This window comes from Cebidichthys violaceus, unplaced genomic scaffold, assembly GCF_023349555.1.
Source record: "Cebidichthys violaceus isolate CVI_PGR_0920_01 unplaced genomic scaffold, fCebVio1.0.p SCAF_200, whole genome shotgun sequence".
In the NCBI taxonomy this organism is placed as follows: Eukaryota; Metazoa; Chordata; class Actinopteri; order Perciformes; family Stichaeidae; genus Cebidichthys; species Cebidichthys violaceus.
The window spans coordinates 58,130-120,416 of NW_027176374.1; the positions used below are offsets into that span (position 1 = coordinate 58,130).

Genomic DNA, 62,287 nt, shown 5'->3' on the forward strand with positions numbered 1-62,287 from the left:
AATTTGACGTGGTAAACCTGTGGATTTCTCCTTTTTTAAGTCTGCAACACTAAAAGAAGCTGCAAAGTTTCCTCCTCACTCAATGACTGGTGTGAGGAAGCAGCTTTGCGCTCAGTGCTGCCACCGCTGGTCAGAAAGTATATTGCAAAAATACTCACAGACCGTTGTAATGTCGCCCTTTTGCCACCAGTGGTCATGTATGATGTTCCTAAGCTTTGGGTGTTTGAGTCACGTCAATTTTGTGGTGCAAAGACACAAACAGTGCCTCTGTGGGGTTAGGTATATGAGTACGTGGGCGGGAAATGCATTTACATCTAAAGGTTCATGATAAGTTGAGGAGAGGAGTTGCTTTGGGAGCATGGGAGTGGCCTGGTCAGGGGGTGAAAGGGCAGAGGTGCAGGGGTCAGAGGTCACACCGAGGCGAAGGGGAATGAGTTCGTAAGAGGTTCTTTGAAGCGCTTTGGTTTAGCCTACAGATTTATTTTTGCGAAGCATGCAGAGGACGAAAATAACTTCTTCTGTACGACAACATCAACAAAGCCTCTCCTGTTTTTTCGTGAGAGCACGTTATCCTCATGGTCCTCCTGAGTTTATACAGCTTTGCCCTCAGGCTCCCACGAGATGTCTCATCATTACAGAGGTTTATGGGACGGGAGATACTCCATGTTCATACATAACGCATCATACATATATAGCGTGTCTTATATAAGACGAGCTGGAGACGATTTCACTCCCACACTCGGTCTCTCAGCTACAGCGCAGAGAAACATGGGCGCTCAAAGGGGGTTCAGCCCACACGAACGCTGACGAACGTACACTTTTAAAAGGCCTCCCAAGCACGCTTCGCTCTGAGTGCACGCAGGCAAACAACAACAGGACTTCATATGCGAGGCCCACGGGAAGGGCAGCATGCAAGGATCTGTAATGTTAACCATCAATGATATATATCATATATTAACAAATGCTTTTCCATTATATAAACACACATGGGGGTGTCATGCACGGGCCTCAGATGAGATCAGAGGGAGAGCACCGTGGTGGGGTTTTTTTTTTTTGCATTTAGTCTGAATAAGGAAGAGCTCTGTGTTGAGCGGAGCTTAGACGGTCACTCCCCCCTGGCAGAGGGACACACTTTGAGAGGACTCAAGTGCACCATATATACATCTATGTGTGCCCTTATTTGTGTGACTGAAACGCACAGAAATGAGAATGAAAGTACATGCCAGTGTGTGTGTGTGTGTGTGTGTGTCGGATTAGTGCGAGTATCCAGGTAACAGAGACCGAAGTATCGCAACGGTAATGTGCTTTGAGTACAGTTGAGAGGACGGAAACGTTTCACAACATGGTGCGAGGTTGACGCGTAGCTCGCGCGCACACACACACACACACAAACGCAGCATTAAAGGACACAAACCCTCTCCCATGATGCACGCAGCATATCATGTTGTCGTGTCTGGCATATGCATTATGCAATAGGTGCATATTTAATGTTTAAATTAGACCAAATTCATATTCAAACACAGGCCACACTTAGGCTGATGTTACACTTATGACGGCGCAAATAGCGCTACCAGGTGATCATGGTGTTGATTTAGTAAACAGACGTTATTGAGAAGGAGAGAGGCCACCAACATCAAGTGAATCTACTGTGTTACTGAAGCACACCTACAAATCACCACTGCACATACCGTAGTACAAACCACAGGGCACAACATTTAATGAGACAATGGCGCCCTCTGCCTGTCAACTTAAAGACAGCAATTCGCCAACAGCAGACGTTGCAACGAGGTATCGCTTTCTTGCGCAACATGACAGCGTAATAGAGTGAAATTGGGAAACATGGGCTATTGAGGGTTTTTTCAAATCCAGTTCATTCTTTAGTTGCAACTATACGAACACAATGGCGCACACAAGAAAAGCCTAATTAAATGACTAGCTTATAAAATAGACAGTGGAGGTGGCCCCTATAATGGACTGATTATGAATTATGTTTTTTTCCCAAACGTGGAGCATTACTGCAAAGGTTTACAACGTCTACTTTCACTTTTTAGGCAAAGACAAATGAATGCATGTTAACACTGTACCTCAAATTCATTTAAAAGCATTTCCTATTGTGACACAGGCCCAAACAATCGGCTGCAAAACCTCGAGGCAGCTCTGAAGGAGCTTTGATTGTGGTGAAGTCCTCTCGAGCGGAGCTGTGGAGAGCGGCTGTGATTGTGCACGACAATCAGCGACGGCGTTCTTCACTAGTGGGCGGAGTCAAAAGGAGAGGGGAAGAGGGGAACGCTCTGCCCTGGCTGAATGGTGAATGTAGGCAACGGTTGAAAGAGAAGAGACCAGCTGCTTAACAAATCCTTGAAGTCAGACCGACAAAAATTCTCCTTAATGAGAAACAAAAAAGTAATAGACTATGTGGAGGGAAAAAGCGAATTTTTTGTATGGACATTAGTTGTAAAAAGAATGGGGAAAAACAACAAAGCTCTAAAGCTAAGGATGCCTATGGGCCTGACACTAACGTTCTGAAGTGACAGAAACATTCTCCGGTAGTGTTTTTACACTCAATGGATTCATCGTTACCTGTAATGTCTGATTTTGTTACCTGCTTATAGGGACGACGGATGTAAATTAGCATTATTGCTAATAATGCTAATTTGGCACGTTTACGCCTTGTATTTCATACAGATGTTCATTAACATGCTCTGTTCCTGCCAAATAAATACATCATTGACTGGAGTCACCAACCTCGTTTTACACACACAATGAAATTACTGCTGTTCAAAAGGACAGTCCTAGAAACTGTAGGATGAAACTAAGACATGAAGGCACAGGTGGTACAGCATCATCATCATCATCATGAGGCAATAGTGTTCATTAGTCATAGTCGTCCGCTTTCAGCCAACCGCATGAACTAAACCAGCGGGAGTTGGTTACATTAGTGAAGTTAACCTATCATTTCTTTCAAAGTGGTTGTACAATGGTGAGATTAACATCTAGGTTGATACTGATGACGTTCAGTGGATCCACAGCTGGTAACTGTTCAGAGTACACTGTACTGTATATGTATACATGCATATAGAAAAACTACATAGCAGTACAAATATAACAAAAAATGACTACATTAAATATAACACATCTCATCCACACACACACTGCTATCATTTATTTTAAGAAATTATATTATTGTTACAATGCTCATTAAATTAAGATCTTTGAGAATATTCCCTACATAAATATTTACAAATTTCACAGTGAATTTGGTACATTTGGTTACAATATAATAATAACAAGCATCCTCAAACCCTGTTAATAATCATTTTCTCAGAAAAAAAAAAAAAAAAAAAATCACCGTCTGAAAGGAACAAAAGGAATCACACAGTCATGTTGGTTTGAAACCAGGAGTAAGAGATTGAGATTAAGGCAGAGAACAGGTAATGGAAACTCAGCCCCACAAAAATCTGGGCTATGATATCCAATCCCATCAGCAGCAGTGCAATTATGCAACACTATCACAGCCAAGTCTGTGGGCGTTACAGATAGAAAGTTTGATAGTATGCCAATAACCAAATGGGAGTCCATTTGAATCAGTGCACTCTACCTTTTACTTCCTTCCCAATAAGCATCTACTTTTCAGAATCCAAACAGGAAATGCGAGCAAAAAAAGGTCCAAGCTTCACATTCCAGCTCAGGTCTGACAGCATCTCCTCTTTCCTTGTAGTATCTTCTTTTAAATTCTAGTAGGCAAATGTGAATAACAAGCTTGGGGGGGGGGGTGTGAAAGCTATAGAAAAAAATGACCTCAGCTCAAAAGTCATGCGAGTACAGGAATGTCAGGAGGACGGGTTGGACGAGGAGATCTCAGGTCAGTCCTGCCTCTGAGGCACGCAGCCCTCCATCTCCAGCACGTCGGGCCAGCCGTCGAATTTGTTGGTGTCTGCATTGTTCTTTATATGCTGAGGAGGCAAACGCAACACATTGTGTTTAATGGGAAATGGATAAATACGCCTGCATTTTCATAATGATGCAATGGACACAGAATCCTGGGTGGACAGGAATTAAGAGGCAGAGTGTTCTTGTGAAATAAAAAAAAAAAAAAAAAGACAACACACAGCCCCAAACTCAAACGTGTTCTGTGGCTTTAAGATTTTGAAAGGCATGCGTCTCATTAAACAGTACATGCCAGAAAATCCAGAAAATCCGGATTTTCCCACACACACACACACACACACACACACACACACACACACACACACACACACACACACACACACACACACACACACACACACACACACACACACACACACACACACACACACACACAATGATTGAAGACAGGGCTGTGTTCTGTCCGAATGCCCTTTAAGGCCCGGGCTCAACACACCTTTCTAATCCCCTTGCACTTCCTGAGTGTGAGGGGAAAAACACTACCGACACGACACCAGGTCCACTTTGTTAAAACCTCTGGAGTCGCATAAAGACAAGGATACTGCCGTTGCTTACGAACTGTGCCATACTTTATGGAGACGTAAACATGAACACATGTGTGGGTCGTGTTACCAGCTCAAATGGACTCTTGGTCTTGATGCCTTTCCCTCCCACAAAGACCCAGTTGTCGCGGAAGCCCAAATTACTGATGGCGGTGCTGCCCAGATCAGCAATTAGCTTCTTGGCTTCATCGTTGAGTCTACAGAACACAGGAGGCAGATATTATTTCATGGGCCACACAGACAACAACTTATATTGGTCCTGTGGCTCTAAACTGGATCAGTAAGCGAGGGGGCTGTTGTGGGGGAAAAAAAAAAAAGTCCTTACTTTGTTGACGGATCATCAAATGAGGCCATCATGACGACGGTCCCGTCCTCGATTTCCTTCAGGAATTTAATGAAGGGAGCCACATCTACACAAGGTAACACGGGGTAAACACAATGCATATTTACTTCTTTTTGAAATGTCTAAAACAAAAAAAAAAAAAAGGTTCTGAAATATTCTCACCTCCTCCCCACATATCAAAGAAATCGGTCTTGATGACTTCTCCTGTTCTCCCTGTGTGTGTGTGTGTGTGGGGGGGGGGGGGGGGGGGGATGAAATTTGACATACAGTTTTTAATTTCCGTTAGTTAATTACACACGGCGTCTTGGCGGTGGCTCTTTGCTATTTATTCAAGGTTTACGACTAGGAATGGCATTCATTGTGGTTTTGAAGCAGACAGAGGAGCCACACCCTTTTGCATGTAAACAACAGAGCTGCGGTATGATATTGCTCGCATCACTCAAACTGACTCCAAGGTGTGGAATGGGGCTGACAGCGTTACCATTGACCAGGGCGATGTTGATTCCTCTCCCCACGTTGTTCTTCACAGCGCTCATTATTCTACACCGGAAACAAAAGGAGGACAATGAGACATTTTCACACGTACAGCACGCGGGACGTAAAGACACTTCCTAGTGACCGTGTACGGCCACGGAGGTCCCACCATGTAGCATTTAGAAGCTCTAACACGCGTATTCATATGACTGCTGTATGAGCAGGTGAGGAAATGACAATGTAGTAAAACACGAGCGCGATGCTGTAAAAGGTCTTCAACGACGTTCGCGCTCCTGTGTTCACTACAGCTTTAAGACGTTGCTTCACTTACAACTTGTCGTCCAGGCAGACTCGGGGTCCCACCACGCTGGCCGCTCCGCTCGCCATCCTGAAGGCGAAGTGTCCGAGTGGACACGACTTGGACAGCCCACACTTGTGCCTGACCGGCTTCGCCGCTGTGAATAGAAAACTCCCATTTACACAACGGGGCATCAGGAGGCACCGTATCCGGTAACGCGTGGTCCGATCACGGAAGCGTATCCACTAACAACGACACACCTGTAACGTTTTGCGATCGATATTATTATTATTATTAAAAACTTGAGCATACACCCACGACCTCCTGACCATCAGCCAATGGATTTATCTTTTGTCCATTTGTTTTCTTTTATTCATTGCGTTTTTTGTTTGTCATTTTGTTCCTCTTCCTTTCCTCTTTAACCCCTCCACCACCACCATGATATTAGTCCTTAGTAATAATAATAATAATAATAATAGAGATAAATATGTCGGCATGCCCCGTGACTGTATTATTATGGTTGTTGTAAAGGTAGGAATGGTATTAGAGTACCTTTTTATTTCTTTTGTTTAATTATATAATCATTATTTGTATGTATATCTTCTTGTCCACTCCAGCCAAGACTGTTAAGAGCACACACACACACACACACACACACACACACACACACACACACACTGTTCTGTTACTATTTAGTCTTTTGTCTTGCAAATGCATTTTTTTTTTTTCCTTTGGTAGTTGGAGTTACAGCAACCGTTTTGCAGGAACATGTTTTGATGAGTCACTCATCGAAATACGTCTCACAGGGTTAAAAGAATACCAGCCGTCTCTAAACATGAAATAATAACCATTTAAATATACTTACAGCCTTCATTCGACGGCATAGATCTTGCTGAAAAGCAAAAAAGAAAAGTATATATGAAATGGGTTTTTCAGTGGAAACCTCTATCGAAAAACTCGCTTCCCTAAACACACATATTGTAGGTACGCTGAGGCAGACAACGAGCAGATTTGGTTTCTGTAACGTGAACACAGCCTACAGGCCGTAAAAAGGGCAAGGCCCACTAATCCGACTACGAAATGCTCCCTCACAATACCTCAATGCAGGCGCCATGTTTCCTTTACCAACTCTGAAACGGTTTCATCTGACGTTGTGATGAATTGCATCTCGCAAGAAACGTTACTCACAAATCACGTTGCCAAGCTTGAAGTCCATGTTTATCTCCAGCAGCTGAAAAGCCATGAAGATGACAAGGAGGAAGGCAAAGATGACCGCTGCCAACTTCAAAATACCTGAATGAGAGACAGACAGGTTAGACATATAGGCTATTTTAAACATTACACATACATTTCCCATGATGCCCTACTGTTGTGTATACCCTTACAGTTAAGAGGGACACTCTTACCTACAGCCCTGGCCATCTTATCCTCCTGCCACTCGTCCAAAAGACTTAAAAAAAACCTGCGGTGATAAAACAACGCGTCCGTTAACCGTTTATCTGTGACCCCGCCCCGAAGTCTCCGGGAGGTCACGTTATGACGAAACAGAGGGGGAAACTATACAGTGACAGCCAACGTGTGACGTCAACATTAGCTGACGGGTACGCTGGCTGCTACTAATTAAAATAAAGACGTTTGGCTACATGCCACAGAGACTATTCGGGTATTTCCGAGTCACTTTAGCTCAACTAAAGGCGGCGGGTCGTGATGACGCACCTCACTCGCGCTGGCTACAAATTGCAACATTTAACGTCAAAACAGACGCTGACGTTGACTCTGCTGTGTTGACTTCCTCGTCTCTTGCCTGCGTTTTGCTAACAGACTATAATAAAGAGCTCCAGGAGGAATTCAGCGGCAGTAATAATTTGGAAGTAACGTAAAAGCGCCCTTTTGGATGAACGCTCACGCCCTGCTTACCTATTCAAATGACACCAGGTATCTAGGAGTGAATCACGAGCCCGCTGCACGACTACTAGTTGATGTGGTGGAGATAGCTGAGGTGGTTAGAGAGCAAAGAGGCGGAAAGATGCTCCACTCTGTCGAAGAAACCGAAGACGAATAATCCGGTCGCTTTTGTTTGTTTGTTTGTTTTAGAGCACTGAGCAGAAACAAGCAAGTTATTAAAACGTGGTTTCAAAATTATTATCTTGGCACGAGATATCACGTTCATAAGGACCAGATAATTTGCGTATATTTATATATATATATATATATATATATATATATATATATATATATAAAAATATATATATATATATATATATATATATATATATATATATATATATATATATAAATATATATATATATATATATATATATATATAGATATATATATATATATAAGAGAGAGAGAGCATTTTGAAGTGTGATCTCTTCATTCCCCATCACTTGGGGAATGAAGAGATCACACTTAGTGTCAATGATCTCTTTATAAGCACAATACAACGGTTTTATCCCCACTGTAAATTTGCATATACAATTTGAAAATTGCGAAATCCCCCCAACACTCACGTTTCACGGCTAGTTAGATAACATAATAATAGAGTTATGTTATGGACATCTTGCCTGATATCAGACAGTATTGTCAACTCGTTATATTCTGTTTCCATCAGTCGATTAGAACTCGGTGGAATATCTACTTAATCTTTGGGAAATGGTATTTATGAGCCGTCTCGCTGCATTTTTCTTTAACTCTGCAGGATTGAGTCGTTTTTTTCCATGAGTGAGACATCTTCTTTATAAATTACCTTTGTGTCCGTTACACCGACTTCCTCATTTTTCTTCTTCTCTGTTCAGTTCCAAACAAACGGGAGACGTTACAGCGCCACCAGTGTTTGAGTCGTTTATTGTGCGTTCAATCCATATGATTAATCCGATCATGGCATATTTAAAACTGCAACAGACTCATAATAATATTCTATATCTTTTCTTTTTTTTTTTACAAATACATATTTTTAGGATTGTCTTGTTGGTTTTCACATTAAACAGAAATTAAAAAGGTGGTGCAACACTAAAGTAAAAATTAAAATAAAAAACAAAACACTGTACAAATAAATCAAAAAGTAAGAAAGTAACACAGTGAAATTAAGCTAGCTCAATAAATTAGACATTCTCATGCTCGTCCTTCAATCCTCAGAATTTGCCACAATGGGGGCTCCCATCAAAAATATCGGGCATAAGTCCAACAAAAGCCTTTGGCAGTCTTTTTCAGCACAGCTGGCCCCAATCTTGAATATTCAGTGTATCCATAGAATTGTGTCATTCAATAAGATCCTGGTGATATTAGAAGACAAAAGCATTAGTATACATGGGGAAACGGCAGGTTTTGAGTTCAGAACAATGTGTTAAAACTGTGATGATAGCGGTAATTCCTACATCGTCTGATTCTGCTGGCAGACCGTGCCATTGCTGCTGGTGGCGCTTTCAAGATCGGTCGTGATGCCGTTATCTTCGTCCTGAATCCGGAGGTTGGAGAAACGATACACTGGTGACCTGTGGAGGGCGACATAAAACCAGAATGATCAGCTACTATTGGGTGCATAAAAGGTCTACATGCAGCACGTGTGTGTGTGCGTGTGCGTGTGTGTGTGTGTGTGTGGTGTGTGTGTGTGTAGCTCACCTATTTCTGTAAACCACCCTTCTGACAGCAAAGACGGCGGAAACGATAGCTACCAGGACGATGACCCCTGCTCCTGAACACACCAGGATCAACACCAGCCTCTCTCTCTGAGGAAACCCACGCAACAACTGTTATAGTCACACATACTTCATGAACAACTGAAAGGACACACACACATTAGAGCGACACATCTACTGACCGGTGTGTCAAAGTGCGTGACTGGAGACGAGGACCTGGCAAGTGGACCAGGGCTGGGTTTAACCCCACAGGGTCTGATGACTGTCTGTACCGCGAGCTGAGTGCTGAATCCCCCCTCACACCGATCACTCGGGACCTTGCGGTACCTACAAACACAGTCAGACGTGTGTGTGTGTGTGTGTGTGTGTGTGTGTGTGTGTGTGTGTGAGCATGCGCAGCAGGAGCGTCTCTTTATTTTGAAAAAGGAGTGCCTGTTATTACCCCGCCGTCAGCAGCTCATCCTCCTCTCCATTCAGACAGAGCTCCAAGGTTTTATTTGCAGCGCTGCGTTGTCTCACACACTCTGAGGTGTTTCACATGACGATAGTAACCGTAGTCGCTGTTGAAAAGGCCAGAGGTTAGGGCTTCACGAGGGAATGTTCTCCATGCTGTTTTAGTTGTTAGCGCCAAAGCATGATCCCGTACAAGCTTGAGTTGAGCTAAGACTGGATTCTGGATTTGAATAAATCCTAATAGTCACAAACCAACGGACTTACCATAAGTAATCTTCTCTGGTGCACAGGCAGGGGCTTTGCTTCTTGCTCACCACGAAGCCTCGGCCATTTCTGCAACACGGACGGTTTCTTGAGCCTCCTGTAGGTCTCTTTGACACCCAAGAGACAGCCGTTTCTCTTCAAGTCTCCTCCATCGGTAGCGTGAGCCAACCACTCCTCATAGTCCCCGTCATTACCTGGTGAATTAGATGACGACCAATCAGAACTGTCACTGGCAATCGTTACATATTTGCTGGTAAAGTGAAACCAAAAAGATGTAAAAAAAAGCTAGTTTGATTTCCCCTGAAAACACCCTCTGAAGTGCATGTTTTCCATTACAAGATAAAAGTAAGGCCCTGGTTTCAGGGGTGATTCCGAATCCAAGTTTCCCATTTGCTTTCTGGTATTGTTAACAGTTCTGTCAACCGTCATTTTAGCTCAAGATCTGCAACAAGAACTATTTTTGCGATCAAATTAAATATTCATTACTATAAAACGCAACAAATACATTTTTTTTTTTTTATTAAAAAAACATCAGATACTACTGATCTATTGTTAGCGATTATGTTAGCTCATAGGTTCTGTGAGGAATTTTAAGTTTTAAAGCATTCCTAGTGCTGGATATTATGTGTCACAGTGTGTTTACTCAGGTAGTGTTAAACCAAGGAGTGTGGTCATTGAATGTATATTGAGAGTCTGTGAGGGGGGTTTGAGAATGTCAGAAGGTGTAAACCTGCGGGGAAGAGGGTAGTTCACAGAGGTGTCTGCCCAGGACAATGGGTCAGGATCCAAGGAGGAGCTCATTGGACTTCAGCCAATCGTGGAGCTGATCGATAGGTTGAGGAATGTAACTCTGGGGAGCAAAGGAGCTGTTTGTCCCCGAGAGAATCAGACTTCCTTCGTACCATGGGGCAGATACATCAATCTGTCTTGTGGTGTGAAACGAGGTCTCATATTTCTTGAAATATTTTACTATTGATAGTGTAATTTGGTTTGTGATTGTTTTGGCTTCTGTTACAATATTAAATACTTTTGATTTTGACCTGGACCTGCTGACTCCTGCCCTGCTTGCTGATGGAACAAAGAGTGCAAAGGGGGGGGGGGGGGGGGGGGGGGGGGGGGGGGGGGGGGGGGGGGGGGGGGGGGGGGGGGGGGTGGGGCTGCTGCTTCTTCTCCTCAGTGGCCTCTTCTCCACTATGGCCTTCTTCCTCTCTGTTTGAGAATTTCTGAACATTACAGTTCTTAGAAGGTTAGGCTGTGGAAAGTCCCAGGTCATGGGTTGTTGGATTTCTGTAATAGGAAACTGCTGTTGGGCTCCACCTCACTGGAGACGACTTGATGCACCTACCGCCAGATGGTAACACGTGCAAGCCGATGAGGGGGAGGGGGGAATAGATATTATAGCAGACGGCATTATGGCATCCTGACTCACATTCTCTTGTAATGAGGCTCTGGAAATCAATGGTGACGGCCACCCACATGGGCTGGCCGTCCTCCTCGGGACGGACTCGGACGCCAGGCCTGCAAAGAAGAAGGGCTGCACCGTGAAGTTGTAGGACTTCCAGCATTGGCCCTCATCTGTGGAGAACCTGGTGACGAGAAATGGTGGCAAACGTATGTTGTAAGTGTCTTTCTGCCTCTCCATTGCCAAATACTACTATTGTGCGTGAAGTAAAAAAATATCTGTGCGGTACTTGATAGTCTTGACTTGTCCTTCACGCTGGGCCTCCACGGCCACAATGAGACCCCCAGAGTCCAATATGCTGTAGTGGTGAGGACCTCTCAGTGTCCCCCTCCAGTTATAACCCCCGTCTGAGGAGACAAACACATCTGGGTGCTGTGACGATGACAGAGAGTCACCCACAGTGCCTGGAGAAGAGAGGAGACCATCTTAGTCAACGTTATTTTTGAGTTAAGATAAAGGATCAAAAGTTAAGGGGAGACAGTCCAGGAAAAAACTGTAAAACGTTCAATTTTCTGATTTTTTTCATGTCTTCTTTTTCAGACAACACCCAAAATACACATGAAGTTATATTCACTACTTTGTTGTTGTTATTTGTGACTGCAGACTTCTCCTAAATTCATCAGAAGTTGGCATTAGATAATGCCTACTTTTAATATTTATATATTGTCTTAATGTAAATAATCAATAGTGGAAGTTTCATGATGATATCCACCTGTCAAATAGTTTTTTCCTAATCACTTGTTGTCTTGCAAAATGTATATGATTTTACAATCCATAACTTTTAAAGCCTTTTTCTCAAAACAAGTTTTTTCTCAGACTCTGAGCCAGAAAAATCTCTATTTTTCGGTAGCATTTACACCAAACCTTCCAGTTTACTGTCTATATTCTGAAGGTTTTTATAGAGGGGTCTGTTCATATATATAATTCATGGCATGATTTATAGAACATTTTATCCCTAAAAACCTGACAAAAATATTTTTTTCCCCTGTGGCTGTCGTTAGTATATTCTGATTTATAGAGTGGTGAAATAAAGCTATTAGTAAAAAATGTCAACAAAATGAAACAAGAATTTTGAATTAGGAAATGACTCATGTGTATAAACTTGCAAAAGGGCACATGACTGTATATCTAAGCTATGACATTATTTCCAAAACAAATAGAGGAACGTTGCTGTTCAATTACCGTGAGCGATAACCAGACCAATAGCCGTTGGCTCCGACAGAGCCAGCATGGGAACGATGCGGATGTTGCGACTGTGCTCTCCGTGAATATGAAGGTTGCACTGATTTAAAAAAAAAAAAAAACAACACACACAAGTGATGATTTAGAAGCAAACACTGACTGATTTGTAGAATATGATGTCACATGCAGACTGGGATTCGATATTTCTACATACGACATACGTTTTTGACTTGCTCTCCACATTCCACATTCTCAGGTTTGTTAAGCTGTCGCCACGCCCCTCCTCTATTAAAGGAAATGACAGATCGTATACGCCCATCTGCAAACGAAACACATGACTGTGTATAAACGAGCGGTTTGATGTAAGGAAGGTAGTTCAAATCGGTTGATTTAGGGGTCAAAGGATAAGGCTAGCATTATTCTATCGTTTAATTGTCCAAAAAAAAATAATTCCCAGGACAACGGAAGAAATAATCCTTTAAAAATGTCTCACAAATATATATTTTTGAAATAAAATCATGAATTAAATGCCCAACTGCATTGTTCGAAATGAAGTGCTGAAATGAGCCAGGAAGAGCCCTACCCGTGTCTAGTTTATTAGTGAGGTAGACTCCTCTCAGTGACGTTATGTTGGTGAAATCGCTCTTCCTCTGCCCGTCAAACAGGTGGCGCTCCAGCGATTTGGAGAATAAGATGCCTCGGTCATCTGACGTGTACATGGTTCCAAAGAAGGTGTCTGTGGTGAAACCGAATGCAGCAGACAGAAACAGAGAACGTTAGTCTCTTACAGTAAGACAGACGTATGATTACTCTTCTAAAGCCAAGGGTCAAAGTTAGCCAGTCGCCTATTTAGTTATTTAATGAAAATACATTGTTGTAGGATTTCGGAATGTTTGTCTTTTGTTAGCTGTAGTAATAGTGATGTCTCTAATTGAATGTAGTGAGGATTTATTGATGTTAAAACGGTGCAACGTGTAAGATCTGGCCAGATTATTGGTTTAAAACATTCAAAAAATGAACTAACGCTATCAAGAAGTACTTTTAAAGGAATGCCCGAAAACGTTCAATCTATTGTGCTGCAGAGATATCTACTGCCGACCAGCCAGGTCCGGCTGAAACGCTGCCCCCTTATTTTCCTTTAAAGAAAAAAAAAAGGAATTAAAAGGCGGCTGCACATTGCACACCTCTAAATACGCCGCGTTACAAAAAGTATCGGCACCTGAGAACAACAGACGCAGCGCTGACACAAACCTTTCAACATCAGCATAACATCATCATCATCATCATCAATCATATTTTTTTTTTTTTACTGTGTGACGCTCACACACGAGTCAGCTAAAGCCATGAAGGACGAGCTCAGCTAAGCGCACGTGTGTGTGTGTGTGTGTGTGTGTGTGTGTGCGTGTGTGTGTGTGTGTGTGTGTGCGTGCGTGTGTGTGTGTGTGTGTGTGTGTGTGCTTACACCCTGATCCCAAGATGTGTTTGTCAGCTTTTGCAGTGTAAACTAAATCTCCCTCCCTCCAGCCAACAAAAGATAAAGCCCCTCTGCCCCATATCTCCCCTATTTATCTCAGCAGTAGACACAGTCCCAACACCTAACCCATACGGCACTAACTGGAGCACTAGCCAGGGAAACAAATAAATAATACTAATGTGACGGGAAACAGAAACAGACGTGAATGAGAAAGGGAGACTGAGGGTGGGGGGGGGGGGGGGGGGGGGGGGGAGAGATTAAGAGGAAGGAACAAAGACTGGGCTGCTGGACTTGCATGCACACACAAACACAATCTCGGTATGATGGAATGATTTGTCAGCAACACCGAGAACTTGTGAAACCAGTCCGGGCTTTTACCGTTGAGCTTTTCCATTACAACGAAAGGGGCTGAGAGAGCAATGCGTTCATGTCGTCTTCACAACACACAAGCTTTTTGGGAATATGTATCCAGCTTGTTGGTTTTCTAAGGTGTGTGTGTGTGTGTGTCTTCTGAGAGGAAGATATGGACTGTGTGTGTGTGTGTGTGTGTGTGTGTGTGTGTGTGTGTGTGTGTTTTTTTTTGTCTTGTTACCTCCTGGGTTGTCCACATGCATGAAGAGCATATCTTCATCTCCATCCAGGATGGAGTAGAACTGCAAACGCACATTATTGAGAGAGATTAATCAAAAGTGATGATAACATTTGTGATGGGTTATTTAATCTTCGCTATAAACCTCGTCTAATCGTCGTGAGAGAGACCGTGTGTTTGTGCTGTCAACATGGTGTGCATGTGGGCGGGTGTTTCGCCAGAACAGATGTGTCTTCAGTTTGTGTTGAAAAAGGAAATGTTGCCATTGCTGTTTTTACTCAAGGCAAACCAAAAAAAAAAAAAAACACGTGTGTGTGTGTGTGTGTGTGTGTGTGTGTGTGTGTGTGTGTGTGTGTGTGTCTGAGAGTTTGAAACGTTCTCAAACCCAAAACTGACTCAAAAGTACAAGAGAAATGCGCGACAAAAGGTGATGATATAAATATCTGTGAAGTTTCTGCGGTGGGGCGGGTTAGCGTTTGAAATATTTAGATACCAGCGTTGATACGAAAAGGTACAAAAGAAGTCAAACTTCTTCGATAACAAATGTTGCTTTATCTGTCGCCGAATTTTGCTCAAATCAAATTGTCTAAAATTGTAAAAAAAAAAAAAAAAAAATGCTGCTCAAAGAATGAGTAAACACAAGTTTAGCTACTTGACATTTTTTGAGCCTCTTGTGTTTCAACAATACCGAACAAGCAGTGTGGTTTGAAAGCCATCTCTATGAAACTAACCAAGCTTGGAGAGGGTGGCCGATTCAAAAGCTTACCGCTTGGATTTTAGTTTCGTTACCATAAGTTGTAACAAACCAGAAGCTTTCCTGAGAAGCTCTTTCGTGACGCTTTTTTTTTTTTTTAAATCTCGGTCTCACCTGCTCCGTGGAGGCAGAAGGCAGCAGTGCTCGACTGAAGGTGTCTCCTTGGTCTGATGAGAAATACATGACCCGAGGGGATCTCTGGGAGCAAAGCACAGCATCGCTGGGTTGTCAGTGCTTGACGTTCTCATTTTGATGTATGATTATAACATCTACAAAACATGCTTTTCCAAGAGGAGGCTTTGTATTCACACATCTTACCGGATCCTCCATCACAGAGAAGAAGAGAAAGACTCCTATGTAGCCAAAACTGTAGATGTCCTCGTGGATCGCGGTGAAGGTCTTCCCCAGATCTGTTGTCCTCTTCAGCAGTAAATCCCCTCTCTCTTCTGCCTCAACTGTGGACGCAAGAAGCAAGACCTGGTGGTATGAGATACTCGCGACTCTTATTGATTGATTTTGCCCTTTCCCCCCGAATTCAATCAATGGAACAATGAAGATCCGAACAACCATACAATGCGGTTTATTTCCTAAAATAGATTGGATTAGACTTCAATGACTTTCTTGCATCACAACATAATAAAAGACAAGCATGACACCAGACAGCAAAACAATATTAAAAGGCAAATGTTTGTATTACAGTCCGTCTGGGATGTGAGGTTTGCTTTCTTTCTTTAAGCACCGCAGAGGTTGAAATTGTTTGACAAAAGTCATAATCAGTGGTCACGTGACGAAAGTGCATTTCATATAGCTTTTTACCTGCGTCTGTTCGACTGCAGCTGAAGAACAAATTAACGCCGGCCCCCCTAATGGAAAGAGGACGTGAAGAAAAAATGTCACAACAATTTCCATGAGAGCCGTTTTTGACCGATCGCTTTGCCTTCTCCAGGACAAAACACGCTGCATATTGTACATTTAAAGCAAAACATGGCGGTCAGGAGGCGATACTGGCCTGCAGCTTTTACAAAATACATGGTTCATCTCTAACATGTGCTTTCTTTTAAGGCACACTGGGATTCGCCGCGTGGTTTTTGTTTCCTGTTTATTCTCACCATGAGAAAGAATGCACTCCATCGTGAACTTTTGTCCACTTGGCGCCAAAGTCCAGAGAGAGCCACAGACCGCCCTGCAAGTCGGGAAGGAACAGAGGAGTGTTTACCTACACTTAAAGGTGTGTGCTTGACGTGTGTGTGTGTGTGTGTGTGGGTGTGTGTGTGTGTGGGGGGGCATAACTCTATACAGCTATTATTACACAGAGCTAAAGGGAAACAGCCGTGGCCTTGTGAATGATAAAAACGATTAAAAAAAAAAAGAAACAGAAAACAAGAGAAACAACATTTGAAGCCGCGTGCGACTCACGTCAATGCTGAGGGCCACAAGGTAGCCAGGGTTGAGGAAGTGGTACGTGATCGGCTGAGCCAGGTGGAAGGGCAGTTGGATGAACTTGAAGGTTGCGCCGGCATCCGTGGAGGTGAAGATGATCCCGCCTGGGTTATCCACCACCGGAATGTCTGCTGTCAGAATCACCTGTCAATTCAAATCAATCACTAAACATAAAAGAAACCAGCAAAACCGCATTGCTTCTTACTGCATTTTACTTATATCTTCTTCTTCTTTTTTTTGTCACATGGTTTGACAGTGAGGATGTGTAACAAGTTGTCTTCACATCTTTTTACGTGAGGCAACATCACACACACTCCTCCAACATCACACACACTCCTCCAACATCACACACACTCCTCCAACATCACACACACTCCTCCAACATCACACACACACTCCTCCAACATCACACACACTCCTCCAACATCACACACACACTCCTCCAACATCACACACACACTCCTCCAACATCACACACACACTCCTCCAACATCACACACACACTCCTCCAACATCACACACACACTCCTCCAACATCACACACACTCCTCCAACATCACACACACACTCCTCCAACATCACACACACACTCCTCCAACATCACACACACACTCCTCCAACATCACACACACACTCCTCCAACATCACACACACACTCCCCCAACATCACACACACTCCTCCAACAGAAACCCCTTAACTGCTCACTCACTACACCCAGAGTCGACTCACAGAGCTCCCTGGTCCAACACGGACTCCAAACTCCTCCCTGATGAAGGTGTTGTTGATCCGATGGGAAATGTCGTGGAAGGATTTAGCATAATCCGTGCTGATGAGAGAGGAAAGAACAAACGGGTTTTCACTGTCTGTTTGAGTTCTACCCGGGGTGTGCTGCTCCCTCTATTTCCAGTGACATGTCAGACGCCAGCTCACCTTCGGTAAAGTCGCGAGGAGCCGCCTTCGATGAACGAATCTATCGGAGCACTAAATGTCGACAGCACCAGGACGACCTGGGAAACGATGCAATGTGATGAACATGTTTTGACATTATTAAATGTCTTATGTCTTAATTATGCCTTATTAAACAATATCTGAGTCTGGTTAAGACAATTATGGAGATTTAGTAAGTTATCATTTCAATTGGAGTATGACATACTTTTCTAATTATTATTTATGAGGGAGCTTCAGGTAGTTTATATATATATATATATATATATATATATATATATATATATATATATATATATATATATATATATATATATATATCAATAAATCACACACGTTTCTGTCTGACCTTGTGCTACTGTAATGCTAAGATACTCACCCCTGTGCCATCGCCCACCCACGTGAGAATTACATAGGAGCCATCATCACCGTTAAACCCTGTCTAGGAGAACGAGAGAAGAGATGTTCACACATATGACGGCACCGCCTCTGAAGTTAAAAAAACGAAACTAAAAAACGAAATGTCATGATATACAATTTCCATGCACAAATGCAAAAATGTTCCTAAGCATCCTTAAACTTCTATTTGTGTCAAGCTCCACTTTTTTATATTAAACTATTACTTGTTTTTTTGTGTTTTAAATAAATATTTAACCTTGAAAAAAAAGCAAAACATATCACTTTCTGTTCTGAATGCTCTGAAATTCTTTTTTCACGTTTAATAAAATGCATAACTGCAAATGAATAAAGATCATACGACTACTTTGCTCCTGTCTATTCACCAAACCTTTCCCAGCTTCAGAACAACGCCGCCAAACTCAAACACACTTCACCTCATGCGTGTTGTGATCCAGAACCGTGTGCTCGACTGGGGTGAGGGGGGTCCGACAGGAGGTGAAGGGGGGTCCGTGAACGGGCCTGGTGGTGCCGGAGGAGCCGCTCGTATCCCTCCTGGGGCGTGCGCGCGCTTGGCCCTGGCTGTCATCCTGCTGAGTCCGGTGGAAAGTCACCGTCCTCCCCCCACGGCTGCTGCCTTCAGCTCCCAGAAGAAGGACGTGGAGGACCAAGAGTCTCCAGATCATATCCGATGAGAGAATAAGGGGCACCTCACTAAAATAAGAGGACCAGAAAGCGAGGTGGCTGCCGACACTGACTCGAGTGTTGCGCTCTGAGAGCAAGTGTGGGAGGGACGAGCTTGGACGGGTCCTTCACATCAAAAAAAAAAAAAGTGCTGTGTGAAGTAATGCGTCCTCCGCCAGCAGGTGTTTCTGCCCGCATCCAGGTGACCTGAGCTGCTGGGAGGATTTGCGATTCAAGTGTATTTGATGGAAACGTACCTTGTGTCCATTTGCAACCAATGCAAGAAAGGTAAAAGTGGGAATCGGTGCCAGGTTAATTTGTGTGCTCAGAAAAAAAAGAAGTACAATTTAAAAAAAAAAAAAAAAGAAGTGTGATGGCCGGAATAGAGAAGTTGTGATACTCGTAAGGAGGCGTGAATGCAGCATAAAAGACAACGTTTTCTTCCTGATTGTATTGGTAGTGGCACAACTGAACGCAAGAGGACGTCGTGTATTCACCTATACGTTCACCTGACTTTTAGTCAGGTGCCAAATCGCCTTTACGCACAGCCATGGTAGCATTGGCTGCAGTACAGTTGTAATATATTTCAAACCAGTGCCTGAAAGTCAACCAAACAAGTATCCTACATGCGTGTTTGAAGCCACTTCTACTATGAAATCTGAAGACACGCAGCTGTTTTGCCGGGAGCTGATCTGGCACAGCTGTGGCCGTCTACTTTATCCTACCATGGGAAATGATTAAGCTCAACAGTTTATTTAATCTTATGTTCAAGTCATATTTAGGTTTTGTACCCTTTAAATTGGAATAAAGTGTCTTTGTCCTTCAGCTCACATTGATGCTTTACATTATACACATTTTAATTTTATCCAGGTGTTCAATTTCTGAAATAATCCACGAGATCCAATTAGAGAAAAATGTACATCATTATAATCTGTATTGGTCAGGCTTCATGCTGTTCAGGGAAGGGGAGCCACCCGTAAATTGAGGAGAGGTCAAATCAGCCAAGTAGAAAACTGCTACATTGTGTGAACTAGTGGTACATTATTTCCAAACCATAAAACATAATGGCCTTTTAATGACTGACTTCAGATGACTGGTCTCTGGCGGTGTGTGGGTGTTTGAATACTACCAGTGTGACCATCACTGTAACCCCTGATAGAGAGAAAGCTTTGAAGCAAGCTGGTACACTTCCTCGCCCTCGGCTCGGAGGGAAAACTGGGAACAGAGGACAAAGAAACATGTTGACTGCGGAGAGCTTAATGGAGGCAAGCGCAATTGTCTTTGTTTGTTGTTTTGGCAACTTAAGGGCAAAAAAAATAAATAAAAAAAACTCCACAACAAGCATACAAACCCAAAGACCTGACAATATTGCCCAAATGTGTCAAGCTGAATAAATGCTGAATCCTACACTTCCCATAATACCCTCAGTTTGTAAGAGGCTTTTTTTTTTGGCTTTCCAGAAACAGCCTTTGTGAAATAATTTTGTACGAGTCATAAGCAACCGCTTTGGAAGGCGCTGACATCTATGCCCCAAGGCAGAGACGTGTGGGAAGAGGGAGAAGTGTAATGCTAATGCTAATGCTACTCCGGCCTCTGAGCACAGAGCGCACCAGACCCAGGTGTGCTGACTAATACTGCCCTGCAGGCCTGGAGACAGAAAACACAGAGCAACAGCAGGGCAAACCAACAGGGACTGCCTTTAAAGACAACGCCGATCGGCCATTTTTGTCCCTTAGTTTGGAAAAACATGTCTCTATTTGCAGATATGGAGCATTCGTTCACTTTCATTTGGCCATGCGATGACGCACGGGAAAAGTTTGAATCATTTTCTGCTGATTCAAATCGTTTAATCCAAAGATTTGTGGTCGCTGACAAATGCAGTTTCTTCTCTTTTTTTTTTTTGTCTGATAAGCTAAGAGATAGCTTCACCGCTCAAATCCAAAGTAGCACCCAGGTTGATTATCCCAACCAGGTGCAAAACAAGTATTTGTTTTATCCATTATATATATCATACCATACTTTATAATTTTGTATATTTTATGCTATATTCTGTGCTTTATTGCTGTACTGTACATTATGTCATACTATATCATTGTATTTCACCTCACATTCCACTTTACTTCACTTCCCACACTATTTTGCTGTACACTATTCATTAATAGTATCCTATTACTCTGCATATACTCCGCTTCACAGTATTGCACTAATAGTTCAAGTACTATTCTGGTTGCGAGTAGTTTGTATACTGTTTGCATTGTCATTTTGTTATTTCTTATTGTATTCTTATTTTTTTATATCTTTTTTTTTTTTTTTTTTTTTTACTTTCTCTGCGTATCTGTGCTTATTGCTGTGGATCAACAAAGGCTTATCTTATCGTATCTCGTCTTACACCATTACTGTTCTGCGACACGCTGCTTCCGGCTCGTTAGTTCAGTAGTCAGTTCGGTGTGTAGCAGGTTGACGTTGTGTCTCTGCGGCTTTCACAGTCTTTTAACAAGCTCTTAACCACGAAATGACGCGCTGTAGATCACGGCTGAGTCGATAGCGGTGCTCTCTGTCACCAGAGAGGGGAATTCCACCGCTGTCACCTCCTGACTCAGTCAGAAACACTCACGATTCAGAGAGCTCAGCTTGACGATTCTGCATTAAAGATTTGTCATGATTCAGTTATTTTATCCCATTAGACAATTGCGTGAAATTGTCATAACTTATGCATTCTTGAGTTATGCCCCAAAACACATTTTGGGACGTCACGTTGACCTTTGACCACTAAAGTCAGGGTCTGATCAGAGCAATGAGACTGATCCACACAGAAGCTGACCCATGAAAGTAAAACAGTAAGCTGAAAGATGCTAAACATTAGTGATAATTCCCCCACGCCTTCATCCCTTTGAGCAATCATGTTCTCATTGCACTGATTCATCCATTTGCTTCTTTGTAAATACGTACTCATAAACCACAGGGACTATGATCCAGACAAGCCCGATCACGGCGCTCTTGTTGCGCAACCAGCCCTTCGAAAAAAGGGAAAGATCTCTCGTTAAACTTTGTCTTCCTTACATGCTGGTTTTTTTCTTGTCTACCGGAGAGAACGCTGTGCCGGGACCCGCCGGATCAATCAATCCTTATAAACTTGGCATGACTAGTTCTTCCAACTTGAACTTCCAATTTAATACAGTCCTGTTTCGTAGGAAAGAATCATGTCTTCACTGGGAATAAATACTCAAAAGACAACCTCTGGTTTTCAGTATTCTTTATTTCAGCATTAAAAGACTCACATAAAGCGGGTATAGGACTTTTCCACCACATTACTGTGTTTGATAGTCACATGATATCATGTACAGCAAACACAAATTCATGTTGCGGGACCAACATCCACATCAACGATCTGTCCGATGCATTACAATGTCCTGTCTGTTCATCCATTGCCACAGTAGCCAGCATGTCCATCTAGCTGCCTTTTTAAAATCGTGACCACGACCGTTTCCCTTCACGAGCCCACGTTTTTGGTCGGAGGCGATCCTCTCCGGTGGCTGCTCGAGGAGAGCTGCCTCTGTGTCTGCTGGTTCAAGTCCATAATGTAGTGGTGGTCCTGGACGTACATCAGACCACCAAAGGTGTCCACTATTCCAAAAATGACCGCAAGGACGCTCAACGCCGTTCCAATGAAGTACAACTTGAGGACTGCCACCACCATGGTTCCCGTGGCAAAGGACAACTGGCTGCAAAGGAAACAGATTGATCAGTTGCATTTGGGGTATTTGTTAATACAGATTTAAGGGGATGTTTGGAGATGTTTTATCTCTAGATAGATATTTACATTTTTGATAGCAGTCATGTGTGCATAAATACATGTTGGTGATTATTTTTGGGCCAATTTCAAACAAATATATGCATGTTTAATTCATTATTGCAGTACATAAGGATTTTAAGAACAGGAATTGGTCGAAAATTAAAATGACAAATGATGAAGTTTGGAGAAAATCTGGAAAAGGAAGCTACTGTTCCTCAGACCACACTGAACAGGAAGAGCCTGTGCTCTTTGAGACTGTTGGAAATTTACAATTTAGGATGATAAGCAACCCCAAAAACAACCTTATTTGATTTGTTTTGTATTTATTTTGACGCCAGAATTGCTGTTTGGTTTGCAGGGAGAGGAAAATATTCAATAGGTGTAGTCAAAGTTATACGTACGACTGTTTTTATCTTCTATCTTCAATATGCTTTAAACACGACTCTATAGGCTTCTCTTCCTTTTGCAAAATAAAAGCCGCTAAACACCACGGTTGTTACAAGAGTTACTGTAGTTTTGTTCGGCACTTTGCTTTACTGTGGGCCACACAAAATGCGACTTGAAACTGAAACCACAGCCTTTTAAGCTAACGAAAGTCAAATGCAGAAGCTTAAGGAAACGAACTTGAACGCAGCATCCCAACGGAGCACGTGGCTTTGTAGCACTAACACGACGTACTGTATTTCGCTGGTAAAATGACTTACCAGAGGCTCGGCTGATCTGCAGCGTCTCTTTCTTTATGTCTCTCTCTCTCGTTGCTGTGTGGGCTGCAGTTGCCTTGTTTCCCTCAACAAAACAGGGCAGCTTTAAAAGATATCCGCTGACATCTGTTGGTCAAAAATGTTTTTTTTTTTTTTTTTCCTTCTTATTAATACTCCGAGAAACTGTTCATCCCGCTGGAGCTGAAATCCCACAGCTGCTGTCTGCCTCCTGTCTCCGCTCCTGTATGAGCCGCAGTGTCGAGCAGCCTGCAATTATAATGCGTAACAGTGACATCATGTTGTCAGTAGCAGCAAAACTTTCCTGACTGTTTCACGTGACCGCAGGGGAGCTCACGAGTTGGATAGATAGAAAGGTGGCTTGTTAGTTAGTCTGTGCCTCCTTTCCCCCCACTTTTCTTCTTTACTGTTGATGAAAACAACTAGTTATTGTATATATTTTTTATATTTAATTATATTTCCAGTAGATTTTATCTCCCAACAGCTTTTTTCCAAGCCAGTTATTTTGTTTACTGCCTGAAACATGTTTTTATTTATTTATTGATTTGGTGTACAATAAGTCAATTTTATACATGCTGGGTCTGACCTACAAAACACCCACTAATTAAGCTATTTTGTAAATGATTGCTTAATTTTCAGGTTGCTTATTACTATAAATAGTGCACAGCCTTGCTAGCTGCTCTGTGTAGGCCTACAGCAGTGCTTTGAGCTCATGCTAAAGTCAGCATGCTCACAATGATGAAGCTAACATGTTTAGCAAATGCAGGATAATGTCCGCCATGTTCACCCTCTTAGCCTAGCCTGTTTAGCATGGCAACGTTTGCTAATTAGCACAAAACACAACGTACAGCTGATACGTTTGTTTCCAGAAGTCATTGGCTTTTGGTCAAATCAACATGAATGCCTGATGACAATACTGGATGGAAGATTAAAGGGGAACTCCACCACTTTCACACATTAAAGTCTGTTTATAAACAGAAATAAATGTCTGAACCATGTAGAAATCTGTCCAATAGTTTTTGAGGCATTTCACCTAAAACTACAAATGTCAACTTCATGGTGATACGAAAAGTCAGGGGATCACCAATGCCAGTAGGATTCATCCTCTGGTGACAATGAATGTTTATGGCAATCAATCCAAAAGTCGTTGAGATATTTCAGTCTGGGTCTTTAGTGTTTTTTTTAGAAACTTAAGGCATGGTATTGCATGATACAGACAGCATATCTTACCCTAACATAAAATGTTTAGAGCTAGATGATATCTTGTGAAATACTTGTTTTTACTTCCTCATTTTGGATCTGGTCATAAGACAATGAGTACTTTGTTATAAAGGCTAGGTTAACGTTTACAGACAAAAGGAAAGCGCTGTGGAGCAATGTCTTTGAGGTGTGTTCTCAGTGACTCAAAGCCATAAGTGAGTGAGCAATTAGTGAACTACTGTCTTTAAATTGCACTTTCACAATGCACGTGTATCTTCAGGGACTCAGACCTGTTCCTACACCTGGATCCACAACTGTAAAAACTTGTTAGCAGGCCTGTTGAAAGGGAAAAAAAAGAAATCTAGATACTACTAATTTGTTCACATGCCAGGACGGAGATTCCAGACTTTTCCTCTGGGAATTTCCCCATTCACAGGGAGCATAGGAGTGCCGTTCTATCACGGTTTCACTTCCTCCGAGGCTTGGCACTGCGTTTGAGGAAAACTCCAACCCAGATAGCTATCGGCACAGTTCACTGGGATAATAGCACATGTAGGGCTAGCTCTTAAATCAACACCAAATATTTGATAAGAGATCATATGACTAATCGGTACGTCATGGTTTACACTTTCTCAATTTAAAACTTGGCATGGTCTTAACTTCCAAGACAATATTACTGTCAGATGTGAGTCGAGAAAAGTTGAGCGCGCTGCAACGTTTTACTCACACAATCCTGCCCAGTTGTAAATAATTTCCTCCGTGCTTGCTGCTTTTGTCCATTATGTTTCCTTTTTCAGAGACACAAGAAGTGTTGGGATTTTCCCACGGTTTAAAAAAACAAAAAACAATGCACGAAGTTGTGTAAGCGTCTTTTAGAGTCTGGGTCTGTTCTGCAGTTTTCACTGCCAGATGTTGAGAGGCAGCCAATAGTTCAGATGACTCATCTGCACCCAACCATTAAATCTTTGTTTTTCATTTCACTGTCTTGACTCAAAAGTGCTGACTCTCAAGGAGGAATGGTATTTCTTCAAAGCCAGTTAAACCGGGAAAACACAGGGACAGAGGGAAAGTACGAGACTATGAGTCAAAAGAAACTCTTTAGTCATTTTGACACAGAATCAACCCAGTTGCTGACTGGTGCTCATTCAAAAAAATAAAGCAATGAGCTCATTATGTTATGAAAGAATAAACAAATAATCAACACAATCCAATTCATTTAGCAGTCACTTTCAGTTGCTGTCCATTGGCTGGAAACATATTCTGATTTGCTTCCTGCAAGCATACAGTTGTCAAATATAGTACGGTACATCTGTGCAGGGAAGTAATGCAACTGCGCATAAAGAAATCCCTTACTCGGTAAATTATAATGGCGTTTTTTGGGCAATAAACCATTTCATCCACTAGGTGTCAGTGTATGACAGTAGAGAGCTCGGAGCACATGTTTCAGGCTTGGAGAGTCTTGCATGACTGTGTATGTTGTTTTTAGTCTTCTAATGGTGAATTGTTTCATAATAGAAATTATTTTTTTTTTTGGCAGGCTTGTCATAGTTGGAAAAGCAGACGTGTTACTAATAATATTAACAATGGCTCTGTTCCATTCAAGTGCCTCATTAAGCCATGACGGTGTGACAGTGAGCCGACACGCACAATATCAGGACCCTGCAACTGACAACTGACGGTTCACTCCCAGTAACGTTATTAGTTACAGCGCTTTTCCCACTGTCACATGTAATAATGTGTCCTGTGAAACATGCCTCATGTATATCAATGTGTATATATATTTTAATATTTGGAACAGAGCAGTTATAAACAGTATTAGCTCCACGTTTGCCTTTTCTGCTTTTGACAAGCCGATGTGTCATTCTGCCCCCCCCCCCCCCCCCCCATGGCCACACCAGCTGTCTTCGTTATTTGGTGAACAGCCATCAAAAGTTTGATCTTGCATTGAAGTTCATTCCTTTGAGCTCCTGGTCTGTGCAGGGACATCTGTTTTTTTAAAGACTGACGTAAGACTAAAGGCAACAAACTTCAAAACGCAGCTACACAGTGCTTTAACTAACAGTTGAGATAAAAAAAAAAAAAAACAAAGACATAAAACCTGAATAAACAAGTAGTAGAAGCTGGTAAAGTAAAATGATATATGAGTGATTAAAAACTAGACAGCCACTGTAAAAAGAAGACAAAAAGAGCCTTGTTGTAAAAGTAAGTTTTGAGGAGTGATAGCGGGTCAAAATGTGGTTTTAAGCTTACATATATTTGATAAGTCAAACTACTACACGGACTGGAGTTCTGGTCGGATCTCTGGGAGTAAAAAGAAGCTGCCATGTATACTCTTTAGTGTGCTTTGTGCCAAATGGTGAATGTGTGTATATATACGGGTAGGTGGCAGTGGACCAACTGCAAATATTTGCCCCGGGGTTTTTGTAACCCAGGCTGTCCTTTTTCACTTTCTCTGACTTTACAGAGCGCTCACCACCGCCACAGAATATATCATACAACCGATGTTACAGGCTGTGTAGTACTGTCCCTTAGCCAGTACACTGGTTCTGATGAGTACAATTTTGTTTCGTTTAAATATCGCTGCACAACTCTACTGTTGCTACTTCTGTTTGCTCTAGATCACCTGTGTTCATATGGCACTTATTTTTGATAGCAAATAACGGCGATTACGGAAAAAATAAAACTCGTGAATAAAAATCAATCTCAACGTCAGTTTCACTTTAGGAAAAACTTTTTTTTTAAAAGTGCATTATACCTATCTTTTAAAAACATCCCATGATAGAGAAAAAGACCCAGCTAGCTTCAGCTCTAGTGAAAGGCTATCGCTTAAAATGACGCCGGTGCCGGGTCAAAGCAGTGTGACGTGAAATGAATTACAACTGTCCAGTAGATTCAAATCATCTGATGCATTATATCGTTATTAGTCATTCACACACAAAGAGAAAAGGAGTACTCTTTGTGTCGGGAATGGTTTCCCTTGTGCTAAACCGTATGACTCTGATTTGTCTCAGCCAGCCAATAAGCGTCCACACTGTGCACATGACATTCACTATGATAATTGTAATTGAATGAGGCGGGACCGTGCACAACCCGAGGACATGCACGTGTGAAATTAAGAGTGTGCTCCTTTGCCTTTTAGTGCACGAGACACAGACCCTTCAAATGCCATCGATAACTTGATTTGAAGGCGCATCAGACGCAAGCAGCAGCATCTCGTCAAGATTACGAATGTGTCATTCCTAATGTGTCTTTGGTGCTAAAAGTCACTTTCCTTATGTGTTTTTCTTCACGGTGCGGTTGAGGGGATTTCAGTTCACCATGTGTTACCGATGAATGAGAGTCGTAAGTGGGGAACCTCAGAGGACGGGCTAAGAGGATTTTCCATCTTAACGTCTCACCAACTGTCACAAACAGTTGGCCACCTGGAGGTGATCCCTTTGAGAGGCTCACTTGTGTTTTTGGGTTTGTGTTCATGTGTGGGGGGGGGGGGGGGGGGGGTCCTTTCCACTGGCTAAACTATGCGATAAACCAAAAGAACAACGGAGAAGTCAACACATCCATGCTGTACATTGTGCACTGTATGTACATCCCACTAAAGGCATGAGTTCATACCTTACATAGCAGTGTGACTTGTGAAAAGGTGCTGCTGTAATTAAAAAAATTAAAAAATTAAAAAAACCCGCATACTTGCAGACCATAGGGTGTAAGCTGTTAAAACCAGTTAGTGTTTATGTAACACTGACATTTTAACTCAGCGGCGTCAAGGTACAAGTACGTGTTGTGTTAGCTTGTGGGTCTAACCTCGGCCTCCTGACTTTTTCGGGGCGGCGGCGTGGTTACACCACAACTTATTATCGCACACTCAGTTTTGCATAGCCCCCGTTTTACTCAGCAACAGATTGGAAACCGACGTTTTCGGTGAGAACAAAAAAACAAAACAAAAAAAACGCTCCTCTGTGCCAAATATTTCCAGAAATGCTATGTTTGCTGTATGCACCTGGTTTTAGTGGAGCCCGCTGAACACAAATCACAACAAACTCGCCTCAGTGATGATCTCGCTATTTGTGTTGTGAAAAAAAAAAAAAAAAAAAAAAATGTGCTGATCTCTTTGCGGAGCTCGTCTCTAGTCCTGTTCATTTTAATTCTGCAATCCTCTTTGTGAAAATGACGTGGTGCCACCGATAGAAAGCAGGATTAACCCATACATAGAGAGGGGAGCAAGACGTACAGAGCTTCATGGAGCACTCAGCCAGGACAGCAGCACTCACTCCATTCAACTTGGAGAGCAACGCTCGGGGCAATGGCCGCTTTATCCTACATGCATGCACAGCACAGGGCTCGTCTGTACTTTCCATTACCCTCTGCCCCCGTGACAGAAACTCTCCTCCAAGACTTCGAGGACATCAGCGCAACAGCCTCTCCACAACAACGGCCTGCTGCTGGCATCATTTCCACGGTGACACCCTCTCAGTGGGACAATCTCCTAGGTGACGCCCTCTATTGACACGCCTTCGAGGTGGCTGGTTGCCTTTTTGTAGGCAGGTGCAGCCTGTGCGGGAGCAGACGGAGGAGCCTGACACAGGTCTTTTTTTTTTTTTTTCGTTTGTTCGTGTTTTCTCTCTGTGGGAACACCTATGCAGCTCCGTATCTGGTCTGGAAGGCAGAGTAAAAGAGAGCAGACACTGGAATCCAGATAAGAATATTTAGCAACAACTTGGAGAGATTCCATGTGTTTTGAAAATTGTAATTTCATCCAAAACTTGGGTTATGAAGTGCATATGATAACCTGGTTTCAAGAGGTCTTCTGTTTTGACACAAATGTAGCCTTCAACCGTTGGATATTTTCTCACTGACTGCTCTGTTTAAAAGCAAGCAAGCTGCACAGCAAGGCTCAAAGGCCGCTGGATTCAGAGACTGACCTTGGACGGACGATGGAGGGGTACGGTTATGAGCACTTTGGTGCAGACGGAGCGAGGGGGAGCCGGGAGGTGGATTATCGGAGAATTGTAGGAGACACTCAGCCCCAACGCACCGACGTATCACCCGGGGAAGGCGAACATTATGTCAGGCAAACCTCACACGGCCACGGACATGAAACTGCAGCCCAGCGATACAGCGCCACACGCATCCAGGCCGGTCTAGGCCCAGAGAGGTGAGTTGCTGAGAAAATATATGGAGAATGAGCCACCTTCAGGCAGAACTCAAACAGTAACTAGGCTAAAACACATCTATTTTATTATTTACACTGAAGTAGCTATTTTTAATTGCAAATATTCCTGCTGCTGAATTAATTGCTACCAGGGAGAGTGAGAGTTCTGCAAAAACCTTCATAAAAATGTTTTTTTTTTTTATTCTGAATTTTACACTCCAGAGGATTAGTCTTGATTCTAAACAGATGCAAGTGAGACTAAAAGACAAGACTAGTAATTAAATAGAAGACTGCCACAACAAGTTCAACCCTCAATGCCAATATCCAAATTAAATGACAATGTGATGTCAGACCTCAGGCTTTACTTTCACTGTGCCTTCATAAGGCTGCACATGTAAATGAACTTCATGCCGTCGGGTCAGTTTACATGTCCACACACAGTCAGTTTGCAAATGGCCTTGAGGTCAAAACTCCTTGCTTCGGATGACACTTCATTTTTGAGTTGTTTGAAGGATGAGGACAGTTAGAATACTTTTGTCTTACGAGCAGATGCCATCACAACAACAACAACAACAAAAAAGCGGCTTCTCTTAAAATGTCAGGTGCTATTTTGAACGTGTGCCTTGTGCCCTTTGTGCACACGGACAATTCTGTGACGCAACATCAAGGCAGGAGTGAGCAGCATGCCGCGGGGAGGATAAACAAGGCTGAATCAACTGCTCAGAATAGCTACAGTGCATAAAGGAACCATTGACCCATATCTGCAATGACCCACATTTAATTTGACACAAACACAGAGTGAGAAACGGGTCCCCCTGAGTCACCTTGGCCGACCAATCTAGCAGCCCTCCCTTAAGATTAATATAGAACAAGAGAGGACTGTGTGGCATATATTAGGTTACAGGGAGGACCACATGGTTCTCCATTGGATTCAATGTCTGAAACGCGATCAGTGAAACGTCTCTGCAAGAAATGATCAATATACCGGAAATGAAAGCCACAACAAAAGTACTGATGTGACTGTAAATCAAAACTTTCTCCTTGGCGGCAGATATGAAAAAAAACCCTTATCGGACGTGAACCTCTGCTCCATGACTGCAGAACAGCTGATAAAAGATACTGACAATCATATAGAAAGCAAAAGTGATTTTCTGTCAGCATTTATGCCGCTGACCGCTCGATGACATGAGCAGCGTGCCGACATTTCTGTCAAGTAATGTGAATGTGTGTGCGGTTTGACATTCATTTTCTGTGTCCAACTCCAATCTCCTGTAAGCATACATTATTCTTAAAGGACTACTGGTCTATGTATAAACCTTTTACTCATTAGATTTCACATAAATGTATGAAATGAGCTTTTAAAAAAAAACAACGTGTTCTCATTCCCCACAGTGAGCCCACGTATTCATGATACAGCCCAAACTAGAACGGCTTTCTCTTACAGTGGCTGAACTTTCTGTTGTTTCCTTAAAACAAACAGCACACCGTTGAAAAGTTGGGATGCGCCATCTATGAGGCAGTTCCCCGTTATCTCTACTTTTGTACTGTGTGTACATATATGTGAAACGCTGTCCGCAGAAAAGAACACGACATCCTTAAAATGTGGTGACGTCTGGTTGCTGGCCCGATGACCCACATTGCATTATCAGTGGCTTGCAAACATAAGCTGCTTTTGCGCTGCACACCTTTAGTTTTAAAAAAAATGCACTAGCGTTAATGTATATATATATATATATATATATATATATATATATAAAAAGTTATTAAGGAAAAAAAGACAGTGAATTTTATCCACATCAAGAAGTTGTGTTCCTCTAAAAGCTGCTTCTCTGCACATCCCGCAATTGTCATCACGTGAACATTTCAGTGCACTTAATCCAGTTTAGATGATTTACATGTGACCAGGTTTCAGACAGTGCTGCTTTCATATTAGTGTTAACAAGTCATGCTCAAACACCGTTGACAATTATACCAAGAATACAAGAAATAGAACGATTGACTTTGTGAAAGAAGAACTAAAACTGCAAAATCACAATAAGGATAAGGATGTTTATTGGCATCGTAAAAAGATACAAGATACAAAAAAATGTATAAAAACATTAAAGACAAGACGTTGCTGATTTAAAACCAGACAAATATCTAAAAGATAAAACACAGGCCTCATTGGCTGAGGTAGAAGATGTAAATTAGCAATACAAAAATGTGAAAGTACTAAATTACAACTAAAAAGCCCTGCATTCAAAATGCTACTTCAACAGTATGTACTGTGATATATTAAAATATTGGGTGACTATTGTTTAACATGTAAGCAGCGTTTTAATAATCTCCACATGGTCTGGGAAGTTTAATACATTACAACAATGCATAATGTTTTAGAACAAAATCTTAAATGTGTAGTGGAGTAAAAAAAAAATAACAGCACATTCATTTTTTTTTTTTTTTTTTTTTTATGTAATGGAAGGATAAAGAAGCATTATGGAAGCAATCAAGCAAAGTACTTTAAAACGGCATCTAAGTAAATGTGCATAGTAACCTCTGCCATCTTTAACCAAAGCATTAAAACCACCAACGCTAAAATAGAGAGCAGAGAGTATCTTCACTCAGCGTGCCTAGAATGGCCCATAGGCATGAACAGGGACAGCTCTGATAAGCCGGTCTGCCAGCATGTTAGTAACGACAGTAAAACACTCCAGTTGAACACTGGTTAACACTGATTAACCCTTTTTTGTTTTGCTTCACCCGCCGCCACTGATTCCACAGCAGCAGCAGCAAAAAAAAAAAATATGCAGAGGGTTAAACACGCCTCTGTAAGGAGGAGAGGGGATGTGACGCTGCTCCCCACATAGCACCAACACGCACTGTCTGCAGCGACAGGCAATCCCTTCTTATTCACTTCACTGCTAACCAGCGCCTTTACATCTTGGAGCACCGATCGACCTTTTTTGTTGTTGTTTTTCATCGATTTTGTTTTTCGCGGTAGAAGGAAATACCGTGTCTTGTTGTCGTTTTTTAAAAGCCTGATTTCTGTAGCTTCACAGCTGGAAAGTTGCTTCCCTTTCGGTCAACGTGGGCATCAGCTCCAACAAGGTTAGCTAGCCGAACGTAACTCGGTGTGTAGGGGGGCATTATTGTGAGAGTGTACGCTAGTTTCAGAAGCAGCAAAGTCCGAACCGCTTTATTTTCATGTTGAACGTAAGGGTGGAAACGCGCGCTTTAAAGTCTCGGGAGCGTTTTCCTCATGTCAAGCCTAAAATAACCAGACTGCTAACGTTAATGCTAAATGCTAACGGCTGCTCCCACATGTCTGCAAGTAAAACCTAGTCTGGACTCGGCTCGTGTCTGCTCTGCCGAAAGTTCGGTTGCATGCACGTGAGTGGATTATTAACACGTGTGCATCCGTTTGTTTTTGTAGCACAAATGGGGTTGAAGTTTATCTACTTGTTTTTAAATGAGTAACATGTAGCGCACGGTGATCTGAACCCCACGACGACACAGTGACGGGTTACACCGTGTGTACTTTACACGAGGACTTACTTGCCTTTTTATAGTTAATTTGTCATTTAAATACCAGCTGGTTGAAGTAACGTTACCACCGGCGTCTCCAGCATTATTACATCAGTTGTGTTCACTAGCCTACGGTATGTGGCGCGAGGGCTATGTACACAGATAGCGTTATCTATGTAGCGTTAAGTAACACGAGTGTTTATTTCGTTGAACCTTACTGGTACTAATGCTAGTTAATGGACGTTAACTGAGAGTCCCTCACCTGTGCTCAGCATTTATGAAAATGTGATAGCACGCCCACGCGTTCTGTTAGACTGAACTCGACCTACACCTGAACGCAACACCAAACTCGCATCAAAACTCTGCCAAAATAGTTTTGTCTCTGTTATTTAATTAGCGTTATATTGGGTTAGAGAAATATGTCGGTTCCTCTTGTAATAACAAGAGCCTCTCTTTAATTCGGCATGCTTTGTGTCGGTTTACAATGATCTGTTTAACCCGGTATGGACTTTTGAAGTGGGAGGCTAGCATGGGGACTAGCATGGATACTATTGTAACGTGGAAGATGGAAGAGCAAGGATGTTGCGTTGCCACCTCACTGTATAAACAAGTAACCCTAGTGCATTTTTTTTTTTTTTTTAACTAAGGGTGTGCAGCGCAAAAACAGATGTTTGCAAGCTACTGATAATGCAATGTGGGTCATCGGGCCAGCAATCAGACGGCACCGTTCAAGTCGACACATTTTAAGGATGTCGTGTTCTTTTTGTGGACAGCGTTTCAATAGATATGCTGGTAGATAGTCCTCGCTATCGGTTCAGTTCAATGTTAGTGGGTCACCCGGCCATGTTTTGCTTCACACGCGCCCATGTGGGAGTTATTACACAGATGTCATGCGCCTCACCTCATGCGCACGAGTTATGTTTTGAAAATAGCAATATTAATGATTTAGAGACAGGAATTTGCTCGCCGCTAAATCACAGTATAATTATTTTGTTTTAACAGTGACGTATTTGTGACACACGGTGGGATCTAATGTTACACAACGTCCTGTTATGTATCCGCAGCAGTCATACAAAACAATGCATCAGCTAAACGTGTATTGTCCATTGCCAGATTATTATCGGCTTGTCTTTGCAAGCGGAGTGGTCGCAGTTTGCGCCCGCCGCGCATGCGCACTGACCAGCGGGTGGCTGGCAGGGGATGTTGATGTTGCTATGGTTATGTCTTCCCTGTGAGAAGGTCACTAAAGCTCTGCCTGCCAAGTGGATGTCTAGTGTTCTTGCAGAGCATCCTCTTTAGATGCACATCTTGACCTGAGGCTGCACAGTTGATTTGAAGTTGCTTCTCCTTGTCATTTGGCAGCATGGCGGATTACTTAATCAGCGGTGGTACGGGATACGTCCCCGAAGATGGACTCTCGGCTCAGCAGCTTTTCTCAGTTGGAGATGGCCTCACTTACAAGTAAGTTTCCCTGCATCACAAACTTTCTTTGAGACATTTCGGAAAAAATCTAAAAGTTATTCAAATTCATTCAAAGTAAGGTCTCCTTTATTTTAAAACCTCACCCGCGCGCAATGGTGGGTGACGTGTACGCAGCAGTGCTTTGTAATGGCCAACGCATTTTGAACCAGCAGATCTGACCAACAGTGCGTTGTCTCCGATGGTCATACGGCTGAAGAGCTATGCTCTAAAGGAGATGGGTTGACTTACAAGTGAGTAAAACAGTCATCTTCAAACTATTTTGAAACTGTGCTGTTAAAAAAACAACAACAAAAAAAACCTTTGTCTCTCCAAAAAGTGAATTCATAAAGGGGAAGCAAATGACAGTCCTTCCAAAGCAACTTTACTTTGACTGAAAAAAATAAATAAAAATAAATGGCGAAATCTCAATCTGGTGTCATGAAAGTGCATGAATGCAGACGCTAAAAGGAGGGCTTTCGTTGGAATGCTCAGTGTGATCTTGATCATGGGGATCAAATTTGCTTCCAGTGGACACAACTGCATGAATACCTTCAACTAACCATCAAAGGGCATGATCTGTCCTGTGAATGCACCATGCATGTCAGAGCAGCTCATGCCCTTTTTCTTTAAAAACACCGTTTCCCTTTTGATAAAAGCACTCATTTCTCACATCTTTCTTAACCTCACTCAGCTCTGGGATGCTTTCTGGTGATATTAACAAAACATGCTTTGTATTTGAACTCATCGTGCGTTTTGTCTGCAATTTTCTTTAATAATCCTTGAAATCACCCTTTTCATTTTCTTAATTCTAAATAAGCCGAAGGCATTGTGTGACTTTCCCCCAAATCCATCAGTGCTTTACCTCTTGAACTGGCACTAACAACCACTACAATCAATGCTTAAGATGCCCACTCAGCGTTCCCTGACCATTAGTCAATGTATAATTCTATATGATGTGTGTGTGTATGTATATATATATATATATATATGTATGTATATATATATATATATATATGTATATATATATATATATATGGTAGATAATTCTCCGTATGGCATAATTGTCTGCACAACAAAACCAGTTATCTACACTGATCATGCTGCTCCTGCTTTAGGGAATAATTGAATAGAAAACGTAAGCGTGTTAGAGCGTGTCAGAGCGTGTTAGAGCGTGTGATTGAACAACTGTAATGAAGTGCATCACGGCCAAAGGAAGGTTTGCGCACATGATGGCCCGAATTGACATCATGTGGGTTGCAGGAGGAGTTGGGGGTCCGATGGGGTTGGCTCTGATCACTTTTCCTGTAATCTCTGTGTCCTAAAAGTCCCCGATTACTTGACCAACACTTGGATTCAGTACCTGTGATGGGAGTCTTAAGACGACAATTACACAAGATGTTTGTTTTATTGTAGAGGAAACGGAAGTAAGCCACTCAGAGAAAGTGAAACACAGGAAGACAGAAACTTGAGAGGAATGTGTTCCTGCAGGATTTTGACCTTCTTTTTTTTTTTTTTTTTTTAAACTATGCGTGTGTTCTTTTAGTCAAAGCTACTTCTGAACTCCATTTTTTTTTTTCTGTCCACACTATTGGAATGGCCTAGAAAGTGACAGACGGCCGACTTTAAGGGTTCCTAGCTGTTAGCTCTCCATTATGGGGTTAAGGCGATGAACTGCAGTTTATACACGCAGACACTGTAAAAGGCATTTACAGAAGTTAAAGTGCCTCTTATGCGACAGGCTGGTTAAATACTGGGTCACTGCCGGTCCCATTCACACAAGACAACTTCAACTTAACCCTATAATTTAAACTATGCACTATAGACTACACAACTACATACGGTGGGCCTTGTGGACTCAAAAGTCTGTCCAGAATGTTCACCGATCACGCACTGTATCTTTTTAATGAGCTGTAAAATCTGTCCTCTTTTAAAGCCCTATGGGCAAGTTACTTGGAAAACCCGAGTCTTATTAAAACCATAATTGTAATCACCCAGCAGTTGATCGCCTCAGACGTTGGGCTGACATAACATCACATATTTATACCGGGCGCCGTGCTCTCAGCTGCTTTTGGGTGAGGTGTTTTTTTTTTTTTTTCTTCGATTTTGATGCCCAGGCTTCTGCACAAACGGTGGAAGATCAATTATGGCCTCCGGTTGTGCTTTTGAAATGCTCCCCGCTTAGCGTCAACGCATTTGTCTACATTTTAACATTCAAATGAGAGCCACAATACGGCCCCGCCCCGAGCCAGTGTTGTCTTTTTTTTTTTTTTTTTTTTTTTTTTACAATTCAAATCCAACACAATGAGCGCTGGCGCCCGAAGTCGGTAGGTGCAGCCTGTGAGCCGCAGCTGAGGTTTGTGGCTGCTGCTAAAATGCTAGCAGATGTGGACTTCCTGCTTGTCTCCACGCTGTGTGTGTGTGTGTGTGTGTGTGTGTGTGTGTGTGTGTGTGTGTGTGTGTGTGTGTGTGTGTGTGTGTGTGTGTGTGTGTGTGTGTGTGTGTGTGTGTGTGTGTGTGTGTAAACCAACGAACAAACAGGACTCCGCCCTCATAATGTCCCGTCTATTTCAGACCTTCCTTTTCTTCCACCCACCCTAACTTTCACTTTGGTCCCCCCCGTCCTCGTTGAGACTCTCGTTGCGACCGCTCCCACTGCTCCCCATCTACCTGTTTCTCATACCCGCGCTCTGTATTCCCCCGCCAAGCTTCCTCCGACGGCACACAAAGCGCCCCTTGTTCCTCCATCTTTCTGTCCGTTCCCTGCCCTGTTTTCACACCCAGCTGCAAAAAAGAAAAAAAGAAAAAAAAAATCACTCAGGGCTTCTGGTTGAAAAACAAAACACACCATTCCTGTGTCTCGCTGTCGCACTCCCACTCATCTCATTCTACCTGCTCGTCGTGTTTATACTGTCCAAGAGCTGAGTGAGATCAACAGTAGCTTTTTTTTACAGGACGCAGCGTGACCCAGCCACACTCGGTCACGACGCTCACTACCGTACCAAGTCATGTTCTGGGAACGTAAAAGAGAATCCAACAATAGGTGGCAGGCTTTAAAACTGTGGCGTTGTTCTAGTGGAAATTGGTATCCAGAAGGAAATGAGTAGAAAGAGATCAGGCTGATTAAACGTCTTAACAAATAGTGAATTTGAATGTTCTTTTAAAGCTAAATCAGTTAGTCTTTTACCTGTCTTACAGTTTTCTTCTGTCTTGTTCAATAGTACCAATTCACCCTGTGAGCTCCTCATAATGTAGGAATGTTTTAAACATGAACTCTTTTAGCTCTTGGTGTTTTCAAAGGATGCTTTAAACCAGCCATGCAAAAGTGGCACTGGACCCTGACTCTGCATTCTGCTTAATGTCTTCCAGTGACTTCCTGATATTACCGGGCTTCATCGACTTCACCTCGGACGAAGTGGTGAGTACACCCACGTTGTGAGGGGCGTGTGTGAGAATACGAAAAGGTCGCCGGTTGTTTTTCCGGAAGATTGTCGCAAGTATCCGTCACATCGGAGGAGAGGCTCTCCCAGGTATTTGGAAAGACGAGTCTAATCACTTCTTTGGGTTTCTTCCACACCGCTCCATGATAATTAATGTGGCAGTGTCACAAGACGGACCGTCCTTGGGCCGAGCCGCGTCCTGAACAACCGCCCCCCCACCCACCCAGACCTCAACCTCATTTCATAATGGCGGCTCTTACAAAAACAGTCTTGTTGTTGTCCATTTATAAACCGTCTGCATCATTTCTCCTCTTCCCCCTCCGCTGCCCTGCTATTTTTTGCCCGATGCGGTCACCCACCGGCTGCCGCCTCAACCGTGTGTTTACGTTCGTCGGCTCGGTTGCTCATCCGCGTCTCTCGGCGGATGACGGGCGAGTTAATCTCTGGGCTTCAGATGAAATCCCTCTCTCTTCTGCCCCCCCCCCCCCTCCCTCCCCCTCTTCACTTACAGAGAGCTCTCGCTGCTGTGCGAGATGCTTGTCTGCCTCGCCATGTTGTCATGGGCTGGCTGTCTCTACACAGTCGATGCCTTGCCCTATTTTTTTTTTTCACAGGATAGTGAGTCTATTCAAGCTCGAATAACTCCAATGCTCCCACCACATTTGGCCTCTGTTGAATGGACTCGTTCATATTCACACGGCGACTCAGAAATCTGTAAAAAATACTTCCGAGGTGTTGTGGGAAATTCTTTCGGCTTTGCGATGTTCTTGACCTGCTGTCCCGACGCTCGGCTGAATTTAGCAGGTCAGCGCGCAGCTGTGCTCCCTAAATGGAGACGTGGTGTTTGGTGATTTGTCCTGACTTGGCCGTGAACCTCTTGAGAAAAGCCTCCGTAGTTTATGTCTGGCTCCGATAAGGAGGGAAAGCTCGGACACCCACAGAACTCATTTGCTGGTTTCCCATGTGCAAAGAATGTCATTATTTTCACACGGATAACAATAGCGGGCGATGGCAGGCTGTGGGAATCGGTAAGATGTAAAAATGCGGAGATACGGTGGTGTGGCTCATTTTTCCAAACAGTCAGTTTTCTGTCCCTGAGAGGACGGACTCTTTTTGATGGACCAAGCATCTTATTGCTTTGTTTCACCGCTAAACACGTAATGACACACAATAACTAAAATGATGTACATTGTTATGTCAAAGGAGCTCTAACATGCACCATTTATTAAAAGAAAGGTGACCTCAAATGACTCCTTTTTTAGTGTCACGGAAACATATTTAAAGATATCAACGACGACAGTATATTGAATCTGCCGAGTTTAGTCTGCCCCTGGTGGTTCATGTGCAAACCTACAGAAACAAACTGTTCTGCATAACCCCTCTCTGTGTCTCTTAGGACCTGACGTCGGCGCTGACCAGGAAGATCACCCTGAAGACCCCCCTCATCTCCTCCCCCATGGACACGGTCACTGAGTCGGCTATGGCTATTGCTATGGCGGTAAGGCACTGCTTTGCCAAAACTGCTATTAAGAAAGAGCGCCGATTTTTTTCATTTATTGCCAAAATTTAATTCTGAATTTATCTTTTTTTTTTTTTTTTTTATAGCTTATGGGAGGCATTGGCATCATTCACCACAACTGCACACCAGAGTTCCAAGCCAATGAGGTCCGCAAGGTTAAGGTAAATAATGCTGATAAATTATTCTTCATATGTACAAATAACTATACTATGTTCTTTACTAAAGTATAAACCATAACCAACATCTCACATGAACCATATCCTGACCTCTTGTTATTTTGTGCTTTCCCTAAATAGGTTATGGTAATCACCTTCCATCTGTGTGTGTGTGTGTGTGTGTGTGTGTGTGTGTGTTTTTTGTATGTTTGTTTGTTTTTTTCTTGTATTTGCTTATTAACATGTACTTATTGTTGTGATGTTTTTCGCTGCTTTGCACAAATAAAGAGGGGAGAAAAAAAAAAAAAAAAACACTACTCGTAATAATAATAATAATAATAATAATTCCGTTTTGCTTTCTCTCTGTCTCCAGAGGTTCGAGCAGGGTTTCATCACAGACCCAGTGGTGATGAGTCCGCGCCACACAGTCGGGGATGTGTTTGAGGCCAAAGTAAGACACGGCTTCTCTGGTATTCCCGTCACAGAGACGGGCAAAATGGGCAGCAAGCTGGTGGGCATCGTCACCTCCCGAGACATTGACTTCCTGTCTGAGAAAGACCGCGGCAAACCTCTGGAGGAGGTGTGTGTGTGTGTGTTTTTAATGTTCATTTTTTAAGGAAACCGATTTTAGTTTGCAAATGTTTGCATTCCATCGCTCATTCGCGTGCGTCTTGCTTGTCGTCTTGAAGGCCATGACGAAGAGGGAGGAGCTGGTCGTGGCTCCAGCCGGTGTCACCCTAAAAGAAGCCAATGACATCCTGCAGCGCAGTAAAAAAGGTGAATCGCGTGCGACGAGCCGCTTTTTAGTCGGATTTCGGTCCCGCTCGTGCAGTTCAATAACTTTTTCTCCGCGACCAGGCAAGCTCCCCATCGTGAACAATAACGACGAGCTGGTGGCCATCATCGCCAGGACGGATCTGAAGAAGAACAGGGACTACCCGCTGGCCTCCAAAGACTCCCGCAAACAGCTGCTGTGCGGCGCCGCCATCGGCACCAGGGACGACGACAAATACAGACTGGACCTGTTGGTGCAGGCCGGAGTGGATGTCGTCGTACTGGTGGGTGATCCGATGGTTAAGGAGGCTTGGACCAAAGTTCGGTCATTGTTTGAGCAGAGGGTTAGAAATAATACGCCTGTATGATTCTCACACCGCATGCATTCGTTAGCCTGTGTTGTCTGTTAAGACTGCTGAGTCCCCGGGTCCATGTCGGTCTACTTAACTCATGAATGTTTTTTTTGTTTTTGTTTTTTTTTTTACATCTCCAGGACTCTTCACAAGGCAACTCGGTGTATCAAATCAACATGATAAATTATATTAAGCAGAAGCATCAAGAATTGCAAGTGGTGGGAGGAAACGGTGAGTTTGTCGCCTAATGGCTTTCATTTATTTATTTCTTGCCAGCTTTCTTATAATGCCAACAAAATCTAATAGTGTGCACACATTATTATTTATTTTTTTCAACCACTTTTCTTCTTCTTTTTTTCCCCGACAGTGGTCACAGCAGCTCAGGCCAAGAACCTGATCGACGCTGGTGTCGATGCTCTGAGAGTCGGCATGGGCTGCGGCTCCATCTGCATCACGCAGGAAGGTGCGCACCCTTCTTTTTGCTCAATGGCGCCTCCTGAACACGGTTACAGCGCGAGTACCGGAAACTCTACTTTATCTCAATTTCGTTAACACACAAAGGCGAAGATGAGAAGTCAGTCCTGAGCTGTAGCTCACCAGTACTAGCTGTACCCGTTCTTAAGAAAAAGCCATCCGTTGCTAACGGTAAAAAAAAAAAAAAAAAAAAAAAAAAAATATATATATATATATATATATATATATATATACCCTGAGACCCTCCTAGTTGTCATGGTGATCTGCCAAGGCCTCATTCTGGGTAACCATGGGGACCAGCCTCTCATGCTCAGACTGGGTCACGTTCGGAGGTGCTGCTTTTTATCGTATAAGTGGACTTCTATTTGTTCGCCAGGTCTGATCTGGCCTTGTTTGTTTGTTTGTTAACTGATCTGTTTCCATGGCGGTCAATGTTGGATATGTTTTTCTATCTTCTAGTCATGGCATGTGGAAGGCCCCAGGGGACCTCGGTGTACAAGGTAGCGGAGTACGCCAGGCGCTTCGGCGTGCCAGTCATCGCCGACGGCGGCATTCAGACCGTGGGCCATGTGGTGAAGGCTCTGTCTCTCGGAGCGTCGACCGGTGAGGCTTCAAAGATTGCGACGCCGGAGGAGCGACGCCGTTAGATCGGGTAATAAAAGACCGCTGACGATTCTCTCCCTCGTCTCCCACTCCAGTGATGATGGGCTCGTTGCTAGCGGCAACCACCGAGGCTCCAGGGGAGTACTTCTTCTCAGACGGAGTGCGGCTGAAAAAGTACCGCGGCATGGGCTCCCTGGACGCCATGGAGAAGAGCACCAGCAGCCAGAAACGCTATTTTAGGTACGTGGGAGGCTAAAGGCAGTGAAAAGCCAAATTCCAAGAGTTTAAATGCTGTGATTCCACTGGGGGAATATTTGATTTAATGTCTTTCCACAGTGAGGGCGACAATGTGAAGGTAGCCCAGGGTGTATCGGGCTCGGTCCAGGACAAGGGCTCCATCCACAAGTTTGCACCGTACCTGATCGCTGGTATCCAGCATGGCTGCCAGGACATCGGGGCGAAGAGTCTTTCTGTCCTCCGGTGAGTAGCGTGTGAGTCACTGGTTGTAAAGCAGATGTTTAACCTTTTTATGTGCATTATGTTTTACCAGCGTTCTATCTTCCGCAGTTCCATGATGTACTCTGGAGAGCTGAAGTTTGAAAAGAGGACCATGTCGGCGCAGGTGGAGGGAGGTGTTCATGGACTCCACTCGTAAGTACAAAAAAAAAAGAGAGGAGAAGACTTTATTCTGGGACAAGAAAGTCTTTACTTTGTCCTCCGTAGGGAGCATGCACACATAAACAACAAACGCCCTACTTTTGAAAAAGAAGTTGGGCTGAATGGTTGTGGTAGAAACAAAATGTGTGCTGTTACAGTGAGAGGAGGTTTCTGTCAGTCCAATGGGAACTCTAAACTGTGGTTTCTTTGACAATCCTAGAGGATTTCATCATTACGTTGCTAAGAAACTAAGTCTGCTAAGTCTGGCTCCAATTTTACTGTTCTTCCTGTTAGGCGTTGGCATTGGCGAACGCTCCAATGGAAAATAAACCTGCCTTTATAGTTGAGAGAAAGAAGAGACAGAGCAGCAAATCAGAAAGGACAAACGCTGCTTTCTCTCCTGTTGCTCCATTATCACTATTGGTACCCAGACTTTGTATCTGTGCGTTTTGTAGATTCCTGCCAAATGCATTCAGAAAACAAGTAACCAGTACATGCAAGTTACTGAAATAAAGTGAATCGCAGTGAGCGTACTTGTTGCAGCAATACTTTTAATTTACATTTGAGCGCTGATTTCTCTCACGATTTCTTTAAATTTTTTTTTATTTCTTTTTCTCTGCCTCCACAGTTACGAGAAGCGGCTTTACTGAGGTGGTGGTGATTGTGGTGGGGGGGGATGGAGTGCAGCTCATCGGTGCACGTCTAAACGGTGACCAAATGTTAAAATCGCCACTTCTGCTAAAATACGCACCACCCGCTATACCCTCTCTGCCCTCTCCTCCGTCGTGTCCACCGTCTCTCTCTCTCTCTCTCTCTCTCTCTCTCTCTCTCTCTCTCTCTCTCTCTCTCTCTCTCTCTCTCTCTCTCTCTCTCTCTCTCTCTCTCTCTCTCTCTCTCTCTCTCTCTCTCTCTCTCTCTCTCTCTCTCTCTCTCTCTCTCTCTCTCTCTCTCTCTCTCTCTCTCTCTCTCTCTCTCTCTCTCTCTCTCTGATCCCAGCCGGCTGCTCTCTGGGAGGATCGAGGCACAGTAGCGAAGTGAGAATCCTCAAAACCGACACCCGACTCTTCTCTGAACACCTGGGATTGTTTTGCGCTCAGCAAGCGGCGTTTTCGGAGTGACGCGCCTGCATCTCGAGTACGCAGCCGACCCCAATTTAGCGTGTGTGTGTGTGTGTGTGTGTGTGAGATGCACCAAGGGTAGGGTGTGCCTGGCTGAGTGATGGAGTTAAAAATGTGTCTTGGGACAACAAAAAGTGAAGGCGCACTGTGTGTCCTTGTTGATGTTGGAGGGTGTAAAACGGCCATGGTGCAGATCACATCAGCATCTTATCTGGCTTTTTTTTCTTTTTTTGGGGGGGGGGGGGGGGTTCCACGTTTACCAGCACGCCCCCCCCTCCCCCCTCGTCTGAAGCCTCTCACATCCCAGCTCTTAAACACACCAGTACGTACAGAAAAACAAGACAAAACACTTGTCTCTCTATGTGAAGCGTATCGGTGTTTCATGGCAATCTTCCTGTTGTTTTTTTTTTCTTTTTTTTCATTTTTAAGTCATTCAAGGTATAAGCTACTTAATGAACAGTAGCGGTTTATGTTTCAGCGCATATTGGTCACTCCCCCGTCTTGTGGATCCCGAGGTACGAGATATTGGCCGTGCCAATCATCCCGTTGACTTTGTCTCCGTCAGTGTCTCCCTACAATCAATAGACCGAGCCCAGACCCACAGTCTTAACCTTTTTTGTGGGCGTTCATTTTCCCTTCAGCGACATCTTGACAAATAATCAGTGTCCCATTTCAGTGCGTAGTGTTCATATGTTGAGCATGGAAGGGACCAAAAGCTGAAGATCAGGTATGTTGGAAGGAAAAAAAAAAACCTAAAATGTATTGCATCAATCAAGAATAGTTCGATATGAGGACTATTTCTCCGCCCGTAATTTGAATACTTTTAGATAAATCAAACTTTATATTAAACCTGTATAGTCTTGGGGGGGGGGGCTTTGAATTGCGCATGAAGTGTTTTGATATGCATGTTAGTTTTTTCACGAAGCCAAACATGGCTGTATTTATATTCTGCGTTATTGTAATTGCATACATACTGCCAAGTGTCTTTACGCTTCCTCTGACACTTTTCTTTTGTAATTTCGAAAACCAAAATTGGCGCAAGAAGTCGCTTGTTACCTAGTCACTTCATTCCTGCGTTCTCTACAGTGTGGCATAGGTTCTCTGTGATTTTCCTTTCTAGATAATGTGTTTGTTTTTACCAGAGGTATGCCTTGAAACGGGGATGGATAAAAGCTGCATGACAGCTCGGTGAAAAAGCATAATGCTACACACCCTCCCGCCTCTTTTTCCTACTTTAAAACCGCATCGCTTGTGTTTATCATTCAGCTCATGTAGGGGTAGGCTTTTCTATTATTTTCATACTGGATGTCCTTTTGGCCAGATGTATTTTTTTTTTTATTTTTTTTTTTTTAATAAAATTTCCCAGATTGTAAGAGTTGAGTTGATTCCTCTAACATGCTAATGTATTTACCCTGCACAGGGTTCACTTGACTTAAAAAAAAAAAAAAAAAGCCTTGCAATTGGACAAAATTGCAAAATAAATGTACATGAAAATATATGGAGAACTATATACCTATATCCAGTTGGAAATGACTGCTGCTTGTTTTCAGTTTCCCCATCTAAAGAGTTAATTCAGGTTTTTGTTTTAAATGTCTTATTTGTAAAGTACTGGGTTCTGTTAGTCCATCTAAAAAGCACAACTAAGGTCATAAGTGAGATGATGGGTTTACATTTGTTTTATTTTTTTGTGCTGCAGTTTTGTATCATTTCAGCTTCAGGATATTGTGAAGCCGCTACAGTTGCCAGAACATCGCAGTAGCTTCTACAACCAACAACCAAAACAATAAGCAATGGCTTTTTAGATGGACAGAAAAGACTCAGTATTCATTCAAACCAATTTTTGAAGAATATCACTTCAGCACATGTTTACAGTAAAAACGCTCAACAGAGGTTTGTTGCTTTTTGCTTTCGATATGGTAAAACAAGAATAAAAAAAATCAAACATGTATGGACTTATGTCTTATTGAATATGAGCTGCAAAGTCACATTGGACGTCCCTTCGAACCTTAAGTAAAAGAAGCCACATGTTTATAAAAGACACTTTATTAAACGATGTGTTTAGCAAAGTTATGTTTGAACATAAATAAATTAGTAAGCAAGTCGTAGAAGATGCTGCCAGTGTATGTAGAAGCACAGTCCGTTGGTAATAATTGCAGGATAAGGTAACATAGTGTGCGTTCTTCTCCAGTAGAGGACACTGCTGCATCAGAACTGCAAGTAAGACGTGTGGCATAGTGGTATGGAGAGTTTATAGTTTGACAAACTTAATAGCAATCCCACTTATCTAACATGAGATTCAATGATGATGTTATGCTGAAATTGAAAACCTAAGACTTCAGTAGTGTTTAATAAGTGCTTCATTTTAGTCACAGTACAGAACTATTTGGAATGTTGGAATGCAATAAAAACATTTGTACGAATAAATTCTTGTTATCACCACTCAGTAAAATGTCACTATTCTTTTGACTGTATCAAACTTCATCAGCCTTAATCAAACATGTAAAAGTTAGAAATTACCTTTTGGCTTTTGACATTCTTGGCACTTAGACCCTCACATTCACTAATTACCACATAAGAAAGCTCATCAAACCTCCCAAAAACGTTATTTTGGCAGCTATAGGTTTTATGGTGCAAACAAAAGCTACCATGCACTACCAAATAGGCTGTAAAAAACCTTGACAGTCCCCCTTCTGACATCCTTCTTAACAAGTCTATGTAACCCTTGTTTGACCAGACTGTCCTTTTTATAAATCAATAGTCTCGCTGCAGATGCTCAAAGCATCGATTTGTCTGCAAACGCCGATGAACTCCTCCTGCGCGGAGCGGTCTGCCTCAGACGACATGTCCAAGTCCAGGCTCTCTTGTGAGGCCGCACCCAGTGTATGATAGTGCCTCTGCGGGTCAGCATGGCCGTGGCGGCCAGAGGACGCAATATGGCCCATGCCCCCTTGCTGGAGAAGCTGCTGAGCACGTCTCTCTGGGCTTGGACAGAGGACCAGTGAGGAGCCTCCGAAGGATTCTCGGTAGAGGGAACAGGAGGAAGAGCTGCCCCTCCAACGTTCAGGAGATGAGCTGCTGGAGGATGAGGACAGGGAAGGAGATGGTGGAGCACCTACAATTGTGTCTCCTTGAGATTGGGCGCAAGAGGGCTGGGGTTGCGAGGCCATCTCCACGCAGGAAGAGGTTCGATAAAGACCAGGGTCAGCTGAGAGGGGGTCACAGAGGCCGTTGCATTGAAGTGCACAGTGGTTGTTTATGGATAGATCGCTGCAGCGAATGGGCCTGACGGGGCTAAAGAGGCTCATGGGAAATAGGGCTTCACTGAAGAGTGCCTCGTCTATGCTGCGACGCAGGTTGATTGGCGAAGGTGGCCGCAGGTCTGTGGTGGAGTCGCTGGTAAACGAGGATCCACCTGAGGGTTCTCCGCATCCTCCGTCCTCAGGTTTTCTTGAACCCTGTAAGTCCAAATCCAAGTCCAGGTCTCGGTATGCCAATGCCCGGTTGCTGTGGTACAGGAGGTCCAGGCCGTTCAGACTGCTACCGAGCCTCTCATCCACCAGAGTGTAAAGAGGAAGGCTCTCTGTCTCTCCAAGCCCAACGGTATCAACGATTGCAAGCTTCTCTTGCTGGCTTAGGGTCCATTGGTAGCTCCCAGGCAGGATGGGAGACTTGGACGCCAACAGTTCAGTCCAGCAGCTTCCTGCTGCCGGGAGGTGGTCAGAACAGTAGACTGGTTGTGCAACCACCAAGGCTAAGGTGAGACAAACCCCGAGCTCACATAGTCTGCAGCTAAACTGGAAAGCCCACCAGGGCCAAGGGTGGAAGACCTCCTCTCCACCTGCAACGCCCATAGCATTGAGCATTGCATACAACTGCAGTCCTGCACATGCTAAACAAAACAGTGCTGAAATACAAACGGTTACAGCTGCACGGTCCCAGTCCCGGCTCTCAGCAAAGGGGCAGCGGTTGTAACGTTCAGCAGGTGTCGGAGACGTGTTATTCAGGTGGTAGATGTGCTTCGAATCTGCCCGCACATAGATGTAGAACACAAAATAGGCTACAGACAGAAATGTGGCCAGTGCAACAAAGGTCCCACGGGAGATGAGTGAAAGAAAGAGGCAAAGGGGAGGCTTTTGCTGGTAGAACTTCAGCAATGTCACCGGTCCGAATGCAGCACCAAAGTGCACGACAACTAGGCAGGCCAGGAAACAGGGTCTCTGGAAAGCTGAGTAGGAGAGCTGCATCCTCGAGCGCATGGAGAGTAGAAGGAAAACCAGACCGAAGGCTGCAGTCAAGCAGGGAAACGGTGCCTCGTAGAGTATCAGTGAGGCCTCTGTAGAGGGTAAGCGGTCCTGGTGGCCGTAGGCATCGTACAGGAGGGAGAAAGATCTGGTGCCACCAGCAGCTAGTAGAAACAGACTGACCAGGGCAAAGTAGCCACAGCCGGATGGGCATCGTAGAGGCAAGCAGAGGAGATTGAGAGCCGAGGCTAGCGTTAGCATCGCAAAGACGCAACCGGCGCCATAAACGTGAGCCTCCCAGGCCAGGCCCCAAGCGGCCATGGCACTGTTCCAGTCGGTGTACAGCGGCACCAGCATGGGCTGAGCTGGGATCAGGAAGGGGTTGGCGGATTGGTTCGTGGCAGTGGTGTTTTGTGTGGGCTTGACGTCCGAGGAGGTTGTCGAGTCCCAGGTGTCGGAGAGGTTGCAGATGCCGGAGCGTTCTTTATTGCAGTCTGGAAGCAAGGTGGCGTCACTGTCCACCTGGTTGAACATCCAGTCTTCAGTGTCCAGAGGGATAACGGGAGTTTCTGGGGGAAAGAAAAAGAAAATAGAAAATCAAATTTACATTAATTAGCTGGTATGATAAGCAAAATAATGACATTTGAATGAGTAATTGAAATGAGAAAAACTTGAAATTGCAACAGCTGTAATCATCTACTTTTAATTCCCTTAAAAGCATACTAATCGTCCACTCATGAGAATCCACAGAAGCATTTAATCAAGGTTCGAACTGTCTCAGCCATAGAAGACATTGGCTCAGGTCCAGGATGGTGAAAGGGTGCTTTCTGCCCAATGTGCTAATCCTGTTTCGAAGCGTGTAGGAAGGCAACTTCATACTGAGCTAGACCAATATCAGAGTGTGTGTGTGTGTGTGTGTGTGTGTGTGTGTGTGTGTGGGGGTGTGTGTGTGTGTGTGTGTGTGTGGGTGTGTTAGAGAACAACCCACTCAGAACCACAGAGCTGGTTTCTCTTGCATTACGTAAGCCATCTGGAGTTTCCATGCAAGTACAGTTAATTATGATTGTCTTAGACATGTTTTAGCACTGCAAAGGAAATGGTTTCGCCTTTGGAAATTAAGGGGCAGCCATGTGTGTTTGCGTGATCAAAAGAGACGCCTGCAAAGCTCATCTGCGCCGTACACGTTTATGTAGTTCAATTACTGGAGGATGACTTGAACAAGGCGCTTCACACAGCATAATGCCTCACAGATGGGCTAAAAGACAAGCATTTTTCAGCCTCCTTGTCTCTGAGCTTCACATCATAGACCTTGTTTTTTTTTTTTTTTTTTTTATATAAAACATCCCCATCGCACACGCTATCTTTCCACCACAGAAAGGAACATATTTAGACCTTCCGTCTAATGATGGCAGCTAAAAACCCTCGCCCTTTAAAAAAAAAAATGCAGCAGAAGAGAAGCAGCTTCTAACAGCATCTCCATCATTTGCACGCACACACACACACAATCGCTCCTCCGTAAAGAGCCAGGTGTCAAATGGACCACAGAGACGGGGGACAAATGACCCATTTCTGTGTAAAAATGTTGGTGTATACGGGCCAAAAGTAATGTAGCTCTTGTCTACAACAGTGAAAAAGAAGGGGCTTTAAATATGTCCAGCGCAGCCTGGTGAATACATTATATCTGGTGGTGATGTTATGTGCCAGTTTAAGAACTTAAATGTGCAGACATCGGCACCGCAAAAAGCCCTACATCTTTGCGTATAGATTGACGATGTCTAATTCCTTTCCTATATATAACTAAAAGCAGGATCTTTGTGGTTTAGCATTTTTGTTTTAAGTCTTTCTCATCTGTCTTTTAATGCCTTTTTTTGGGTTGTACACTGGTATTTCCCATCCCACCCTGTCCCCCAATTCGCTCCTTTTGTTTATGATTTCCCTTCCAACACCCGCCTTCAAAAAGGGGAAACTCCCATAGGTGGGTTTGTTATTTTTAAACTGGGCCAGTTTTCTGTTCTTCGAGACTGCCCTGATTTTTGTACAAGTCTCTTCCCATGCTTTATGTTTTCTGCTTCTGCTGCCCCCCCCCCCCCCCCCCCCATCAAATAGATCCAATGCATGGCAGCTGCGGCTTCCATTATGTTTAACATGCGACAGTCTGCAGCAGAGGAGAAATGGCACTCACTTTGTGTCTGTGTGTGCTCATATTGGAGTGTCTACCGGTGCATTTGCATGCAGTTTACACTGTTAACACTTGCTGTTTTCAAGTACCCCTGCTGAACAACGCCTTGCTCTTTTCCTGCCTTTCGAGCCTGAAGAAGATTTTCACAAGTGCCTTAGCGCTGCCCGGCTGTCTGCCTGTTCTTGACTAGGTCTTTATCATTTTTCCCCTCATTCGTCTCCTGACCCCAGAGCTGTATCGCTGTCCCAGGTTGTGATGAAAACGTCAAGCTCCAGGAAATATGACTGCACTGCCAGATGCCGCTGCATCTTTTACTGTAGCACGACACAGCAGATTTATTTCCGACATCCTGAGCTGTCTTTTGAAGCTTAATCGCGTCTTCAACAGGAGGAAAAACAAGGATGGAAGAGTTTCTGAAAGGCTTTGTTTTCGCATAAATGGACTGTTTTTTTAATTAAACCCTGGTGAATCTTGAATAGCAAAAAAAAAACTGAAATCCTGTCGAGATGGCTCCCTTGTGCATCATTCTCATAATGATCCTTCAGCGCCACACTAGACTGTTGTTATGAGCAAACATGGCGGGGGAAGAGAATAAGGCAGATATGTGTGTGAACATCAGTCAGTACGTTCAGATGTGCCACACATTCACAGGCTGCTGCTCTGCCAGGAACTTGCAAGGCCGTGCAAGCCATTAAGTCTGTTTAGCAACTGGACTAAACATGCTGTCCCATATTGATATTTAATGTGCCAGGAAGGAAGGACTGAATTATAAACACGGTGGTTCATTTAATATCACAAGTGCCCGGAGGTTGATTTGTTGAAAGCTGTAACATTAGCAGCTTCAAATGAGGTCACTAAATATGTCAGTGCTCCAAAAAAAAAAAAAAAAAAACCTGCGCTGTCTCACTGCACTGACAATGTCACCCTATCAAAACAGACGGCAGCGGTGTGGGAAATGAGGCTGGAGTGTAAAATAAACACACAGCTGCAGGCCCTCTGAATGTGAGGGCCGCTGATAAAGTAGGTGGGGTCCAGCACAGTGTTGTTGTGCCAATGACTCGTCCGTCCATTTGCTTACTTTCCAGGGCGACGGCGATGATTTTGGATGCCTGTCGGGCCGAGTGGAAAACGTGACGGGTATTGAATTAGCGCCGTGTGTTTTTGTCGATAAATTCACATCTGAGCTGCCCCCCCCACCGGGGGGCTGGCCAGCCGAGCCGCGCAGGGTTTTGGTATGTGATGGCTGCAGCACAAGGATGGATCAGAGCGTTACGTTCCAATGCGTGCTGCTCGGTCATCTGACACATTCCTGTGGGAATGAGTCCGCCATGCAAAGGGACGGTATACGCACACCAGACCAGACGGACGCAAAGCCTGAAAGCAAAGTGCCGGTGGACACAAACTGAGAGGTCATTTTGACGAATGGAAAAAAAAAAAAAAAAAAAAAGACCTGAATAAGAGTTCCACTGACTGTACACTACCTGCTCAGCAACAAACGGCAGACAGACACAGATAGCGACTAGCTGGTGGACATGGTGGAGCATTTAGCAGCTAAAGAGGCCGATATTTCCCTCAGGAGTTGGTTGAACAAAAGCTAAGCTAAAAAGAGAGTGAATATTGGACACAGCAGTGATTTCAGCAAAATGCTAACCCTATAGCATGGCAACACACTCACAATGGCAATGCTAGCGGGCTGACGTTTTAGCAGGTATAATGTTTACCGCGTTCACCATCCTAAGTTTCATTCGATCGATTCATCTTTTAACCTTTCTTCCACAAAGCCTGCAGCTAATAAGTGACGATCACTGTTGAATATCTGATGTAAGATTCAGCTTAGATCAAACAAATTTAAGATCCTAGAGCTGTCTTAAGATGATTCACTTAATAATTAATAAAGACCGATAGCACACAGTGTACAAGATAAATTAACACACATTTTCTGAAACTCAGCAAACCCACATAAGACGACTTGCTTCAGAAATCATTAATTTCGAGGAGTGGTTTTCATTTAGGTCTCAGTGGAACCACTATTAGTGCGCTGGGGCTTCATTCATGTCTTCATTTCTTTGGGTTTTTGCTAGTAAATCTTAAAAGGTCTCACCTAAAGCATCTTAATCTGCAGACCAGCCAAGGTAATATAGGCGAATGATTCTTCTGATGTTAAATGAGCAAACAAACCCCACGCACTCATCTTTAATTGGCTGCGTGTTGATTCTGAAACTAAGAGCTCCATGTAGTTGTCATCTGATTGCTGTCATTTTCAATTTGGCTCACCTCAGGAAAAAAAAAAAAAAAAGCATTTTAGCAGCAGCTCGCGGAGAAGTTAGATCACGCATACAGAGCAGCAGCCGGTTGCGTGCGATGGGAAGTGTTCGGAGGGCTCATCTGCATCCGAAACACTTGCTGTGGGTCCATTAAAGCAAATGGGAGAGTTTGTACGATAGCAGCTGTAAATTCTTTTATGTGCAGCCAATATGATCAACAACAGATTTTTTTTTTTTTTTTTTTTTTTTTTTTTTTTTTTGCTTCAGGCATGCAAATGACTGGCAGACAGACTACTAACATTATTGTTTCACTCAGTCACTTGTGACACACCGAGATAGAAAGAGATCCGTAGCGCCGCACCATCAGCCAGTGGCACATTTGACATATCTATTTTTGAAAATCACTTGACAACGTCTGCTATTCTAGGCAAGGTAATGTGGGTTACATCAGCTCCTGTGAACTGGGCTGAAAGTGAATCTATTAATTAACATATTTTTTACCAGAAGCCAAGTTCATGATGATGGATTAATACATAATATAATAATATGTAATGTTTTGTACATTATGATATTATACTAGATTTAACAGTGGGATTAATATAACCTAATAGATCTTTCTTAAAGGTGCACAACATTGTTTCATTAATAAACAGGGGCACTGTACTACACTGCTATACTACAGTGCCCAGTAGTGTTTGTAAATTACTATAAAAATGAATGTGTGTGTGTGTGTGTGTGTGTGTGTGTGTGTGTGTGTGTGTGTGTGTGTGTGTGTGTGTGTGTGTGTGTGTGTGCGTGTGTGTGCGTGTGTGTGTGTGAGAGCAGTTTTTTAAAGATTTACATCATCAGTAAGAGCCAATGAGTTTGGGGCTGAGAGCTGCAGACAGGATACATACCGTAGGATGAAGTATAGAGATGGTAAAATTCTTGGTTGTACTTTCATGGGATTTGTTGTATGGAAACACATTTAATAACAAAAAGAATATAGAATATGGCCAGCCTTGATTTTTTATCTATTGTTATATTATCTACAGTATCTTCACCTGTATGTGCGATCCCTAAGGAATAAATCACACATCTATAATAACAATTTGACACCCTGCCTTAATGACTAGATTCCAAAAAAATGGAATGAAGACAAATACTTACTGAAACTGACGTGAGCAGCACTCTTTATTTAACAGTACTCTGCTGTCATTGGCCAGCACTTAATCAATACTTGTTTTCAGTTGCTTTTTTTTAATCTTTGTCACAGGATCAATGACTATGTAGCTGAGAGACATATTTGTTTATCGGGTGGCATTGCTCCCTATCTCTTCTGTTCTCGGGAGTGCTCCAAAATCACCGCTTGAGTGAGCAGTTTTCTCCTCCCGTTGGAAGCTATTAGTGGCTTCAGGCAAAGGATGCAGGGTAATTGTTTGTCCCGTCCTTCTGACAGATTGACTGGTCCTGAAAAAGCTACGGGACGGCTTATGAAACAAACAGCCTGCAGTCCATTCAGAGGTGCCTCCTCACAGCATGGCAGTGCAAACGCAAGCTGAAAAATGGATGCAATTTTTTGCAATTTTTTTTGTTTACATCACGAGGGATTTGTTTGCTCACCTGTGCTCTGCGGCGGGGACGTCGTTAGCAGCTCGGTGGATGCCGTGGCAACGTCTGCCAACCCGGTGTCACTACCCCCGTCTGCTGAAGGAACCACACCTTCCTCATCCTCCTTATCCTCTTTGCCGGCCGGCTCTGGGAAGACACATGCAATTTAACCTCTGAGCGATCTCAAAGCGATCAGGGCCGCAATTTAAAGAACACAACACGGTGGCTTCAAGTAGTCGGGGAGGGTAAAAAACAGATTAGCGAGTTTGGAGCGTGCCAAGGGAAAGTTTAACCCTCTGTGTTCTCTGCTCACACAGCATGTCTGAGGCTTCACACTGCAGAACATGGAAGGACTATATTTCTTAACCCAGTTATGTCAGATGGATTGGCCACCGTCCACTTAGTTGTAGCCAGTCATCCATAGCTCAGTAGTCTGGCTCTCTGTAGTCTAATTACATTGACATCCTGGTGTGTGTGTGTGTGTGTGTGTGTGTGTGTGTGTGTGTGTGTGTGTGTGTGTGTGTGTGTGTGTGTGTGTGTGTACGTCCCGGTCCATCACAAATCCAGACCTCAGACCCGTTTCACGACGAACGCAGAGAGAGAAAGAAAGAAAGCAAACGACGGAGTGGGAGAGAAATGACTGACTGCAAGACAGAGTCACATCGCTCTCTTCTCCCTTTGGTTCACTCACAAAGTATGTGTTCACAGTCGGCCCTTTTACAGTTCTAAATGAATGATGGACCAGATGAGACTTGGGACAATATTCAGTGAGCGAATCTGTTGGGGGAAGAGCTGATGAGCCGACTCTGTGATGAAGCCAGGTATAGCAGGTGCAGTGCTCGTTTATAACTTCAGAATTAGCATGGATAAAAGACGCAGAGGCATGAGGCTACTGGGAGGAATAATGAGTTCGGAAAAAAAAACAAACAGCTAGGAGGCCGTGCGAGCTACTATCGCACGGTATAATCTAGGTCACGCTCACAGCGCCCAAATTAATCGTAACTTTTAAAGGTCTCCAAAGCAAAATCTGCGTTATTGCGCCGTTGCAACACAGCTGCACAAACGACACACCACAGATATTCACTCCACTGTAAATCAGTGTTGTTATCCTTAAAGCTACACACGTGTAAAATATAGCAATTTCATTTTGTCTTTCATTTGTGGTCACAAGATTTTCCGTTTTTCACAGTGAAGCTGTTGTTTGTTGAATTGAAAGGAGACGCTGTACACTACAGCCGGATCACTGCAGCGTCTCAGATCTGCAGCTAACTGCACTGTGATGTTCCTGCAGATTAAATTACAACATCTACTGAGATCTGCTAAAAAAAATAAATAAATAAATAAAAAAAAAATCTGAGACAAGCACAGTAAACACGTCCACTCACTCATGGTGCTTGGCGATTTACAGAGACTCTGCTGATACAGCAAAATAACAGCAAAAAAGCGATCAGAGAGATCTGACTTATTGAACAGGTCAACACTACACCTACGCTGAAATTGCCATTTTAACTCTTTACCTAATTAGTATAGACACATTTCTTTTAGCCTCCATGACCTTAAAGTAAGATCTATTCATTGGTTTTTTTTTTCCAGTTGAAGAAGAATCTTTCCTTCTTCACTTTAGGCTATGAATGGATATTTCTTTAATTTCGGTTTCATCCAGAGATACAGCCTGAATTGTATTTAAAGTAGCATCCACAATGGGCAACGCTTTTGAGGCAATGTTATTGGTAGTAATTCACAGTGTGCAGTGTTTCAGAGGCTCCTCATTATCTTCAGCTTCCAGAAATATATATATATATATATATATATATATATATATATATATATATATAAAAAGATGATGTTGCACTCCATTACACGCTGCGTTATCTATGCAGGCCCCCGAGTGAGTTTGGAAAAGAATACATGGGTTGCTAACAAACACAATGAGCCTAGAGTGATAAGACAGAAAAGGAGTGGGTTGGATAGCCTCTCAAATGTACTTGCACAAAATTGCATCACGTTGTTAGTAATTTGGCTCCGTTTTAAGAGAGTCACCAAGGGATCTGTGGCGTTTTCAAACTCCATTACACTCAAAAATCCGTCTGAATAAAGGTGAGAAATAATCCAGATTGTTCTATATTTGCGTATTTGCATTAGTCAGGTTAATTCCGCCTCAGAGCTGTGGGTGAAATCCTAAAAACAAACAGCCTTTATCCATCAATTATTTTATTTTATTTTTTAAACTCATGGACTGGCCAAATGAGTCAGGAGATTAACATAATATTAAAGTCACCACAGTTTTTCGATTTGCATGTAAGCCCTTTTCCCATGGAAATTCTACACGGGGGCATTAGATATTCATGCCACGTGCCGTGCCGTGTAAATCCATTTCCTTAATCAATTAATCTGTCGATGCCCGTGCTTTAGCAGTTTGGTGTAGCACTTGGATCAGAGGGACAATATATCCTTGCAGGTAATGGAGTGTGTTAAGGGTCTAGTCTCGCCACCGCCTATTAGTACAGCATACAGTAATGGAGGAAAGTGGGAGGAGGAGGGGGAAAGAAGGAGCAGGATAAAGGAAAGCTTTTTGGAAGAAATTGTACAGCAGTGGCTTTGGAAAAGCTACATTTTCAACCCCCACATCTCATCAGCTTCAACCCCCCCCCCCCCCCCACACACACACTCTTCCCGCTCTCTCTTGTCATCATTGCCCTTGCTATCAGACGTTCGGAGTGTCCCTTAGTAGAGAATTTGACACAGATGCAGAGCGTTGCTGTTTTTTTTTTTTGTTTTTTTTTTTACACCTAACAGCCTCCTCAAGGGCAACGCCACATTTAGCAAACACTGTCTCGATCAATGAAAACCCACTCGGTCGTGTTGTGAAGATGTTCCGCACCTCCAGTGGGGAAGTGGTTCACCCTAAGCAGCTTCAAAGTGCATTACAGCACACAGATAGAATGTTCACATTGGGATAATGTATGGTAATGCGGGGGGGGGGGGGGGGGGGGGGGGGGTGCCGTGCTTTCATTTTCATATTAGTCTCCTCCTGTGTCCTCTGCCGAGGTGCGATTGTTTAAACACTGCGAGACTCCAGCGCAATGCCACACCAAGCAGACTGCAAGGGTGCGTGAAAGCACCATATTTTTGGATTCGTCTTTGATTTCTCAGCTGGATGACTAGAAGATTTCTCTGATTCCCGTCAGGACATTTTCACCCTTCAAAGCAGCCATAGCTGACAAGTCTGTCCATGGAAAGAAAGTGACAGGGATTTGTGTTTTTACAGAGGCAAAAATATTGCAAAAGGAGGGAGGGAGGGAGGAGACTAAATGGCAAGAAGCATGTTCAGCATCCATGAACAGCGACTGGCGAGCGGATGGTCCCAGTGGAGAGGAGGTGGTTTCGCTGAGTGTGCGTTTGGAATACTGATGCACGGTCACAGCAGCCCTCCCCACCCCGGACATAAATCCCCTATATTTTCTGTATGCCGCCACACGATGCACAACTGAAAACAAGTGCAGACACAACACGGGTCGCTGTAGACATAACATCGCCAGTTTCAATACAAGCGGTGTGGGAATAGTTGCAATTGCTTTGTTTTCCACGGAGGACCTCTTAATGTACTTCTTTTGATATTGTGCAGAATACATTGCTGTAAATATCCAAGAGCGTAGTCTCAAAGCCCATGTCAAACAGCAGTGGACAAAACAATCTGATGTCAAGGACCATTTAGTAGCTGATCTCAAGCTTTTCACTGTATCACACATGAGAAAGCTCAAAAACAGTGTCGTGTGATTGAAAGCTCCAGAACAGCTTCCAGATTGACCTTAACATGAGAGTTTGTCGAGCAGTAAACTAAAAGTAGTTTCAAACAATACAAAGCAAAGATGATTTACGAGAAGTCTGTACTAGCATTAAAAAAATATGTGTTTTAAGAGGGGAATTTATGGAACAGGTGTACTATTTTTCTTTACCTTTAGTGCGATTGCTTGATTATTAATTTGCATAATGCTTTGTGTGAGTATCTATTAACTTATATAAATTTCAAAGGTTGTATTTGTACTGATATTAATGGACATTTGGTGGGATTGCAGCATTGTCTTACATAAGCTAATCAATATGCAACTGCTGAATATTAATGTCCATATTGCAGACTGTGTGTATGAATTCACCGAAACAATCACGGTTTTATCAGACGGAAACTGAACCTCCCCGGCAGAGAATAATCGACTCATCATTTTCTTGCCCGACCTTTGAACCGACGATGATGAATGCGTCTGTACCTGCAGGAGGACCTTCCTCTGAAGACTCATTAAGCATACAGACACCAGACTGCCACCAGTGATGGGGGATGGGCTTTGAAGAAGGAGGTGTTGCCTCAACGTCGTGTCAAAGTCTTCTGAAACCTGCTGGCTACCAGTAGCTGTTTTAGCTCATCATCTTCCCCTTTTCATTGAAAACAAAAACCCCTATCGAGCAGCATTCCGTCAAATACTCTTTCCTTCCATTCGCTGAGGTAAAGGCTTATGAAATGTTGGAGTGGAACTCATTAAAGATTGTTAAATAGAGTTTTTTTTTGGATTGGTACAATTGTGAAATCGCCACCAGCCACTAAATTAACAACAACAACAAGGCGTCTCTCACGATCCACAACAGATTGCGCAACAGACTTTGATGCTTTAATCTTTATTCCATCTTCTCTGTGTGATGGAACTGTTTCATTGAATCGTTCAAAGTCTGTGGGAAGCGAGCATTGGAAATCTAATAAAGATGTTTCACTGGGTTGTACATGGTTTTGATTGCCGTATTGTGCAACAACTCCCATTTCTGAAAGCTGTCATGTTGCCGAAATGTATTCGTCCATAGTAGCCCGAGACGTTACAACCGGCACGGTGTAATAGACTACCACATTATATCAAATGATCTTAACTGTACCTTTATGGTACTCTCTCTGAGCAAGGTGCACAGAAATTCCATCACACGAGCCATCATTGTAATCATGTCAGTGTTGATTCCAGCCTTGTACTCAAAGAGTGTTGACAGGTTTTCAACAAAACGGACCTTTGACTACTCACCATGTCACAAATGTCTTCAATCGAGCCAAACGGTCTGAAGCCTTTTGACAGCCAGCTATTGAACACTTAAGACCTGGCTGCCCATGATGGATCACATCTATAGAGTCAATCCAGCCACTATTGATTGGTTTAACTTTGCTTACCTCCTGCTATTGGAAAGTTAACCCTTTGCCTCTGAGTTGTGCTTGTTATGGATTCCGGCACTAGTTTGTGATCGATCCCCATGGCAGTGGTGATTACCGCCGGCTGTTCCTCCACGGGCCCCGACCTGGCCTCGGAGAATCCCAGATCGGCCTCGCTCTCAGTGGGGTGAAGTTCTGTCATTGTTGCCTCTCCAGCACGGAGCGTAACACCAAAAGTCGAGTCTTGTGGTTTTCTGACAAACGTGGTTTCTGAGGACGTAGAGGGGGTAACAGGCCCCAGAGGGTGTCTGCTGGTTAGAGTGGTCTCCACCAGTCCTGGGGTTGTTGTTGTGGTTTGGACTGCTGCCCATGTCAAGGCAGTGGGAACTGTGGTTTCTGGTGCTATCGTCAGAAAGATCTTTTCTGTAAAATCTTCAGCCTCCTTATCAGTGTGTTCCTCTGGGAGCTGTTGGGTTGTGGCCGGTGCGATGCCCCTCGGTGGGTGGGTATGTGTTGCATTTTGTTCCGGAGTGCTTGCGCTGGTGGGACTGTTGGTGACCAGAGTGTTTCTGATAGAACTGCTTGTGGGAGAGTAGGAGTCTAAAACAAGAGCTTCATTGTCGCTCTGCGCTATGCTGCTGTGTGGAGAATCTGATGTCCCCGTGGGAAGTGATTCTGTACCTATCTTTGTCACGCTGGTTAGGAGCCCCTGACTCAAAGTGGTGGCTGGTTCAGAGGCCTCCGAAAGGCTTTCTTCCCCTGAACCCAAGTGGTCTTGCAAGGCATTGATTTGTTCCGTCAGCCCGGTTGTGGTCAACTCAGTAGCCTCGTCGTTCACGTCCGAGCTTCCAATAAAGGGGATGCGGAAGGGTAGCGAGGGAAAGAAAGGGAACTTTGGCAGATACCAGTAAGAGCTTTCAGGTGGGTTTTCTCTTGATGGCGTCGGTCCCCAGAGGGCCTCTTCGTCAGCCACAGCCTGCCTGTGAAGCAGCAAAAAGCACCAGAAGCAGAAAGCCAAGGTCTGGAGGAGGCGAAGCATGCTGTCGACAGTGGCGCATGGGTCGCTCACATGTTGTTCTCCATTCTCCTGCTCCCTGAGGCGGGTTTGGCTCTCACTCCGGCAAAATGGCCTAAAAGACAAGAACATACAGGACACTGTGTGACACACTTTCCATCCACTCTCAACCAGCTAAATTTGAGTTCACGAAAACTTGATAGAATTAGCATCTGTTCTTTCTTTTTTCAAACATTCTTGAGTGTGACCTGCTTTTCAGCTTCTTCTTTTTTTCTAGAGCGTGAAGTACAGCAAGCATGGAAACGATGCCACCTATTACAAGCGACTGCTGAAGTTAGCAGGCTAAAAAAAATATGTCACCCACCACATGTCACAACAAGAGCTTAAGTATGATGGACACCCCACAATTAGTGGTGTCCCGTTAGGTGCGGTGGTCAGTATTTATGTCATGCTGTATCGCGGTGGTTGGGGCGGCTACACAGACTGACCAATTAGAGAACTTAAACTTAAAGGACTTCCGTCCATATGTATTCTTTTCAGAGAAGAGTGGTCAAGAAATAATGTGTGTGTGTGTGTGTGTGTGTGTGTGTGTGTGTGTGTGTGTGTGTGTGTGCGTGTGTGCGTGTGTGTGTGTGTGTGTGTGTGTGTGCGTGTGTGTGTGTGTGTAGGGTTGGGGGAGGATAGTAAATTAGGATCCGGGTTGCCAACATAAGAATAGAGGGACCTCTTTTTCTTTTGTGGAGCACCGAGTGGTTCAAAGTCACTAGCCTGTTGCCTCAGTGAAAAGACTGGAGCACCAAAGGAATTTCCCCTGTGAGAACAACAACCTGTATGCTTTAGCTGTACTCCACCCCACACCCCCACACCCCACACCCCCCCCCCACCCCCCAGTTCGGCCTCGCTCTCTCAGATTTATTTGTTCTTTAAAGCAGAGGGAGAAAGATCTGTTTGTGTGGGAGAGAAAAAAAATAAAATATTCACACAAATATCAGAGTAAAGTTCTCTTATTCTCTTTATGAGTGTTTTTTTTTTTTTTTTTACACTTTTTCTGCATCGTCAGCCTCCGTTCTCCTCTCTGACAAGTTTATTAACGACTCACTTTTTTCCTCCCCTAATCCACGCCAGTTCTCTCTGCTCTCTCTCTCTCTCTCTCTCTCTCTCTCTCTCTCTCTCTCTCTCTCTCTCTCTCTCTCTCTCTCTCTCTCGTGTGTGCTATTTTCTTTCATACGCACACACAAGATCAATCAGCCACTACCATAAGAGTCTCAGGCAGGGACTTTGCCTGCCGTCTCCCCCTCCATTCCCACCTGGAGGGATGAAACGGGCCTATATATATACGCAGTCAGATGATGCCTGGATAGGAAGACTGACTACCAGTTGGGGGGGTCAAGCGTAAAGCTTCCCACACACTCCCTAGTTTTGGCATTTTGACTGAGCTGCATGAAAATCAGTTTCCAATGAGGCGGGGTTGTTTTTAGATGCCTGAGCTTGCACCAACCAACCCACACACACAGTCACATTTCATACGCGCAGAGATATTATTGCCGATGGATTCGATTCTGACTCTGTATCTTAGTTGTGTGCTTGTTTGCCCACATTTACTGTTCCGTAGTAGGTACACACACTCACGCATGCACACCTTCTTGGCTTCTTCCAAGACATTTTGACAGTTATTTCTAAATGATTACACAAAAGGCCAATAAACAATGAAACGCTGCCTTTAGTTGATCTTATGTATAGAACATTTGAATCTGTTTTGAAGCTTATTTGCAAATGATCTTCTATCCTTAATTGCCTTTTTGTTGATTTTGATGCATAACCGATCCATTATGTAAGAATGGGGAATATATGTATAATTTACTGTGGCTAACATTCTCACAATTAACTTCTGTGTATCTTTAGCTCAGTATCAGCGTGGTAAAAGGAAACTCATGGAGAGCTTCACTTCACAGTCTATCTTCCAGCATGTTTTTAAGTTTATGACTGTAGAATCACTCAATCAGAATCAGAAGAAT

General features: G+C 43.5%; 4 protein-coding genes and 1 long non-coding RNA gene across 10 annotated transcripts; 1 reads left to right on the forward strand and 4 right to left on the reverse strand.

Annotated features, from left to right (window-relative positions):
* Window positions 1-3,148: 3,148 nt before the first annotated feature.
* Window positions 3,149-7,578, reverse strand: fam3c (FAM3 metabolism regulating signaling molecule C). The gene is made up of 10 exons (XM_068716676.1): window positions 7,523-7,578; window positions 7,012-7,067; window positions 6,794-6,898; window positions 6,471-6,497; window positions 5,639-5,762; window positions 5,315-5,373; window positions 4,996-5,046; window positions 4,816-4,900; window positions 4,561-4,687; window positions 3,149-3,953 (listed from the first exon to the last, which is right to left on the reverse strand). Exons 2-10 carry the CDS (start codon window positions 7,025-7,027, stop codon window positions 3,864-3,866), a joined length of 684 nt encoding a protein of 227 aa, XP_068572777.1. The 5' UTR covers window positions 7,028-7,067; window positions 7,523-7,578; the 3' UTR covers window positions 3,149-3,863.
* A 1,401-nt stretch (window positions 7,579-8,979) lies between these two features.
* On the reverse strand, window positions 8,980-19,258 carry si:dkey-159a18.1 (sortilin). The gene is given in 23 exon segments (XM_068716673.1): window positions 8,980-9,100; window positions 9,228-9,334; window positions 9,427-9,571; window positions 9,687-9,778; window positions 9,780-9,804; window positions 9,962-10,035; window positions 10,037-10,155; window positions 11,391-11,465; window positions 11,468-11,547; window positions 11,653-11,827; window positions 12,606-12,705; window positions 12,827-12,924; window positions 13,189-13,341; window positions 14,672-14,732; window positions 15,537-15,620; window positions 15,741-15,877; window positions 16,239-16,285; window positions 16,532-16,605; window positions 16,839-17,006; window positions 17,593-17,689; window positions 17,794-17,870; window positions 18,188-18,250; window positions 18,642-19,258. Coding segments are annotated over 23 exon segments (2,421 nt in total). The 5' UTR covers window positions 18,891-19,258.
* Window positions 19,259-22,126: 2,868 nt separating this feature from the next.
* LOC137876999 (uncharacterized) lies at window positions 22,127-25,419 on the reverse strand. Of its 2 annotated transcripts, XR_011103492.1 has the most exons (3): window positions 25,328-25,419; window positions 23,386-23,649; window positions 22,127-22,610 (listed from the first exon to the last, which is right to left on the reverse strand). It is a non-coding gene; the product is annotated as an uncharacterized lncRNA (long non-coding RNA). The 2 variants fall into 2 exon arrangements; XR_011103491.1 differs by lacking the exon at window positions 25,328-25,419 and having other exon boundaries at window positions 23,386-23,709.
* A 4,271-nt stretch (window positions 25,420-29,690) lies between these two features.
* On the forward strand, window positions 29,691-43,546 carry LOC137877002 (inosine-5'-monophosphate dehydrogenase 1b). 5 transcript variants are annotated; one of them, XM_068716681.1, is made up of 16 exons: window positions 29,691-29,752; window positions 34,616-34,714; window positions 34,888-34,965; window positions 38,081-38,129; window positions 39,548-39,649; window positions 39,757-39,831; window positions 40,199-40,405; window positions 40,515-40,602; window positions 40,684-40,883; window positions 41,093-41,183; window positions 41,320-41,415; window positions 41,886-42,029; window positions 42,125-42,269; window positions 42,366-42,509; window positions 42,597-42,680; window positions 43,315-43,546. In XM_068716681.1, the coding sequence occupies exons 2-16, from the start codon at window positions 34,617-34,619 to the stop codon at window positions 43,334-43,336; spliced, it is 1,623 nt and encodes a 540-aa protein (XP_068572782.1). In that variant the 5' UTR covers window positions 29,691-29,752; window position 34,616; the 3' UTR covers window positions 43,337-43,546. The 5 variants fall into 5 exon arrangements, with proteins under 5 accessions (XP_068572782.1, XP_068572778.1, XP_068572779.1 ...); XM_068716678.1 differs by lacking the exon at window positions 29,691-29,752 and adding an exon at window positions 32,599-32,836 and having other exon boundaries at window positions 34,885-34,965; XM_068716680.1 differs by lacking the exon at window positions 29,691-29,752 and adding an exon at window positions 32,599-32,836.
* Window positions 43,547-45,525: 1,979 nt separating this feature from the next.
* Window positions 45,526-60,434, reverse strand: prrt4b (proline rich transmembrane protein 4b). The gene is made up of 3 exons (XM_068716682.1): window positions 59,279-60,434; window positions 54,091-54,225; window positions 45,526-48,614 (listed from the first exon to the last, which is right to left on the reverse strand). Exons 1-3 carry the CDS (start codon window positions 60,402-60,404, stop codon window positions 46,549-46,551), a joined length of 3,327 nt encoding a protein of 1,108 aa, XP_068572783.1. The 5' UTR covers window positions 60,405-60,434; the 3' UTR covers window positions 45,526-46,548.
* Between the last annotated feature and the right edge of the window lie 1,853 nt (window positions 60,435-62,287).

Bases quoted from the DNA above. Each gene is read 5' to 3' on its own strand.
- prrt4b (XM_068716682.1), bottom strand. From the start codon at position 60,404: ATGTTCTTGTCTTTTAGGCCATTTTGCCGGAGTGAGAGCCAAACCCGC. The intron at 54,226-59,278 runs GTAAGCAAAGTT...GTGTCTTCCCAG, and splicing joins TAACTTTCCAATAGCAGGAG to AGCCGGCCGGCAAAGAGGAT. The intron at 48,615-54,090 runs GTGAGCAAACAA...TCTTTCCCCCAG, and splicing joins GTCCCCGCCGCAGAGCACAG to AAACTCCCGTTATCCCTCTG.
- fam3c (XM_068716676.1), bottom strand. The intron at 4,688-4,815 runs GTAAGGACTTTT...TGTGTTCTGTAG, and splicing joins TTTGATGATCCGTCAACAAA to ACTCAACGATGAAGCCAAGA. The intron at 3,954-4,560 runs GTAACACGACCC...TTGCCTCCTCAG, and splicing joins CCAAGAGTCCATTTGAGCTG to CATATAAAGAACAATGCAGA.
- LOC137877002 (XM_068716678.1), top strand. From the start codon at position 34,617: ATGGCGGATTACTTAATCAGCGGTGGTACGGGATACGTCCCCGAAGAT. The intron at 34,966-38,080 runs GTGAGTAAAACA...AATGTCTTCCAG, and splicing joins GGAGATGGGTTGACTTACAA to TGACTTCCTGATATTACCGG. The intron at 42,030-42,124 runs GTGAGGCTTCAA...CTCCCACTCCAG, and splicing joins GTCTCTCGGAGCGTCGACCG to TGATGATGGGCTCGTTGCTA.